General features: G+C 40.7%; 1 protein-coding gene across 9 annotated transcripts; it reads left to right on the top strand.

The window, feature by feature from the left end:
* Positions 1-1,159: 1,159 nt before the first annotated feature.
* Positions 1,160-56,147, top strand: PLEKHA1 (pleckstrin homology domain containing A1). 9 transcript variants are annotated; one of them, XM_082722722.1, is made up of 13 exons: positions 1,160-1,378; positions 15,601-15,761; positions 20,485-20,541; positions 22,754-22,799; positions 29,149-29,246; positions 35,306-35,431; positions 39,673-39,816; positions 41,559-41,627; positions 48,108-48,172; positions 48,811-48,874; positions 50,880-50,969; positions 52,407-52,555; positions 53,767-56,147. In XM_082722722.1, the coding sequence occupies exons 2-12, from the start codon at positions 15,621-15,623 to the stop codon at positions 52,512-52,514; spliced, it is 1,008 nt and encodes a 335-aa protein (XP_082578848.1). In that variant the 5' UTR covers positions 1,160-1,378; positions 15,601-15,620; the 3' UTR covers positions 52,515-52,555; positions 53,767-56,147. The 9 variants fall into 9 exon arrangements, with proteins under 9 accessions (XP_082578848.1, XP_082578847.1, XP_082578844.1 ...); XM_082722721.1 differs by having other exon boundaries at positions 1,162-1,494; XM_082722718.1 differs by having other exon boundaries at positions 1,162-1,378; positions 52,407-52,477.
* Positions 56,148-72,089: the final 15,942 nt, after the last annotated feature.

The following is a 72,089-nucleotide window of genomic DNA, read 5'->3' on the forward strand; positions in this document are numbered from 1 at the left end:
CAAATTCCAAATCCAATTTTCTGCCTCATAACCAGAATGGAGTCAAGAGGCCAGGCTGAGTGCCCAGACTTTTAACCCAGTTCACAAAGATAAGGAATCCGTATTCTGCCATGTAACCGGGTCATCAGAATTTACCTGGTGTTTTCTGTCTCAGCAGCCCCATAGCCTGTCCTACCACTCCACGTCGACCTGTCTCCTCTACATCTTCACATAGCAAGCATGTTCTGAAAAACGTTGATAAAGATTTTGAGGGGTGAAGGCTGTGATCTAAAGCTGTGCATGCCGAAGGAAGGAAAAGGACAGAGACAGAACAAGTATTTCTTGAGAGCCTAGTGTGTGCCATGCATGTGAAGGGCGTGGCATATAATTCTTTCCCAGCTCTTTGCATGTCTAAGTAATTCTCATTTTGCAGGTTTCAGCTCAAATATTACTTCCCCAGAGAGACTTCCCCGACTGCCTTCTCTTCCATCTCTTTAACTTGTGCCATTTCTTCATTGACTTGAAATCTAAAATCATCTTGTTTGAGGACTAGTTCCCCCCTCACGGATCGCAGGCTCCAAGAGGGCAGGATGGTGTCTGTCTTGTTCTCATATGTACACCTAGTGCCTGTCACGGGATTTGGCAAATAGTAAGTGCTCAACAAATATGTTAAATTTTTATGAATAGTCATGAGACTACATATTTATGGTTCATCTTTCCGGAAAGAATCTGAATCCATCCTTCCTTAAGTTTCTCCAAGCTCCCTGTCCTATAAAGTAGGAGGTGGCGCTAATAGTTCTAGGCAGAAACGGTTATGAGCGAAGAGTTGGCGCGCCGAGCTGTAAAGCGTTTTCCTTCAGGTCACACAGGAGCCTGCGAATTTATACTTCCCGGACTGATTATGGACCAGCTCGTAAACGAATTATCCGCAAACGAACGAAGCCTATTTTTAAAGATTCCTGGGCTGCGAAGCTCTAGGAGATGACATCAGAGAACCCCCAGTTCCTCCCCCGCGCCTCCCGCCCCGCTCCGAACCAAGCCCCTCCATCCTCAAAGACTACCAATCCCAGGAGGCGCCGCAGCGCAGGGGCCCAGAGCTCCGCGCGCAGCCCGCCCCGACGCGCCCAGGCCACCTCCTCTGGAACCAGGAAGACGCCCGATGCCCGGCCCGCCACGCCGCAGGGATCCGCGCGGGGCGTGCCGGGACTTGTAGTCTCCGCGGGCTGGGAGTGCCGGCTCCGGAATCTCGGCGGCCGTCTGGGGGCTGAGGCGGCGCGGGCACGCGTGCGCAGTGTGTGGACGGGCCGTCGTGGGCGCCACTCCGGCAGTTCGGTGCCTGTGGGAGCCGCGGCCGCGGCTGCGCGAGTGCTGCGGGCCGAGGGCCGACGTGAAGTTGGGCGTGAGGAGCGCGGCCGCACCGGGGCGGGGTGGGCGGGGCCGGGCTCCGGGAGCGCCGCGCCGACTGAGGCGAGCAGGGAGGCGGCCGCGCGTCCGCCGAGGGGCCGGCGGGCGCTGGTGAGTGCGGGGCGGCGGGCGACGCAGGGTCCCGGGCTGCCCCGCGGCCCCTCTCCCCGTGTGTCCGCCGCGCGCGGCTGCACCTGGGCGAGGCCGCGGCGCCGGCTCACCTGCTCGCGGGCTCCGGGGCGGCGGGAGGGGCGGCGTCCTCTTCCCGCGACTCCTTTTTATTGTTTTCCTGACCTCAGCCCTCGGCGGCGTCCGGCGGGGGAGGGCGGGGAGGCGGGCGGCGATCGGGGTCGCCGACGAGCTGGTCGGGGGCTCTGCTGGAAAGGACCGTCGCGCGCTGCTCCCGGGCGCCCTGCGAGGGACAGCTGTCCGGGGATTCCCGGCGGGCGACGCCTGTCGGCGTGGCTCGACTCCAGGGCTGTGCCCCGGGGGGCTCCACTGCCTTGGGCATCGTTCTCTACTGTCTTCCTGCGCTTTCACTTTAGGGCTCGCGGAGTCAGCAGTCGACTCCGCCCTGTGCCTCAGAATCATGCTTTACCTTCGCACCTTAATGGTGCAGATGACCAGTGCGAGCGTTGAAAGTGACTTGCCCAAGGTCACGCAGGTAGGACCAGGGAGGCCAGCAGAAAGAGCCCTGGTCTTTCAGCCTCGTGGCCAGCTGCCCGCCGCAGCGCCTTGGGGAGGTCCTGAGTGGTTTGTGGTTTATTTCAGATGCTTTCTGTTGACCCTCCTGGATAGATCATCAGAAGGGAAAGTGTTGTCAGGGTGAAAACGGTCCTGTTATTTACAGCCTTTATTGCCTTTGTCGAATTCTAGCTACGCTGAGTCCCAAAACAGAGCATCTGCCCTTCGCGGGGCACTGGATTGTTCTGTTGGGGCGGCAGATGTGAGAGGAGGTTCGGGGAAGAAATATGCACGCAATTTGTGCCATTTTTCTCTCCCTTTCCCCCTACCAGCCCTATAATACTTGCTTTCTTATTTTACGATTGATTGCTGTCTGTTTCAGCAGGACTTTCTTTGCTTTAATGAAGTCATCGCCTTTGTGAATTAGTTTTCTAACTAGAAAATCTTATTTCCTGTGTGTTTAATGACTGGAACAAGTAGTGCTCTCTGAGGTTTATAACCATTGTCTTTTATCTTAGAGCTACTGATCAGTCTGCTTTATTACCCCGCCAAGGACTCAGCTTGCATACTTTCTATGTGAGTTTAATGCCATTGAAACACTTTTTACAGCGAAATTTGGCTAAGCTTTATATGAATCGGAGAAAAACTTGAAGAAAATCATTCTGTAAAGCTACGTTTTTCTTCGCAATGTGAAGGACTTGAAGAACTATTATTTCAAAAATAGATTAATTCTGACTAAAATGCCTGCAACGTTTCATATTCCTCATTTTCATATTAATACACTTGTGGCAAAAAATATTTCCCCAAATAGAGTTTCTTCAAATAATCCTCATCTTAACCAAATCTTCCCAAGGAAGATTACATCTTAGAATGTTTATGTATTTAAACAAGAATGTCTGAGCTTAGCAGAATTTGAGTTAATGGTTAATTTATTTTATAGTGCTATAAACCCCACAGAATATCCATTGATGGGCTTCTCTTGAAGAGAGAGCCATATCAAGGAGTATCAAGGGATATAGCTTCGGATTTGCTTTTTGTGGTTAAGTAGTGGGTAACTTCTGTGACTTAAGAAGATGTGATTTATATGTGCCTAAACGGCTTCACATGGCACTTTATCTTGCTAGTTACTAGTTTTATGGTTGCTTTGGGGAGGAGGGAAGTAACAGGTTTGTATCTTTTTATTCTCCTCTTTTAGCAATGTAGCAAAATAGGAAAGAGAGGTGGTGTGTCAATTTGAGTTTGTCCTAGACCCATAGAGACAGTAAAACAGGATAAGTATACAATTGTTAGGAAACTGCTATGAGTTCATAAGCCGGAAGGACCTTTTTAGAAATGTTTAAGGACTTTGAGAATAGCACTGGGATATTTTCTTTAAAAAGCCACTATGGGCAGTCCTCCCCTGTTTGTTGTTAACATATAGGATGTGGCAATATTGAATTCTCCTCGGAAAATATTTGGGAAAGATGGAAGCATTTTATATTTTTGTAGAGGCTTTTCCTCTAGAAATATCTAATGCAGCTTCAAAACAAAACAAAACAAAAGACTCACTTAAGCCTCAAAGTTTTTATAGTCCTACCATAAAACTTCCTGTTAATTTGACTGTATGATAACTTGTAACCCAGAGTGAAATCTATGAAATAATTTATTAGTGTAATTTAAGTTTGACTTCGATACTGAAATATTGCTAGATGTTAAGTTGTTGTTCTTGTTTAAATAATTCTGTCATTTAAGAATGAAGAGAGATCATTTTCTGAATACAGTATAGTAATTATTCAGATGAGATAACAGTTAACACTCTGCTTTCATGAGATTGAAAACTTCAAATGTCATAGTAGTGGTAACTGCCTCAGCTTTGAGCTGAAGTAATAGAGAAGTACTACTTCTTCACATGCTTGAGCATTTTACTTTTGTTAATAGTAAATTTTGATTTTAAATTTCCAGATTCTCATATTTCTGATCTGCAATAATATAGTAAAATGGTTTCAGTAGGAAATAAATATTAAAACTGAGTTAATTATTTTCACCATTGTAGGTACACAGCATTTAGAAAGGTATTAACATGGTATCAAAGAATTCTTAGGGCAGAAACTTCTGGTGGTTTTAGATGCTTGTCTGTAATGCTTAATTATTTTTAGAAACATAAAAATATGGGATGTTTTTATTTAAAAATAAAAATTCATGTTGATACTTGTTATAGCAGTAGGACTCAGTTATGCTTAGTAACATTAAACCATTGAACTCTGAGTAATATTTTCTCCTAGTAGCTGCTCTGTAATAAAGAATATTTCAGCTTATAATTAATTCCTAGAAGATATTTAAGCAAACATATTTGCTATTTAATTTTATAAGCCTTTTGATTAGTTGAATTGCTTTGAATGCAGGGAAAGAGTGTTTTTGAGGATTTTGTATCAGAATTTAAATTGAAATGTCTTTTGACTGTAAAAGAAAATCAGTATCAGTTGGGATTTTTTTAGCATTAAATAAACCTTTGAGTCTTAAGTATTTTTTCCTATGGAAATCTTATTATTGTCAGTCTGACAGTTTTATTTTTAAAAAAGTTGTGGTTTTACCCTTTTATATAGTCTAGCCTCTTACAGTTTAACCATTGAACTCTGGATTCTGTGAAGAAAGGACAATCCCTTGAAGAAAGGACAATCTCAGGCACTTAGAACTAGAAGCAATCTCAGGACTTCTAATGTAGCATCTTACCCAGTACAGTAAATCCCCCATGGGAATTTTCATGTCTGGTGTTTCCTCTCATTACTAAGGACAGTGATGATGTTCCCTGTATCATCAGGTTATTGAGTAGTCTGAGCTTGGTGAAAACAAACAGAAGACAATTTTATTTTTCACCATTCACTGCTTTGAACGGTGATATGTAGGGTCTTCCTCTTTCCCCTTTCTCCCTGCTCATCATATCACGGACAAATGAGAGCTTTTCCATCATTTACAGCTATTAAAACTCTAGTCTTTCTCTTTCAGTTTAAACTTTCAGTCTCCTAGTCAATTTCAAGTTCCTCCCCTACCCCAGTGTTGGGCACTTATTACTTAAAATACTTGGACTGGGGAGGAATTGTGGTATGCTCCCAGAATTCCTCTTTCTCTTTCCTCTTCTGGGATCTACTTGGTCAGGGACTTGTAAGAAGAAAAATGGAAAAGGACAAGTCTATCTTACTGGGTGCTGTTAAAGCCCTCTTTTGATTAGCGATGGCAAGCCATTGATGTCCACTGATAGGCGTCTGCACTGGAATTTTTGGTGAGCTCTCACAGAGAGACTCCCCAGTGCCCCTAATTCCTGGATTTGAAATTTGCTTTGGGCCTATACGGCAACCTCCTTGTCCGTGACCTGTCAGTCCCACCCCCTGGTTCCTAGGAGTTTGTGTGGGGGTGAGGTACTTTGGGGATCTTTTCTTTCCATAGCCAGATTTTTTGATAACGGCAAGACAGCTCAAGTCTAGCTACCTCCTGCAGCTTCCACTTAACCCACTGGAAACTCACTTCCTTGTGATACGAAGCGGGTGGTATGCTAACTGCATAAATCTGTGCCCCTTTTTGTGCCCTTACATTTCTTGTTAATTTTTTTTGTCCCCCTGCTCAAATAGGTACAGATCAGACTCAGTCTGCTTCTTAAGTAGACATTGAACTGAAGAATGGGATGCCAGTCTCTCCTACGTGTAAACTCTTCTTGGTGATTCTCTTAGAGGGCTCCTGCCATTGTTTTGGGGTGAATACCTCCTTCCTTTCCGTGTCTTCTCCCTGAAGACTTGGAAGACTTCAAATTTTTTCCCTCTCTTCTGTCAAATGTTTCTATCAAGTGACGGTAAAGTGTTGATTATGGTGCCAGAGTCCTTAGTGGTATGTTTGTGAGGGAAGGAGTGTCAGTGCTGGGTTTCCCAGATGTTTGATCCTTGATGTCTGTATATCCTCAGCTTTGAGCTTGATAGCAAATTTGGGACAACAAGGCTAGTCCCACTCAGCAATGGTTAAAAATAATAGTGAAGCCCTGTGAGCCTAGTGCCATCTCACTGTGCAGAATTTAATTTTTCCTTTTTTTTTGTCTGTGTCTCCGTGATTTTTGTTTTGTTTTGATTTTTTGACTTACTTCCTGGGTCCTGACGGATGATGTATTAACTGTGAAAATGTTAATTGATGGCTGATTGTATGATCTAACTATACCTTAGAGTGAGGATACATTTGGGGAAAGGTTTTAATAATATACTTTTATCTATTCTTGCCTCATATCAGGTTTACTAAATATATAAATACAAATAGAAATATAGTGTTTGAAACTTTTACTTTCCATCGGCTAAGCAAACCAGTTAGTTAAATCTGCCAAAGGATTTCTTGTCTAACGGCTAGCTTTCTGTCTAGAAACTGTAATATTAATATTCATTGCAAAAACACGGATGGATCTAGAGGGTATAATGCTAAGTGAAATAAGTCAGTCTGGTAAAGACAAATACCGTATGATTTCACTCATGTGGAATTTAAGATGCAAAGTAAATGAACGAAGAAAAAAACCCCAGGTTTTTAAATACAGGGAACAAACTGGTGGTTGCTAGAGGGGAGGTGGGCGTGGGTGGGGTAAAGTAGGTGAAGGGCATCAAGAGTACACTGACTGCGATGAGCACTGAGTAATGTATAGAATTGTTGAATCACCATATTGTATACTTGAAACTAACATAACACTCTGTGCTGATTATACTTGAATAAAACCATTGTGGAGGAAGAAAGTATTTGTTGGAATCATTATGGACTCCTTAATACTTCATTCAACAAATAGTTATTGAGTGCCTTCCATGTAGCAGGCACCGTTTTAAGCATTGAAGAAACAATAGTAAATCCCCCCCCCCAAAAAAATCACTGCTCTTGTGGAGCCTACAATTCGAGTGTGGGGAAACAGACAAGAAACAGGTAAATAAGCAAATGATATTGTTTGTTAGCCCCAAATGCCAAGGAGAATAAAGTTGGAAAGGGAGACAGGACAGTACAGCAGTACAGTTCACATTTGCAGTTTTAGATAGTGTCAAGATAGGGTGTCACTCTTTCTCTGAGAAAGTCTATTTGAGTTCAAAGGCCCTGATTGGGAAGCTTGTCTGACATAGTAGGGAGTCCAGTAGCCAGATGAGTGACCAAGGGGGAACTGGGATAAGGTATGGGGCATGTAGGTGAAGCCTGTATGTCTTTGTAAGGGCTTTGGTTTTTTACTTGAATGAGATGAGATCACATTGAAACAATGGTTCTTAAACTTGGCTGAACACTAGAATTAATCTGGGGAGATTGAAAAAGGTACTAATGTCTAGATTTCATCTCTAGAGTGTCTTTTTTTTTTTTTTTAATGTTTATTTATTTAAATAATTTAAACACTCAACCTAGGGCTCAAACTTAGAACCCTTGAGCTCAGCAGTCACTTCTGTTTCTGACTGAGCCAGCCAGGTCCACCCCCCCCCCCCACCGTCTCCAGAGTTTCTGATTTAATTGGGATGGGGGGTGTCCAGCCTTGGCATCAGGATTTTTAACAATCCCTCGGTAATTCTAATAAGTAAAGTTAAAGAGTTTTGGACAGGGTGACGTTACTTAGTATTGAAGAATCTGGGCTCCAGACCTAGACTCCTCTGGTTTGAATCTGAGCTGTGCCATTTCCTAAACCTGTGACCTTGGGCAAGTAATTTTTAAAATTTCCTGTGCTTTGTTTTTCATTTGTAAAGTTATTCTAAGTATTAAGCTAATATTTAAATATTTGGAACAGTGCATGGCCGGTAGTAATACGGGTTTACTGAATAAACATTTAAATATATGTCTTAATGGAATCACTCAGCTGTGTTGAGACTAGAGTGAAGGAGGCAAGGACAGAAGCAAGGAACAGTCAGCTAGCTGAGAGATGATGGTGGCTTGGACCACAGTGGCAGCAGTGTAAGTGATCAGAAGTAGTGGGATTCTGGATATTTACAAGATGGAACCAATAGGATTTGCTGATCCGTTGGATGTGTAATGAGAGAGAAAGAAGATTCATTCCAGTCTGACTCTAAGATATTTTGCCTGAACAGCTGGAAGAAGGGAGTGGTTGTTTATTGAGATGGGGAAGACCGAGACAACAGGTTTCTAAGGGGAATGGTTGATGCTGTTTGTTTAAGTTTGAGATGTCTGTTAGATAAGTAAGTAGATATGTAGACAGTTGTATACATGAGTCTGCAGTTCAGCTGGATGTCCAGAGCTAGAGATAGCTGTTGGAAGCCATCTGTATGTAGACTTAGGTAAACAAGTGAGCTCACCTAGGGCATGGGCAAAATGCATGAACAGATACGAACATTACTTCATTTAGTTTATGAACACTAAAACTGAAAATGGTTTCAGAATTAATAATACCAAGTGGGATTACTGGGTTATGGGGTAAATGCATGTGTGATTTTGTTAAATAGTGCTGTATTCATCTCAATAGGGTTGCACCATTTTGCCTTTTCATGAGCAATGTAAGAGTCCCTGAGTTCTAATAACTTCACCAATATAGTGTATTGGCAGGCTTTTGACTTTTGGCCAGTTTGATAGGTGAGAAATGGTATCTCTCTAACACAGATTTTTTTCCATTGTGAAGGGTTGTGAACATCCACAGAAGCCTAGGATTGTATAACTATAGTACCCATCAAGTAGTTCCAACAACTATCAGGCCAGGCCATGCCTCCTTCATTCCCTACCCCTAGATTATGCAGGTACTATTTTATGTATCAGTAGATACCTCTGATAAGGATTCATTTTCTTGGTGACATAACCATAATAACATTATCACACTGAAAATAAAGACCCATTTTCTTAATATAGTTAGGCAGTATGCTAATACCAGTTGTCTTTTCTTTTTAAAAATTTCATTCATTTATCTGACACATACACAGAGAGAGAGAGAGAGACAGCTGGAGAGGGAACACAAGCAGGGGCAGAGGGAGAGGGAGAAGCGGACTCCCTGCCAAGCAGCGAGCCAGATGCAGGGCTTGATCCCAGGACCCCGGGATCATGACCTGAGCTGAAGGCGGATGCCTAACGACTGAACCATCCAGGCGCCCCCTAATATCAGTTTTCTTAAATATGTCAGTGTTTTCAAAGTTTATTTAAAAATTTTTTTAAAGATTTTATTTACTTGAGAAAGAGTGAGAGATTGGATTTTGCTATTTGAATACCCGTGGTATGGTTTAACATGTTCTCTCCCTGTTTTTTGTGTTCCCTGTCAGTTGGTATTAGATCTAGAGGTTTGGGTCAGATTCAGGCATTTTATTTTCAGAGGTGTTTTGTAAGTGCTATCATGTTCTTAGGCACATGAAGTCTGCTTGCCTTTTTTTTTTTTTTTAATGGTGTCAGTGGCAATGCCTACTGTATCTCTGTTATTTTGAGATTTTTCTTATTATGAATGAAGTCAAGCATCTTTTTATTTTTAAGGGCCATTTTAATATCTTTTTTGCAGAATATCTGTTCATGGATTTTGCCCATTTTTCTCTTGAACTTCTGATATATTTCCCTTGACTTTTTTTGCAAGCTCTTTAAATGCTAAGGAGATGAGCCCTTTATGATGATGTAAGTTGTAAATATTTTCTACCGGTTTTGACTTTGCTTATCAGGTTTTTGCCATGCAAAAGCTTTTTTTATAAAAGTGATGCATGGCCAGTTTTATCAATAAATTTTTTATTGCTACTGGATTTTTTAACTTAACTTTTTGGAACTTTAAGTTACATACAATAAACTATTCGTTTAAAGCTTACAGTTTGATGAGTTTTGATTATATTGTGGCATGTGGCTGTAGTTCCTTTACACAGTAGAATGCACTTCATTGTATAGACAGATTACGTTTTATTTATCTCCATGTGTTGATGAACATTTGGGTTGTTTCTAGTTTGAGGCTATTAGAAATAAAACTGCTCTAAATATTAGTGAATTAGTCATTGCATAAATATATGTTTTCATTTCTCTTGCATTAATACCTGGGAATGGAATGGCTGGGTCAGAGGTTAGGTGTATTATTTTGGTTTTATTGCCAGAACTTTCCCCAGAGTGGTTGTATCATTTTACATTCCCATCAACAGTGCAGAAATTCTGGATGTGCCACATCTTTGACAACATTTCATGTTGTCATTTAGCTTAATTTTAGCCATTTGGTGAGTGTATATGATATCTTTTTAAAATTTAGGATTATTGATGTATAATTTACATACAGTAAATTTTACTCATTTTAGGGCACAGTTCTGTAAGTTTTAACATGCGCATATAGTTGTGTAAGCTCCATCACAGTCAGGATACACAACAGTTACATCATCAAAAATATTTGATTTATGTTCCTTTGTGGTCCTTTTCCTTATCCCAAGCCCTAGCAATTCTTTTTTTTCCCAATATTTATTATTTATTATTTTAGAGAGAGAGAGGAGGGGGAGGGGCAAAGGGAGAGAATCTCCAGCACACACTCCACTGAGTGCAGAGGGAGCTCTGTGCAGAGCTCGATCTCATGACCTGAACCGAAACCAAGAGCTAGACACTTAACCAACTGAGCCACCCAGGTGCCCCTCAAGCCCTAGCAATTCTGTTCTGTCTTTTAGCACTGTAGTTTGTTTTGTTTTTTAACTCGTATGCAGTAGAGTTTACTCTGTGGTAAACTCTGGGCCTGAGTTTTGATGAATGCATTGCGTAGTGATACATCCCAGCACAATTAAGATGCAGAACAGTTCCATCACTACAAAAATTACCAGCCCCTCCCTTCATTTACTGGTTTGTTCCCTGTCCCAATAGCCTTTTTGGTCTGGCTTCTTTCACTTAGCAACGGTAGATTCAAGATTTACTCAGGTTGTATGTATCTGTGGTTTGTTCCTTTGTATTGCTAAGCAGTGTTCCATCATATTGGTTGTACCACAGTTTATTCGTTTATGGGTCAAGGGACATTTGGGTTGTTTCTGCTTTTTACCAGTTAAAAGTAATGTTGCTGTAGACATTTGTACAGATTTTTGTGCAAACACAGCTTTCAGTTCACAGTAGGATTGCCGGGTCATATTGTAGTGGTATGTTTAACTTTATGAGAAACTGTGAAAATTGTTCATCCAAGTTGCTGTACCATTTTGCATTCCCACCAGCAACGTATGAGAGGGAGTTCACTTGTTCCACATTCTTTTTTTTTTTTTTTAAAGATTTTATTTATTTATTTGACAGACAAAGATCACAAGTAGGCAGAGAGGCAGGCAGAGAGAGAGAGAGGAGGAAGCAGGCTCCCCGCTGAGCAGAGAGCCCGATGCGGGACTCGATCCCAGGATCCTGGGATCATGACCTGAGCCGAAGGCAGCGGCTTAACCCACTGAGCCACTAGGCGCCCACTTGTTCCACATTCTTGTCCGCATTTGATATTGTCAGGTTTGGTGTTTTTTGGCTTGTTTTTGGTTTAGCCATTCTATTAGGTTTGTTGGGATATCTCATGGTTTGTATTTGCAGTACTTTCCTGACTAATAATCGTGAACATCTTTTCATGTGCTTGCTTACTCTTTGTGTCTTCGTTGACTATTTGTTACTATTTGTCTTTTCAGGGTTTGGTTTTTTTGCCATTTTCCTGTTTGGTCACTTCTCTTACTATTGAATTATAATAATTTCTTGCCTGTTCTTTGATATCAGTTATTTGATAGACATATATGTACTGAATATTTTTCTCATCCTGTGACTTGTCTTTTGGTTTAACAGTGTCTTTCAAAGAGCAGTTTTTAATTTTTTTAAGTCCAATATAATAACTAGTATATTGCTCATCCTCTTTGTGTCTTAATTAAGAAATCTTTGTGTACTCCCAAGGTCATGAACACTTTCCTATATATTTTTTAGAAGCTTTATTGTTGTAGCTTTTGTGTTAGGTCTGTGATTAATTTTGTTACATTTTTTCCCACATAAATACCTAATTGTTCTAGCACCATTTGTTGAAAAGACTATTCTTTCCCTGTGGAATTGCCTTGGCATCTTTGTTGAAAATCAACTGACAATATATATGTAAGAGTCTGTTTCTGTATTCTAAGCTGTTCCACTGATTTATCTTCTTCTTCTTTTTTTTTTTCCCCGAATCTGTCCTACATTGTCTTTATTGCTATAGCATTTTTGTAAGTCTTAAAATCAAATATTGTAAGTAATCCTACTCCATTCTTTGGGAAAAAGACTTGGCTACTTATTTATTTATTTGAAACATAGAGGGAACATAAATAGGGGGAGCAGCAGGCAGAGGGAGAGGGAGAAGCAGGCTCCCTGCTTAGCCGGGAGCCGGGAGCTTAGATCCCAGGACGTCTCAGGACCTGAGCCAAAGGCAGCCACTTAATGACTGAGCCACCCAGGTGCCCCATAGATTGGGGTTTTCTAGGTCATTTGCATTTCAGTATATATCATAATACATATCATGTTCTCTATTTTTATAAAATATTCTGGACTTTTTATTGGATTATTATATCACTACTTCATTCTTTTCTGTATCTGTGTTGGATGGATCACATGTTTAACTATTCACCTGTTGACAAGCATGTGGGTTGTTTCCACTTTTTGGCTATTGTGAACAGTGCTGCTATTAATATTTATGAGTAGCTGTTATCACTTCTTTTGGGTGTATATCTAGGAGTGGAAATGCTGAGTTGTATGGTATTTCTGTGTTCAACTTTAGAAGAACTACTAAACTGTTTTACACAGCTCTTGTACCATTTTAGTGTGAGGGGTTCCAGTTTTTCCACATCTTTGCTAACACTTGTTACTTTCTTTTAATTATCACCATCCTGGTGGGTATAAAGTGGTATCTCACCGTGGTTTTGATTTACATTTCCCTAATTACCAGTGATACTGAGCATCTTTTGTGTTCTGTTTGGCCATTTGTGTATCTTCTTTGGGCAAATTGTCTTTTCAAGTCCTTGCCTATTTTTTATTTGGATTGTTTATTATTGAATTATAAGAGCTATTTATATATTCTAGATACTAGACCTTTGTCAGGTACATAATTTGTGAATATTTACTCCCATTCTGTAGATTCTTTTTTCATTTTTTGATGTTCTTTGATGCAAAACAGCTTTTAGTTTTGGGGCTCCTGGGTGGCACAGTGGGCTAAGCGTCTGACTCTTGGTTTCAGCTCATGTTGTGGTTGTGGGGTCCTGAGATTGAGCGCAGTGTTGGGCTCTAGCTCAGTGCAGCGTCTGCTTAAGTTTCTCTCTTCCCTTCCCTACCCTGGTTGCACACTCTCTCTCTCAAAGAAAAAAAAAAAGCTTTTAGTTTTTATGAAGTCCAGTTTAGCTTATTTTTTCTTTTGTTGTTCATATTTTTGGTGTCATATCTAATAATTCATTGCCAAATCCAAGGTCATGAATATCAGCCTCCATGTTTTCTTAAAGTATGGTTTTAGCTATCTTACATTCAGACTGTTAATCTATTTTGAGTTAATTTTCATGTAGTGTGACGAGGGGTCAAATCTTCCCCGTTGCATGACGTTGGCACCTTTGTTGAAAATCAGTTGGCCATGTAGGTATGGGTTTGTCCAGGGTCCCAGGACTATTCCTTTGGTGTGTGTCTGTCCTCATGGCACCACTCAGGTGGATAGTTTTTTACTGTTGGATACAGGTACACCTGGACGGTATGTGGGTTAGGCTCCAGACTACTACAATAAAGCAAATACCAAAATAAAGCAAGTCAAATGAATTTTTTGGTTTTCCTGTGCATATAAAAGTTACTTTCACACTATATTGTAGTCTGTTAAGTGTACAACAAGATTACATCTAAAGAAAACAATGTACGTATCTTAATTTAAAAACCCTTTCTTGCTAAGAAAATGCTAACCATCATTTGTGCTTTCAGCGAGTCATAATCGCTGATCACAGGTCACCAGGACAAATATTATAATAATGAAAAGATTTGAAATATTGTGAGATTTACCCAGGTGTGCCACACAGAGACACCAAGTGAACAGATGCTGTTAGAAAAACGGTGCCAGTAGACTTGGCTCCATGTAAGGTTTGCCACAAACTTCCAGTTTGTAAAAAACACAGTGTCTGGAAGTGCAGTAAAGTGAAGCACAAAAAAATGAGGTGTGCCTGTACGTTAGTATAGTGTATTAATTTTCCAAGTTTTGATCACATTTTAGAAATTTTTAAAATGTTGGGTAAGTTCATTAAAGGAATTATCTTCTCGAAGTGCCAGATTTATAACAACACACATACATGACCTTAGTGGATAATTTTGTTTAAGAATTTTTGGTGTATCTTATTACTGCTCTGGATGCATACAGAGTAGTATTTAGATACGCAGTGTATCAGGATGTGTTCTAATTGAATTTTCATTGTGGGTGAAACAACCTTGAGCCGTTATGTAGAGACTTAGTTATGTATATACATTCAGCCTGCCAAAAGCTGTTGGTGCCGGCTCTAGAAGAGCCGGAATAGGGACAGTCTGCAGCTTGCATCCACGAGGAAGGAGTCACATATGTGCCATTTCTAGAGAAGAAAATTGGCTGGGAACTCTGCTTTTTACTCAAGTCATGGTTTTTAACTCTAATCAGTACAACAGAAATTTTAGTATTGTAAGAATCAGAATATGATGTGTTTCTGAAGTCTCTTAGTCTGTAACTTCTCTCTTCTCTTTTCCTCCCCATAATTATTTACTGAAGAAATTGGGCTGTTTGTCCTGCTGTTTCCCCACAGTCTGGCTTTGGCTTAGTGAAACCCTGTGGTGCAGTTTACTATGTTCCTCTGTGTTCTTTATTTCCTGTAAGTTGGGAGTTTGACATAGGGAGATCTAGAGACTGGATCCGATTCAAATAAAAACTTTTTTTTCCTTAGTACATATTCACTTCATAGGTGATGTTTGTGTCTTCCCTCAGGAGGCACATAATACTGCTTATCTCTCTTTTTCATGGTGTTAATTAATTTTCCTATGATTCATTTTAGTTGTAGCAATTCAAAGAGCTTTAGAGAAAGTGTGGTGTAAATGTTAAGATATGAGCTCTAGAGCCCGGGAATCTGGGTTCTCTAATCTTTGAGAGTCACTTTCCCTTGTGGGCGTTGAGTCTTATCTGTGAAATGGGGACATGATTCCTATTGATGGGGTTGTTCTGAGGATTCTGTGAGAAAACACGTGGAAAAGAACCTTGCACAGAGCCTGGCATCTAGTTAGTGGCCAATAAGTGTTAGCTATTGTTTTTCTGTGAACTTAAAAATACTCTGTAATAATCTGAAAGGTAGATTATCTGGACTTATAAGTGAGGAAATTGAAGTTTGGATAGCTAATATTTGGGCTCATCTGGGTGTGTTTGGGGAGAAAAGTCGGTCAGTTAATGCAGTGGAGGTGAACCGCTCTTCTCTGTTCCAGGCAGTGTGTAGAGCTGTACTTAGTAACCACTCACAAGAAGCTTAATTTCAAAAATGGTTTTGCCCATGCTTTGTACATACCCACATGTACGTCCCCACCTCAGGTTGGGAAGGAGGCTCTTTGTTAAACAAGTTGTAAATAGCACATTTTCTGTTTGAAGTCCACTGAGAAGTACTTACTGTCAAATGTTTTGTTTTACAGTGTAATGTTCAGGCTCAGAAATGCCTTATGTGGATCGACAGAATCGCATTTGTGGTTTTCTAGACATCGAGGAAAATGAAAACAGTGGGAAGTTCCTTCGAAGGTACTTCATACTGGATACCAGAGAAGATAGTTTTGTGTGGTACATGGATAACCCACAGGTTTGTGAAATCCAGATGGTCGCCTTTTTTCAAATCACGCTAGAATTTTAATTATTAATATAGCTAACATACTGTATGGCTGTTAGGATTTGTTTTCCCAAACAATCTACGTTTAGATTTATTTCTCCTGGCTCTATTCTTCCTGTCCTGCATGTTAAACCCTGCTGTCCTACTTGAATTTCAGATGGAACTAAGTTTATTTGTGCATGCGTATATGTGTCCCACCCCCCTCGAGAAATGCTGTCCCTGGTAGAAAATTCTGAAATCATTTAAATTTAAGATACTGTCTCTGGGATAGAGACCGCTGTCTTTGGTAAAGAAACTGCCTGAGCTAGTTGCCACTCTTGTACACATGTGTAGCCCTTTCATGTTGTGGTGACAGATTTGAGAGTCAGCCGTGTAATGCCATTCATGGATTGAAATCCACTTGGATTTCATTGTTGCTTTTCAAATCATTGGGGAAATGTCATAAATTAAAAATTAGAATCTCCATTTTAAGATCTGTGAAAGACCTTGGATTAGAGATCATCTAATGAGTAGTTTTTTTTGGAGTATGTAAACAAGAGTTTATTAAGGCACAAAATAAATTATTATTATAACTTTAAAAATATAAACTATTTCTTAAATGAGTAGTTTTAAGTTTTCTCTCTCTGTGAATCTCTTCATTCAAATTGGGATGGATGTTGCAAGGTTGAGTCCCTAGCAAACGTCTAAGCTGATTCTGTCTAGTGGCTGAGGGACTTGGAGTTCAGGGAGGAGTGGGGACTGGTGGGAGGTTCCATTCTGTTTCACAGAGAAGGAACTAGACCCCCTGAGAAACAATCTGATGTTCTTTACCACCCTGTACTTACTTCAGGTTAGACAAAATACTTATGTACTAATGCATTTATATTTGTTTACACAGAATTCAAGTTGTAAGGGCTATAGTACAAATTCCACCTCCTCTTCAGTGCAGGAAGCCTGTCTACCCCTGATCTTCACTTTAGCTGTTGGTTCAATTACACATTATGAAAAAGTACTTGTGCTATTTGACAAGACACTTTCGTTATTATTTCTTCTGTGAGCCAAAATCTCTTTGCTTGTATCTGCTGCCCATACTGTGTCCCTGTTTCTCCATAAAGTAAGTTTAGTCCTTTATTCAGACACGACCTTTCAAATTTTAGAGGATAATTTGTATTTTAATTCAGTGTAGATTATTTGAGTTCTGACTTTGATACTTTTTCCTAGGAACTGTCTACTCTCTGTCCTTATTCTTACAGAGCTTACTGACACTGTTTTACTCCCTTATCTCTGGGTGTAACCACCTTTCTTGGGTGGTAGTAACCTGGCTGTGCAACTACGATGATTAATATCTTTACTTACTGGGCCAGAGTCCGTGGAAGAAGGAGCAGGTCAGCAGAAATCAAAAGTCCATGTTTATTTATTTTTGTATTTTTTATAGAAATCAGATTTCTCCCCTTTATTACTCCACCGTTTTATCTGTGGCACAGTCCCCTCCCAAACTGTCTTTCGCAGAGTGGAAAGTAACTCAATTCCACTTGACTCCCTCTCACTGCTGGGTACTAGATCCTGGTTTCTGGTTCTCCTCACCTGCACAGGCCATTGCAGAGTCCTGGCCGGTGCTCTTCCTGGTTTGTCTCTCTTCACAAGATCTGGGCGACTGACACATACGGATTCTTCCTAATTGCATTTAAAGCTCCTTGGTTGTTTCTCTTTCTTCATAATAATAGGTTCTCCCCTCAGAAGTCATCCTTTTATCAGCATTTCCCACTTAGAGCTAGAAGGTGGTGAGCACAAAATGGACTATTTTTATTACACCGAAGGAAACATGAATTTGGAATCAGAGTTAACGGACTTCATGGAGGTCATAGCATTCAAAATTGACCCAGAGGGTGGATATGATTTTGGCTGGTAGTTTGAGAAGTGGTTGTTCCAGTGCTCACAGAATAGCCCAGGCAAGAAGTCCAAGCAAGGAGGCCTGTGCCTATGTGGAGAATAGGTCCCTGTGGCTGTAGCAGGGAGGGTGTGTGTTAAAAGTTTGCACTCAGCTAGATCTTTCTCACATGAACTGATATTTTGTTTTTAAGAGTTTCAGGGTTTTTTGGTTTTTTTTTTTTTTTGAAGTTTGTTTATTGGGACACCTGGGTAGCTCAGTCTATTAAGCGTCTCTTTGGCTGTGTCTCTTTGGCTCAGGTCATGATCCCAGGGTCCTGGGATCGAGTGCTGCATTGGGCTCCCTGCTCAGTGGGGAGTCTGCTTCTCCCACTAACTGCTGCTCACTTGCTTGCTCTCTCTGTCTCTCTCAAATAAATTAAAATCTTTAAAAAAAAGTTTATTTATTTAAGTGAACTCTACACCCAGCATGGAGCTTGAGCTCATGACCCCGAGATCAAGAGTCACGTGCTCTTCTGACTCGACCAGCCAGGTGCCCCAACATGAACTCTTTAAAAAGCCGGATTTGGGGTGCCTGGGTGGCTCAGTACCTTAAAGCCTCTACCTTTGGCTTGGGTCATGATCCTGGGGTCCTGGGATCGAGCCCCTGCATCCGGCTGTCTGCTCAGCAGGGAGCCTACTTCCTCCTCTCTCTCTGCCTGCCTCTCTGCCTGCTTGTGATCTCTGTCTGTCAAATAAATAAATAAAATCTTAAAAAAAAAAAAGCCAGATTTCCATGATGTAATTAGCACATTGGTTTTTATGAATGTAGTACAGAATTTTAAATCTGTCTTTCTGTTTGGTTCTTAAAAATTTTAACTCTTCATTCTGTTAAGAATCTTTTACAGTCGACTCTGCAGCTGGTGGATTAGCCGTCAGTATACTAGCTTTGTGTCATTTTTAAATGTATTAGGACTTACAGCTCTTAATGAAAACTTTAGTAAAATGTCTTGCTAGGATGATTACCTTAGGTCGAACCACATGAAATTGCCAGTATACCACTATTTTGATCTACTGAAAAATGACAAGTTCTATCTGCTTCAATCTAGTTGTTTGTGTTATGGTACTGTAACACACTTATGCTAGTCATAATAACCCTGATATGAAAAAAAAAATCAGTTTAGCTCACCTGTCCTAGAGAGCCATTCTCCTTCTGTTTTCCTTTCTTTACCACTAACCATTGGTTTGAAAATCCATTCTAGTGTATTACTAGAGATCCATTTGGAGCTTTCTGTATTTTGTTGAGGGTGTGGGTAATGGTGGAAAATTAAATAATTGAGTATCTGTTCAGGAAGTGACTTTGAAGAAACTTGAAAGAAGTATTTTGGCAAAAGGAGTGCAGGAACTCATAAGAAAAATGGCTCATTTTCCTTTTTATTTTAAAAGTCACCAGTTGATTATTTCTTGTTCACTCTCAGGGAACAGATTTTGAAACTTACTTTTTTGTAGTCGAACTTGGCAATAATCTCACTGATCCATAGAAACTTGGTATTTTGAATATTCTTTATCTCTTAGCTACTTACATTTCCCTATACTGTGCCACTGTTTAATCTATGACCCTTCATGTCATGTGGCCATGACATACTTCTCATTTTTCTTCCTCATACAGGGCTTAGAACTGTATTAAGCTAGTTAAAAGATTAAATTTTTGGAGGATTTAAAAGAAAAATAACACTTCTGAATGGAAGGTTAGTAGTATTTTAAAAAAATCACTTAGTAGTTAGGAGGTCTTGAAGGCATTTTAACATTTCATTGACTAATCCAAAATTTAAAAACAACAACAAAGCAACCTCTTAATGTAAAACATTTTATATAAGAACACAATTCAACAGTATACCTTAAAAATTACAATGTTATTTTATATACATATTTATGGTTTATATTTAGAAGCTTGAATGTAGTATATAGATTAAAGCAAAACATAATGCAGTTTACAAGTTTACATAGGAGTGTAAATTTTGAAAAGATCTGTCCCTGTCAACAATAACCAGTAATTATGTTTGGGAATCTTAATTAAGTCTTTGAAATGTCTCGGCTTTCATATAATTAATTGTTTCCAGTAAGCTTATAGAGAGGTCTGAGAAAGGTACCTCCTAATCATTCATAAAGCAAAGTCAAAGGTTTTTCTTTTTAATGTACATGATCATAAAGTTAGTTAAAAAGTTGATCTTGGTTAATCTGTAGTGGAGGAAGCTTTCAATGTTAACATTGTTTTAATTTTACCTTTAAAATATTCTGTCGGAGTTTTCCTTTATATTCTTTTATTATTTTTTTCCAGACTCTCTTATCTGGTAAGAATACCCTCTGTAATCCATCCAGTTTATTATATTACAGGATATATTAAAGTACAATTTTGATTTGATTACAGAATGCTCACAAACCTTTGTTAATGGTTCAAATTCTTAACAGTATAAATTATTTGCTACTTTTTAAATTTAGGTCCTATATAGTTACGTTCTCGGTTCAAGTTCCCAAACCATTGTTTTCTACTACAACCCTATATGATACCATGTTACAACCCTGCGTTTATGGCTTTTAACGAAAAGTTTGGCCACAATGATAAAAATAGCCTTTTAGTTATAGAATGCATTATGGTGGGACAAAATAGAGTTTGGTTTTGTTATCCAACTGTCAACTTGATTTGTAAATACTTGAACTAAAAAAGTTGATTAGTAAAATGTGATATTAAAAAATCTAATTTCTTAACTTTTTCTAGTACGTTTAGGACATTATAATATAAAATAAATTAATAATGTTGGATTTTAATTATATATTAATAATTTGTTTCCAGAACTTACCTTCTGGATCATCACGTGTGGGAGCCATTAAACTTACCTACATTTCAAAGGTAGTTTTTCTCTATTGTTTCATATTCATGCCTGAATTAAAATTCCTTTGAATGAGAGTATGAATAATCAAAGAACAGCTTCCTTTCTGTGTCATTTAGTGATGAGGTTTGGGGTCCTACCATGTTGAAAATAGTACCTGCTCACTACAGGTAGGAAGTTCTTTTATAAAATTCGGAAGAGTATGTGGCTAATTGCAAAAGTTAACATTAACTTCTGTGATTGGGCCATCAGGACATTGGAAGGGCATCACAAGGACAAAGATGAGTTAACAGGTTCTATCTTTGGGAAACCTGAAGATGTTTTCTGAGTCTGTATTTATTTAAACTGTTTCCAACTTTTAATGCCATTACTTTTGACTTTTTATTTTTGTTTTATTTTGAAGAAAATAAGAACCATCTTAATGAGGAAACAATGGTTTTTCCTTCATTTCACTTTGTTTCTTCTTATTTCTCTTTTCTTGTTGTTGATATTTCTGGAATTTTTGTAATACTATTTTTCTTTTAAAAAATTTAGGTTTGGTATTTTCAGGTATTTTTCCCCCCTTGATTTTATCAGTGTTTTGGGAACCGAGATAGAAGTTGAGGACCTAAACTTCTGGAGTTTTTATACAAAATAATGTTTGTAGATGACTTAAGTTAGGAGATGGGAAGAGTAGCATGGAGTCATATGTATGTGCATACTATTAAGCATGTTTTGGAATTTCTTAGCAAAGGTCTTTAACAGAAGACAGGTTTACAAGTGTGCTTCTGTTTAAAGGACAGTTTTATAGACAAAGTACTTTGTTCTCGATATTGTTCTAGTTGACAACAACAACAAAAAGAATCAGCCCGTGCACAAAAAGGTTACATATTTAAAGAGCAACATTTTATTATTATTTATTTAATTAAAACCGTATTATTTAATTTGCAAAAGATGAATATTGTTTAAATATACCTCAGTTGTCCCTGTAAATTAAGACATTTTATAAATGCCTTAAGGTACCTTGAGTTTAAATTCTATAGTGATTATTATAAGGAAGCATAAAATTCTACTGCGAAATAAACTGTAGGCCCCCTGTCTTCTTGCTGGCCTGCAGCATAAGTGTGCTGTGAGGTAAGGATGCCGCCAGGGGTTGTTGACTCTCCGTGCAGTGATGAGGAATAGGCAGTTGAGGGAGAGATTGCCGATATGCTTGTATCTTTTCAGTCATTTGTTGCCTGGTCTTTTTAAAAATGGGAGCTCTTTTTAAAAATAAAGTATTAACTAAGCAAGTAAGCCTGACTGGCCATCTGCCTCCCAACTCCTCTGTTCCCCTTTTAAAATATAACTTTCTCTGTGCACTTCTGTTGACTTTAATCTCTGTCCCACAGCTTTCCCGAAGGTTGAATTGTACAGTTTGTACTCTGCGTTAGATATGCCTCCCTTTTCCAGAATTTATTCCTGGAACAACAAATTCCAGTGTGACTCAGAGCTGTGAATTTGTAGTTGGGATCAGTCAGGAACCCCAGACTTAGAAGTGCTTTTGAAGGTACAAAACAGATGTTGCAAGGAGATATCACTGGGCAGCAGGTGGTGATAGCCATGAATGGGCTTCTCAGAGGCTACTTCATTACGGGGGTAGGGGGTGGGGAGAAGGTAACAGCGACCAGGTGCAACTAGTTTTTTCACCTTCTGAAAGCCGTGTGTTGCATTTAGCAGCGTGGCCCCATTATCCCAAGATGTTCTCATGTACAAGAGGATCCAGTGCCATTTTGGTTTTGTTTCCTCATTGCAGATTAATACCTTCTGGATTTTGGGGCTTGGTTAATTACAGTCTCCCCCTTACCAATAGTCATTATCTCTAAAGGTTCACAGCTAATTTAGAAATATGCAATTTGGAAAGAATTTATAGTTTCTATAGAGTATTCTGAGGGGGTTTTGAAAATTATGTTAAACTATGAATTTTTCCGTGTGTTCTTTTAATGGTTTACTTTCAACTTCTTCACGTTTCGTTTGAGTAAATATTCAGAAAGAACATGGAAGTATCGTTTGTTTTAAACATCTCACAGTTGGGAGCCGTATTCTGTGTTTAATTTGCAGTTCTTTCTCAGTAGCCATAAAAGTTTAATTTTAGATCTGTTTGCTAAATACATGTTATTATTGGGAAATCATACATTTGCACGTTCATGCAGCATTTAAAGTTGGTTATCTAGCATATGAAGAAGAGAGTGACACATTTCTCTTTTTTGTTAGGTTAGCGATGCAACTAAGCTAAGGCCAAAGGCTGAGTTCTGTTTTGGTAAGTAGCCATTTTCTGTATGTTTGTTAACTAAAGTTTGGCTAATATAATTACAATATGCTGTAAAAGAAAACAGTACCCGAAAACCACACAACACAAACCTATGGGTTAATGGATTATTCTAAGGGAAATTCCCTTGAAACCACCATCTGGGTGAAGAAATAAAACTCCCTGCCCCTGAAGCCTCTTTCCTGTGTCCAGCGCAGTCCCAGCGCCTCCCTTCTTTGGATGTGGTCATTAGCTACCGTGTATAGTGATCACCGCCAGCAAGACTTCCAGTAATTCTTAACTTTCTACCTTGTATTATTCTATCATAAATGTGTAAATAATGGAAAGGATTTGATTTTCAGCTTGTGGGTGCTGAGGAGTTTATAGTTTGGGGGTGGAGGTAGTCGAGGGTGTCTGATCCAGATAGTGAATGTGTGAAGCAAGCAGTGAATGTCTAGTGTGTGCACACTCTGCTTGGCCCTGGGGCTGGGAGAGCAATAAGAAGCAGTCGTCGCCCTTAAGAGCCTCACAGGCTCCTTGTCTCAGAGACACTGTAGCTGGCAGTATCATCGCATTTATTGCTGTCAGCAGAGAAAGGAGTGTACAAGCTGTTAAAGAACCACAGACGAGCTTCACATCCTCACTGGGGAGTCAAGGGAAGCCACCACACTGGACAGGAGAAGAGCATGGTGTCTTTGGGCACCGGAACACTCCGGGAAGCTGCCGGGTACGGATGGCGACAGACGGAAAAGTAAAAGGGCAGGTGGGAGTCCGGGTATAACGTGTTGACAAATGATGTGCGTGTGCATGTGCGTGTGTGTGTAAACAAGAGGTGAGAAATTAGCATCTAGAAAGCTGACATAAGGTGAAGGAATTTTTTTTGCATGGATACAGTTTTGATGCAGGTAGATTAGTTCAGTGGCTCCCGAACTACAGTCCTTAAGGGACTGAATCTGGGTGGTGGCCGTGGAAGGAAGGACAGACATCGCTAGCAGGAGACGTGAAGGGACTTGGTGCCTGGATGTGCGGGAAGAGAGAGGTTCCGGTAGGTTCACTTCTGGTAAAGAAATGAGGGGTCAGGGAGAGCTGGATGGGGTAAAATGTTCGGTGGAGTTTGATGTGGTGGGGAAACAACACGTGGAAATGTGGTGGCGGTGATAATCGAGGACTGGATAGAGCCTGAAGATCAGGAATGGAGGAATTTGGAACCTGCCATGATAGCGGGTCGTAGTTGAAGCTGGGGGAGCTGGTGTGCCCTCAGCGTGTTCGTGGAACCTAGTGATGGGAAGACATTTCAGAGTGGCCAACTGGCGTGCTTTACGTGAGAGTAGATGCTTCTTGTGGTAGAGTTGATGTTAATGTTCCTTTTTCTCTTTTGCTTGTAAAGGGCAGGTTTCTTCTTTAGGCATTGTGGTAGGGATAACAGCTCGTGGCAGTCATGTACATCCAGCAAGAGAACAGCATATGAGCAGGATGTAAGGTAGCTGTTCAGAGAATCCTCTGTAAGACTTTTTAATTTTTTTTTTTAAGATTTTATTTATTTACTTGACAGAGTTCACAAGTAGGCAGAGAGGCAGGCAGAGAGGGAGAAGGGAAGCAGACTCCCTGACGAGCAGAGAGCCCGATGCGGGGCTCAATTCTAGGACTCTGGGATCATGACCTGAGCCGAAGGCAGAGACCCCAGCCTACTGAGCCACCCAGACGCCCCTCTCTCTAAGGCTTTTATCACCATTAAGAAACTAAAAAAAATTTATGTTTTTATTACAAATTTATAATTTTGGCTACTAAATAGGAAAATACCTCAGACTTTGTGAGTGAAAAGCTAGTGGGGGCAAGTCGAGTAACAGAGTACTTTGTGTTTTGGAATGTGTAAAGCCTATACTCCTGAAAGTCTTTAATGTAAATCTCAAACCCGTGGTTTGAAGGAATAGGATTATATAGTAATAGATGTGAGGTTCAGTTACTGGAGTATTTAGAATGGGTGATTTTACTTGGGAGTCAAAGATTAAGAGTTTTGTTTTGCCAGTAGTTTATTAGTCTTTACTACTAGAGGGGATAGAAAAGAGTTTCTTAAAATCCTAGCCTTCAGAGAAGTAGGCAGAGGCCATAACTTCCATTCAGAATGGCAACATAAAGACTCTCCTGCCTTTATTCCATCTCAGATTGCTCAAAAACAAGTGAGAACAAGAAACACTCCAATCATCTTTGATGAACCTGGCAGACATCTGTAATCTGCAGCGTAGACAGATGGGAAGTGCGCGGAGGAATGTAAAATAACTTAGCAGGTCGCAGCAAAAGCCAGTGAAGGGCTGGCCGGTCAGGGTCCTGCCCCCCATGCCAACTCCAGCTGGAGCTAGGTTCTGGGTGCTTTCTGGGGAGTCAGCAAGAAGAGGGACTGAAAGCAGGGACTACGTTTGAATGTCTGTGTCAGGGACAGCCTCTGGTCCCTGCTTCTCTATCTAGCGTAGGCAGCTGCCCTTCCACCATCCCAGCAAGAAATGGCATGTGTACTATCTTTAGAAATAGAATCAGTGAAGGGTGCCTGGTTGGCTCTGGTGGAGGAGCACATGACTCTTGATCTTGGGGTCATGAGTTCAAGTCCCATGATGGTATAGACATTACTAAATAAGTAAAAACTTAAAAGGAAAAAAAAAAAGAAATACGCTCTGTGCTTGGGGAGTAGGAGAGGGTTGAGGCATGAAACTGAAGATAGGAGGACTGAGTGAAGATCTGCCCATTTCCTGTGTCCAGTCCTGGAGCACTGGGCAGCCAGGCCTAGTGGGATGGGAGTCTGCCTACCCCAAACAGGAGAGCTGTAGGTTCCGACCTCTGGGCATTTCTACTAGAGGAGTTCGTTGTGTAGTGAAGTCCAGCAGTTAGCAACCCTACAAATCTTCAGGAGAGCTTCCCATCAGTTTTTTAGTACCTTGTTTTTGAAAGTATGAATAGACAGCCCTAGATTACATGACATTTGAGGAGAGAGAACTGTCAAATAGGAGAAGGGACACAAGACAATGGCAAAACTCAAAAGGAAAAGTCAAAATCTAAAAGTAGAGCAGAGACAAAGATGTGAGGAGAGAAATGAGAAAATTAGAGGTTCCTTTAAGGAAGTCTGCCATCCGATTACGGGAAGAGGACAGAGAAAGAACAGAGGGAAGAGAGACACTGACAAGGAAGGCATGTGGAAAGGGTCGCATCACCATGTGGTCCGTAACCGCATTCAAACCGCATTGGAACCATACCTCAGGTTGCTCCTGGGTTGTGAGATGACATTTGTTTGCAGTCAGGCTCATGTTTGCGTGAGCATCCAGTATGCTCACTTTGATGGTGAAGATTTGAAATGAAGGGGCTCCTGGTTGGCTCAGTTGGTTAAGCGGCTGCCTTTGGATCAGGTCATGATCCCAGAGTCCTGGAATCAAGTCCCATAAGAGGCTCCCCTGTTCAGTGGGGAGCCTGCTTTTCCTTCTCCCTCTGCCTGCTGCTCTGCCTACTTGTGCTCTTTCTATCTGTCAAATAAATAAATAAATAATCTTAAAAAAAAAAAAAAGATTTGAAATAAAATAAAGAAGTATTGAAGTGAAGAGGTAGTGGGAACACCAGCGTCTGGTTTGGAGCCATCTTACACTGTGAAGTCCCTGATTTAAAAGTGTGGCAACTTACGGCTTTTGTGTAGTTCTGTTTTATTCTGGTGTTTGTTCTTTCTCTGTCCCCACCTCCCTCCCAGCGTTGTTAATATGTCCCTTCCCAATAATTTGCTTTACATTTTCCACAGTGCGTTCTTACTTGGAAATCTCCAGATGATCATGATGAAGAGGATGATCTCTGTTTTGTCCCAAGTACTGTCCTAGTTTCTTTACATCTCTCGCCTCCACCCTTCAATGAATGGGTGGGTTGCATCCATTTCATCAATGAAGAAAACGGGGCTCAGAGAAAGTGCATGGGTTTTTGCAAGATGACATTGTTAGTCGAGTGCATGAGCTGGTCAGGTCTGAGTGACTCCAGGCTTTGATTTTTTCCCTCCGATCATACCATTATGCCCCTTCCTGCTGTGCACTATATACAATAATATAGCACCTGAATTTTTGTTTAGAGTGCAGGGTTTGCTAAGAATCTTTTTGAGAGGGGTATTTGCCTCTTTTCCCTTAAAAGAAGTCCTTATATAAATGTTATTCATTCAAAAATAGATGTATTAAGCACTTGCTTTGTAGCAGGTAGAGTGTAGTACCAAGTGCTCAGATTTTCAGACTCTTCGGATGATCTGGGCAGATTCCTGGAACAGTGTTGAAGGAAGAAGCCATTGGGAGAGGTAGGGGGAACTCAGCCTCAGCCTGAGTTGTAACAAGATTGTAAAAGGGTGCTTTGCCAGTTGTTAAAAATGAAAAATAAAAGCGGCGTGTTAACATATCCTACTGTGCTACTCATTTATCTTAGTTTATGCTTATAGCATTTAGAATTTCTCCAGTCTCTAGTAAGATATAAAAGAACTGACTCACAGTGCTCTAAATTTCTTTAATTTCCAGACCAGTTGTCATACAGCACTTCCCAAGGGACTTCTGACGTCCTTGCTCAGATTCTCATCTCAGTTCAAGGAAGCTCTGGTTTAGTGTCTTGGTCTCAGTTCTAATTTCAAAGTCCTGTGCATTTGAGAAATAACTTCGGAAGTTGTTTTTATAGTTCATAATTGCAGCAGTGTAGCTGTTGAAGTGCATTAGCTCCTAGAATGATATTTATGTTTTTAAAAATGAATGCACATGAAATATAATTAATAAGCTTTAATTCAAGGGTTGACAGGGATAGTTGGTAGATAACTGTGTATGCTGGTATGCTTTGCTTCATACAAATAGATAGTCACTAAACAGGTGTATGTAAGTTAAATTGTACAAAGAGTTCCAAATGTATTAAGATTTTAGATATAAAGACATAGATATAAAAGAGTGCTGAAAATATCAAGGTGTTTATTTTTATAACCTTGAGTTGGGGAGATTTTCAGATATGTGAAAGCTCAAGTCATTACAGGAAAAAGAAAAGATTGGTAGAATATTCCTGTTCGATAAAAGATACCATGGGCAAAGTGAAAAGACAAATGACAGACTGGGAAAAAGAACTTGAAATAAAATAGAAATGATTAATACAAAAGCTCTCCAAGTCAACACAAAGTAAGTGAACACTCAGGAGAAATATGGGTAAAGAAAAGAAAGCTCAGAAAACAAATTCTAGTGGCCAAGAAACATAAAAAACTAATTTGTCTCAATAATCAAAGAAATTCACATTTAAACAAGATGTGATTATTCACCAATTAGGTAGCCGAAGACTGTTGTGTTTGTGAGGGTCCAGTAAGGAAAACCGTCTGCATTAGGTATTTCAAACCCTGGGGTATGTGTTTTGAGGAATTGGTTACTCATTTGTTGGAAGGCTGAAAGAGCACAAAGGGGACTGCTGAAGAAACCTAGGCGTTAGGAAGTATATAAGGCCACTCTCACCCACCTGGCTGGAGAAATGAAAGGGGAAGAGGTAGTAGTATCACCTGAACCTAGGACTTAGGAAGGGGGCCGGGATGGAGCTAGTGAGGAGTGTCAGGGGAATCTGCAGGGCTGGCAGAGAGAGTGGTGGAAGCGTCTGAGCAGTAGCTAGCGTGTGTTGCTGCTGGTGGATGGACAGTGGTAGCAGGAACTTAGGAGCAAGTGCCCTCTCCCCACCTCCCTCACACCTTCTAGTCTCCCTTCAGTACCTCCCATTAGCAGAGCATGGCCCGAGCTGGCAAGGGGTCGTAGGAAATATTGTCTACAGACTGCAGCTCCAATATCCTAGAGTCCTGGGGCTGAATACGAGGTCCCTCACTAGCATAGGTGCTAATAGTCAGGACTGGTGTGGGGCACTGGACAAAACAGGCCTTTGCATACACCGTTGTTAGGAATGTAAATGGGTTCAACCTTTTGGGAAGACAAGTTGCCCAATACCTATAAAAATTTTAAAGGTGAATTCCCTTTGACCCAACACATCTGTGTTAAGAAATTTATCCTATAGAACGGGTAACCCAAGTATGGAAAGATAAATATACATGATGTTTCATTGGGATAATTTATATGACTTTAAAAAATTAGAAATAGCCTAAATGTCCATCTTTAGGGGATTGGCTAAATATATTGTGGTATTTCAATTTCATGGAAAACATGGCCATTAAAGATAAGAGGTTTACCTATGTTACTGAGTGATAAAAACATTATTACATATGATCTTGTCAAATCCAAGAGAGTCACAGTATTGTACCTAGCATGGTTTTTCAGAAAGTAGCTGCAAATATAAATTTAGATGTAACAAGTGCGAAATTTCATGTGTTGTAGTTTATTTTTTCTCTCAACAGTTATGAATGCAGGGATGAGGAAATACTTCCTACAAGCTAATGATCAGCAAGACCTAGTAGAATGGGTAAATGTGTTGAACAAAGCTATAAAAATTACAGTAAGTATTTTTTTTTTATTTTTAATGTCTGGAAATAATCTTTACATTTTGAAAATATATTTGCTTAGTGTCTCTAGTTTACCAGCAGATTGTGTATTCCAAGTCTGTTTAAAACACAGGTCTTTATAATGTGAATACATTGCCTTGTACAAGGTGACTATCAGCTCTTAAAAATAGCCCATACATGAATGCCTTTTGAAACCTTTATGTACCTAATAAGATATGTATTAGTGTAGATTTTACTAATGTAGATTTTACTGCATGCAGTAATGTTTCTAGGGTAAAATGCATATTTTTTCTTCCTGAGTAGGATAAGGGACTTCCTGCCACTGACCCAGCGACTGGGTGTCGGCCTTCCTGTCTTCCAGGCCATGGCAGGATTGCTGTCACATAGGGTAGAGTTCGAAGAGAGGAGCAGGAAGCGGAGGTGAGGGAGTGGGAGTGAGGCACAGAGACAGGGAGTGCATTTGGAGAGCTGTGGCGGCCAGAGGGTGCTGCCCACATGGCCCCGGAAGTCTGTCTCAGGCTCTAAAACCTGCCCGGCCCCCTCTTCCTCCTTGATTTCGGAACGTGCCGGCCTTGCACACCTTTTCTGGGCTCCAGCTTCCCGCTTGCCACCTGCATTTCTCCTTTTGGTTTTCTGATGAACAGGAATATGTATTGATTATCTACAGTGTGTCAGGCCCTACCCTGCAGGTTTTACCCAAATTATCTGGAAAAGTGAGCTTTGAAGGATTGAGAAACTTACCAGTTTCAGAGCTGGTAAGTGGTGGAGCCGTGAGCCAAACCCAGCCCATTGGACTCTGGAGCCAGACCCTGAAGAGCAGTGCCTTACTGCTTCCTGGAAAAAGAGCCCTTTCCTACTCTTTTGTTCCTAATGCAAAAACCCAACTTTTCTGAGAGCATTTACCACTCACGATAGGCAAGTAGAGAGGTTCTGTGCCCTGATCCTACCTCTCCTTGCTTTTTTCCTCCTTAAACACTTGTAGAGAAACACATAGAGGCCTGCATGGAAAGGATCTGGAAGGAGTTCCTGGGTGAGGTTTGTTGAATTGAAGTGTGTTTCTGTTCAAATGTAGTTATTTACTGACCTGAAATGACTTCAACCCTCGAAAGACATGTGCTCTGAAAGTTGCCATATGTTATTACTTGATAGTTTCCATCTGAAATGAATGATTCCATATTTATATCACAACACAATGAAGAGTTAATACAACTAAAGCTGTTCTCAGAGTGAAGTCGGAGTTTTTGTCTTGCACCAGCACAGCCTGTTACCACATGACAGAAGCACCCACGCCGTGCGTCTGATCTGTGCGTGGAGAAGTTATTTTAGGCTTGTGCAGTTTCAGGAAAGCACTTTTTTGAGCTGATGCACAAGTACATATTCTTCAAAGGTCTTAACTAATTGTTTTTAATTCAATAAATATATATTTTTTAACATGAAATTTTCTTTAGAAAGTACCTAGTAGCTTTACCGAGTTTATTCATTTATTGCAATTTAAAATAATAAGCAGCACTGGTTTCTTAGTGCTTTAAGAAAAAAGTAGTGGATAGTCTCAGGATTTTGCCATTTTGGGGGTTCTTGATTTGCTGTGTCTGATTTATTAATGGTGGGAAACCATCTGGTACAGATGGCACTGTTAAGCTTGTTCATGTGCAAGAGAAACTGAGGTTGGGTAATGTTCCAAAGTATAAAGACTGCTGATACCAGCTGTTGTGGTTTTACAGCTTTATTTTAGATGTTGAAATTTTTAAGCTAAATCAGTTGATATTCTTTTATAATTCATGTTTTTGTAATTCACATTTAGAAGATAGGAGTACATGAAAGATACAGAAATCCTTAGCTAGTCAACAAAATGAATATTGCGTTACTACAGTGAATTAAAGTGATATAGAAGTGATAGTATTTACTAAAGATCAATCTTAAATAAACATTTAACTTACATGATAGCAAGGAGAGAATTTCCCATGCTTCCATGAGGTACCTTTAATTTTTTTCTCTAAAGAGTCTTGCCATGGTGCACCTGGGTGGCTCAGTGGGTTGAGCCTCTGCCTTCAGCTCAGGTCATGATCCCAGGCATCGGGCTCTCTGCTCAGCAGGGAGCCTGCTTCCCCTCCTGCCTCTCCTCCTGCCTCTCCTCCTACTTGTGATCTCCAATGTCTGTCAAATAAATAAATAAAATCCTAAAAAAAAAAAAAAAAGAGTCTTGCCAGGGGGTGCCTGGGTGGCTCAGTCTGCCAAGCATCCAACTCTTGGTTTTGGCTCAGGTCTTGATCTCAGGGTCCTGAAATCGAACCTTGTGTCAGGCTCAGTGGGGAGTCTGCCTAAAATTCTCACCATTTGCCCCTCTCTCTGCTCACACACTTTCTCTCTCTCAAATAAATAAATAATCTTTATTTAAATAGAGTCTTGCCAATTTTAATGTCATGTGCATAAATACACATGTAAATGTATTAGGGTGTGGAATCTCTAATTTGTCATCCTTTCCTATGGAAATTGCCAATGATTTACCTACATATTTCTTTGGAAAATTAAATACATTTTAGTTATGTGTGGTTTACATTTCTGTGGAATCTCTCCAAATTACATTTTGGTCAACTGTATATGTGACATATAAACTTAAAACTTTAAAAAATTCATAATTAGGAAAAAGTTCATAATTAGGTTTTGGAAGTATGTGGCTTCAGAATACGGATGGTTTAGGGGTCGTGGTAAGGGAATGGTGATTATTAAACTACTTCCTAATTATAGTACCTGTCATCTTAATGGACTGTCCTCTGACACCCTGGTCTGTGGCTTACTTTGCTAACATCTGTGTGAAAATTTATTGGTGGCTGCCATTAAAAAAATTTTTCCCCTTATTTGAAAAGAAAAGAGAGTCAGTATTAGAGGAACCAACCCTGAGGGGAGTATCAGTGACTGAAGTTGGGAAAATCAGACTTTAAAATATACTTTCAAATCACTATTCATTTATAGTAGTAGGAGTGTGAACGTGGTGGTCTCTCGCCCCTTATTGAGTACCCTCAGGGGTACTCAGTAATTTGTGTTTGAACATTCGAGGTTTTAGTGTGTAAGCCCTGTTGTTTTGCTCCGATTTGTTCATCCCTCGTTCTCTGACTCCCTTTTCTTTTTCTGCTGTTAGGATCCCAAGCAAACACCTAAAAATACATGCAGACTTCTCGCAGGAAGCAGCCGCAGGACAGACAGAAAGCAAGAGACAGGGGAGTCCGGGGCAACGAGAGCAAGCAGTCCCGTGTCTTTGACACTTGCTGTCTGCCTGGGGGTCATTTTTCTGATTCTTGCTTAGTAGTTGGCTGCTTTGTTTGTTAGTCCTGAACATGTTTATTTTAATGGCTGAATTTAGTCTAATGTTCGGAAATTTTAGGAGTTGGTACTCTGCTTATATTTTTCTTGGTTTAGGAGAATGTTTACAGTTTATTTTTTATTACTATCTTTTTAAGGATTTTATTTATTTGTCAGAGAGACAGCGAGAGCAAGAGAGAGAGAGAGGAGGGGCAGAGGGAGAAGCAGGCTCCCTGCTGAGCAAGGAGCCCAATGTAGGACTTGATTCCCGGACCCTGGGATTCTGACCTGAGCCAAAGGCAGACGCTTAACGGCTGAGCCACCCAGGTGTCCCTACAATTTGTTTTTTTAAATTGTAATGAAATGTTACATTAGTTTCAGGTGTACAACATACTGAATTGAAAGTTCTGCGTGGTACTCAGTGCTCACCGCACAGTTTAGATAATTTTTATTGTAAAGTACAGATCTAAGTTAATTACTGAGCTCTAGCATTGGAATTATGCCATACTTAGCATTTATTTTATTATCAGGACAAATTAGAAGCAGTGGGGCTTAGCAACATAGAGAAGGGTTTTTAATATACCATCATTTCTGCAAGAAAAATAAAAAAGTCCCAAGTTTAAGTGTGTAAGTGTCGATCTATTTTTAGGCCGGTATTAAAGGTTTATCTTAGGAAATGCGCACATATGACTAAAACTCTGAAGTTTTTAAAAGAAGGACTGACTTCACCTGGGTCACCTCTTAGCACATTTCAACTAACACAGCTGAGGAGAGTGTTCGGTTCTTGGTTTTAAAATCTTCTGATACTGTTTTCTGTTCTTAATGGGATAACTCGGCCCCACCTTATCTGTCATAATTGAAATACATGATACTATTCATTCAAAACATTATAGGTTTCCTTAGATTGTTTCCGGGTGTGTGGTGTCCTTTGTCGCCCCTTCACTGTCATGTCATTATATGAATCTTGTCAAATAGAGTTCTAGCTATTATCTGTTGCCCTTAAAAAGTCCAATGTGTAGTAGCCTCTTAGAAGAATGCTAGAGGCATTCCGTGGCAGGGTTCATTTCTCTTCCTGTTTCCCTCACTTTTGTTTCTGCCAGTGACCTGCCTCATAGTGTAAGTATGGCTGGAGGCCTGGGGAGAAAGCCTTGTGGGGAAGCATTTCTAAGGGAGAGGCAGGGAAAGAGTGGAGTTGCGGAAGTCAACCGAGAGGCAAGTTGGTATATCCATAAATTAGATCCATAAAGTATATCCATAAATCATATTTATGTGGATTGGCATACGCTTAGACACATGTAGAGCATGTTTACCAATATTTCATGTAGCTCTGTCCGCAGACACCGCTGTCCGCCTGCTCTTCCGCAGACGTGGTGGGCGAGCACAGCTCTGGCAGCAGTGTTTCTCAGGCTGGTTTCTGAAGCCCCTATCTCAGAAACCTCTGGAATTCCTGCTGAAAGTGCCCCCTTGTCACACCACCGAGGCTTCACAAGTCAGAATTTCTGGGTATGCAGCCTGGGAATCTGAAGGTTTCAATAATGTTCCTGGCTCATACTTCATGAATGTTAAAGCTTAAGAAACCACACTGCTTTGGAATCATTTTAATAAATGGCTTGGGTCTATGACTGTAATGTGATTATTGTCCCCTGGAGCTGTGCCAGTGTCCTGTTAACAGGGATTAACTGTATGGCAGGCAGGTTATTTAATTTTAAATGTTTTTACATTACATTTATGGTGCTTATTGGAAGTATTTGTCATGATGTTTTTGAAACTGCAGAATCCTCAAATGCCCTTTAAAACAGTGGCAAGGTTAACTATCATGCTTAACATCACATCAGTGCCAAGCATATTTTATTACGTTTTGTTCATAGCCAAGAAAAATCTATAATTCAAAGATAGACAACATGCAGCAGTCTATTGATAGAACTAGTGCTTCGCCAAGTACTTTGTTTCTGGATTAGGCCACATAAGAAAAGCTGAAGCATAGGTTAAACATTTGTGATGCCTTTGATTGTTTGAGTCCACTTTAGTGAGATACTTGTGAGTGATTTATCACTGATACAAGTATTGGAATTTCTTTTAAAAATTTCCAACATGCTTTAAGTTATATTGAACATTTTGACTTCTAGTTTAAGTATCTTACTCTTTTTTTTCCTGCTGATTTTGGATTCATCCCCTGAGTCAGTCTTTCACCGTTTACTGAATATCTACTATGCTCTCAGTAGTAGACTGTTCTAACAGTAATGATGCCTTGCGCTCAGGGGTGCCGCAGAATCCTGGGTAGGAATGGCGGACAGGGAGAGATAACATAGAGCTATAACCCAATGTCAAGTTCTTTAATAAATAGGAGGTATAGTATAGCAGCTGACTGTATAAGAGAGTTACACAAACTTAAATAGAACATTGTACAGCCAGGATCTAAACCTATGTTTCTTCGGGCCTCTGAGCCTCTGTTTTCTCACTGAGAGAGTGAAGATATACGCCCTACGCATAGGGTTGATCAAAGGATTAAGTGGGAGAAGGTATGAAATAGTAGCTGCCGAAGTAAACACTCAGTAAATGGTGGCTGTGTCTGTCAAATGTTACTGAAACAGAAACATTAGCGTGAGAACTTAAAAGGGTACACACACACACATTATACGTAGTTTTCATATATGTCAGTTATATGTAAGTGGATGATTAGATGGATATTCTGTGATAGAAGAGGGTCTCCTAAATAATGCTAGTTGCAGAATGATTCATTTACATATTATTTTAGGTACCAAAGCAGTCAGACTCACAGCCTCATTCTGATAACCTAAGTCGCCAGAATGAAAGTGGGAAGAAGCAAGTGTCTTACAGAACGGACATTGTTGGCGGAGTGCCCATCATCACCCCAACTCAGGTAACGCATTGGTTCGTCTACTGTGTGATGCTTTACCCACTGTGTGGTGATTTTCATGTTATAAAATAGAACATCTTTACTGAATTAACACAGCAATTAATTAATTTTAAAAATCTAGTGTTGGTTTCTTATTTCAAAAGTATGTGTTTATTATGAAACATTCAGAATCGCAGATACACAGCACTTAACACTTTTCATGTTTTCTCTGAGCCTTTCTCCTTTTATGCATTTGTCACCAGAAGTGGAGATACTTTGTAAACAGCTTTTTCCCCTTATATCTCAAAACATTTTCCAAGTCATTAAGTATTATTCTACATCACTTTTAATGACTGTAGTCCTTTTGCCGTGACTTTACCATAGTTTACAAATCCTTGTTGTTGAATAGAGTTCCTTTTCCTTTTGTAAACAATATGAGTAGGAAAAGCCCGTTCTTTCTCCCCCACACTACCACACTCAGCATGCTGCTGGCATCGGAAGTGTGGGGTTCTGCGACGCTGGCTGGGTGTCCTGCGGTGTAAGTCAGTTTTGACATTCAGCCTGGAATCCTTAGGTTAAGGGCTCAGTCCTCCAGGACTCCCCCTGCATCCCTTCAGATGCCAGTTGAAAGTCCAGGTTATTACCTGTGCTTCTGATCGATGGGCTTTAAATTGGATGTTCCCATGACTTTGTGTCCAGATTTGAGTCATTTGCTAGAGTGGCTCCCAGAACAGAAGAAAGCAGTGTATTTGCTGTTTGCTGGTTTGTTATAAAAGGATATGATAAAGGATGCACATGAACGTCCAGATGGAAGAGAGGAGAGGGCCGTGAAGCCTCAGTGCCCGCTTTGGGACTCTCCTAGCACCTCCCAAGTGTTCACCAATCCAGAAGCTCTCTCATGTACTTTTGGGATTTTTATAGAGGCCTCATCATGTAGGCATGATCAGCTCTGTTCTAGCCCCTCTCCTCTCTCTGGAGAATGGCAGGCGGGTCTGAAAGTGCCAAGGTTCTAGTCATGACTTGGTCTTTCTGGTGAGCAGCCTCCATCCGGGAGCCCACCCAGAGCCACCGCGTTAGAACAAGAGATGCCCCTAGTGCTTATCATTTAGAAATTTACAAGGATCTTAGGAGCTGTGTGCCTGGAACCAGGGACAGAGACCGATAGGTATTTTCCATTATCCATAAATGCTATGATGAACATTCCTAACCGACTGAGCCACGCAGGCGACCCCTGTGATGCACATTCTTGTAGCATAAGCTTTAGAGACATGGAGGATTGTTTTTTAAAGGATGAAGTCCTGGAATGAAATGCCATATCAAAGAGTTTGCGAATATTTTTTAAACCTGTTTTTCTGCAGCCTGACCTAGATGAGCCACACAGAAAAACTAGAATTTTGACTCTGTTCTGTCACACAAGTGGCAATCTGCTAAGTCATATCTTATTTGGGTATTATGAAAAATAGAAATTTATAAAAAAATTTTTGAATGAAATTAAAACTTTTGAATGACCTTTAATTTCTCGTGTTGCTGTTGAATGACTGAGTTTGTAATACAGACTGAATTACCAGCTATTGAGAAACTCCAGGTCCAGAGGTAATGGATTGCTGTTGCCAGCTTTGGGCACTTTCCTTGTCTCTGTGCCTGTTTGGACTGAGAGGACTTTAGCACTTCATAAACCTTGTAAATCGTTTTATGCGCCATATTTTTCAAGTCTTCTGTCAGGGAAGGGTCATAGTAGAGAGTCTTAACTCATTAATTAACTTTCTTTATTCTAAAGAAAGTGTGCTTTCTTTATTCTAAATTAAGGGTATATTAATGAACAAAAAAATTCATGCTCTTGTGGGAGCTTACATTTTTCACCAGAGTTGGGTAAAAGTATAAGCTAATATTGTGTTTGTGTGTGTACTTCTAAAAAAAGTAATGATTTTAACCTCTAAGACTTCTGGTTAAGATAAAACTATACTAAGTTGCTTTCACCTGTCTTAGTCTTATGCTGATATAAGTGGTAAGACAATTTGTCTGTAGCAATATTAAGATAGTAGTTTGTATCTCTGGCTGTTTTGATATTATACAGAATTAAGATTTTGTTGTGTTTTAATTTAGGTGTATTCAGTGTGTTCTAAGATTCCATTGCAGCTGCCATATTAAATTTTTTTTTCTTTGCTTTTTGTAATACAGATTTTTAAATTTATAAAGTATTTACTCATTACAAAAGCACTTAATTGTTAAATTATCAAGAAAGTGATAAATCTTATTTGCGTGATTAATTTATTCAGTGATTATTGGGTTAGTAGCAGTTACATGCTGGGATTACAGAATTTACGTACATAATTCTTGCTGTCGACCTGTCTAAAATGGATAAAGGTTGAAAATTCCTCAAGTTGAGACTTGAGCATTGGTTTTTCTCCTGAAATTTAAGAGTTCTTCAAAATACATGTTTGGTTGATTTGTGGGATTCTAGATTATAATATGTTGCACACTATAAATAAACAGAAGCCAGTGCTTTGGGGACCATGAAAACACAAGTGTAGTTAGATCTTTTTTTAAAAAGCACTGGACTTGGCATGTAAAACAAAACAAAACAAAACCCCTGCAGAACTTTTAGATTCTTTTTTTTCTATTTTCTTTTCTTTTATTTCTTTTCAGTGTTCCAGAATTCATTGTTTCTGCACCACACCCAGTGCTCCATGCAATACGTGCCCTCCATAATCCCTACCACCAGGCTCACCCAATCCCCCACCCCTCTCCCCTCCAAAACCTTCAGTTTGTTTCTCAGAGTCCACAGTCTTTTGTGGTTTGTTTCCAGCTAGGAGAAAATCTTCTGGCAAGGAGTTTTTAGATTTGACAGCAAAACTGCAGTCCATCAAAGGAAAAATTGATAAATTGGACCTCATCAAAATTGAAAATGTTTGCTTTGTGAAAGAGGATGCAAGGAAAGCTACACACTAAGTTAAGGAGATATTTGCAAGCCACATATTCAACCAGGCACTTGTATCGAGAACATACAAGGAACTATCAAAACTTAGCAGTGAAAAAATAATCCAACTAGGAAGTGAGCAGAATTCACGAACAGAGATTTCACCAAAAGATAAAAGATAGACATATGGCAAAGGAGCTCTAGAAAGGCTTCTCACTGTCATTAGTCAGTAGGGAAATGCAAATTAAGACCGCAGTGTGGTATTACTGCACACCTCTCAGAATGACTCAGATACGAATAATACAAGTGCTGACTGCTGACAAGGATGAGGAGAAGCTGCATCCCTCCTACATTGCTGGTGGGAATGTATGACCACTCTGAAAAGCAACATGGCAGTTTTTTAGTAAAGTAAGCTTGTGATTACTATACAACCCAGCATATGTACTCCTAGGCATTGCTCCCAGAGAAATGGAGACTTACGTTTACATAAATCTGTACACGAATCTTCATAGCACTTTTATTCTTATAGTCCAAAACTGGGAACAACTCAAATGCCCTTTAACAGGCAAAGACTTAAACAGCCCATGGTATGTCTAGACCATGAGAGCTACTCAGCAGGAGGAAGGAACAGACTAGTGACACAGGGAGCAGCCTAGACGAGCTTCCTGGGAAGGGTTCTGATCTCATAAGGTCACATACTGTAGGATCCATTAAATCCTATTGCCTGACTGTCAGAATAATTGAGATGGAGAACAAATTAGGGGTTACCAAGGGGTTGGGCATAGGGACTCTATAAGGGTAGCCCAAGGGAGCCTTGTAATGGTGAACACCTCTGTATATTGTTGTGGTGGTTTTACACAAAGCTGCATGTGACAGAATTGCATAGAATGATCCAGACACAGAGACAGATGAGTGCATTAAAACTGGTGAAATCTGAACGAAGTTTGTAGGATGTTCCAGTGTCAGTTTTGATAATGTAGTATAGTTTTACAGTTTCCCTGTTGGGGGAACGGAAGGGTATATATAACCTCCTGTATACTCTTTTTTTTATTTCAACTTCCTATATTAGTGAATGTGTATAATTATTTCAAAATCAAAGGTTCACCCTCCTTCACCCTCTACCTCCTCCCACCCCCCAAAAAAGCACTGGGAGCAGACAAGAGAAATAGAGATCTATGGTTTTTATTATTGATGTGAATGTTATGATTAAGTACCTCGAATTATTTAGAGAACTCTTCAAAATTTGTGTTCCTAACTGAACTAAGATTAGATTTTAAGATTTTTTATTAGAATAACAACATGAAATTCAAGCAAGAAAAGAATTTCTTTATTTGCCTTTTTTTTTTAGAAAGAAGAAGTAAATGAATGTGGTGAAAGTATTGACAGAAATAATTTGAAACGGTCCCAAAGCCATCTTCCGTACTTTGCTCCCAAGCCACCTCCAGACAGTGCGGTCATCAAAGCTGGATATTGTGTAAAGCAAGGAGCAGTGGTGAGTACCTTAATGGGGTATTTATGGGAATAATGAAAAATGAGTCCTCTGGTAGCAAACTCACAACATACCAGCCATGTGCTTTTTTTTTTTTTTAAAGATTTTTAAAAATTTATTTGTCAGAGAGAGTGAGCACAGGCAGACAGAGTGGCAGGCAGAGGCAGAGGGAGAAGCAGGCTCCCTGCTGAGCAAGGAGCCCGATGCGGGACTCAATCCCAGGATACTGGGATCATGACCTGAGTCAAAGGCAGCCGCTTAATGACTGAGCCACCCAGGCGTCCTGCTTTGTTTTTTGGAAGACCCAAAGTCAAAGACCAGTGAGCTGAGGAGTCAGGATATAGAATAGGGGTGGCTGTATGTTCATAACTCAGTGTTATTTACTTGGTCTGTGATTGGCTGGATAAAATAATGCTTATTACCGCTGACCTTTAATCTTAAATCTGCTTTCCTAACAGCTTATCCCAGAAGGCTTTCCTATTGATTTTTCCTCCCTCGAGAGTGGGTCAGAGAAAGAGAGCTCTAGCGGGGAGGTGCAGGAAGAGAGGAGGCAGGACTGTGGGAAGGCTCACTCACTTGGTGTTGGGCTAACCTCAGTCGAATTTTCTGTGACCTTGATCTTCTTATTTAACCTTTCAGTCTCTTAGTTTCTTTTTAAGGAAAATTAGGTTATAAAACCTACCATCTGAAGATTTTTTTTTTTTGCAAGATGTAAAGTAAGGTAGTATTAACACTGCACCTGGCCTTAGTAAGAGCTGGTAAAGGTTAGCCAGATCCTCTCATCGAATCAGACCCATGGGACATTGTAGGAAGAGCAAGTAAATTTACCAGTATTTCTAAGGTTCCATAGTACTTTTCCAAAGTTTGTCACTCTGTATGTGAACCAGATTGTTAGAATTTCATGAGAAAATAAACTTTAAAGTTTGAAAATTTAAAAAAAAAAATTCTGTGACTAAAGAAATACTTCAGATTCTACTGGCAGTTTATTTGACTTCACTTCACTTTCTGGCAACTCTAATTAGCTTAGGTCAGCCATGGAAAAGTTCTTGTCTCCCTAATCTACTGACCTTTAAGCCGAGGGAAATGAAGGGGAAGGGTGAGAATCTGTCACCATAGGTCTACAGGTAGTCAGAAACCTCCTCAGGCAGTGACTCGCTTGTGTTAATTAGGGCTTTTAGGGAGACATTTCTTTCTTTTTGTTTTACTCCCAAGTCCAAAATAACAAACAACCCTTAGTGATGTTGAAGTGCTTTCATGAAAACTGTATTTCGGTGACAAAAAAATATTTGTACAAATGGGTTCAGTTTGTTAAGTATTTGATGTTTTACTACTAAGTATAAAGTACCTAGAGAAAGATTCTTGTGTTTTACAGATCTTACAGAACTTAATGTGGTTTAATAACATTTCCTGTGCTGGCTCTTGAGCTCTTGATGGCATTTACTTTGTGGGGTTGGGGGGTGGGGAAGTGCCTTTTTTTCTTTTTAACTTTTAGAGAATTGAAAATATGAAACCATAGTATAAATTACATCGTACAAGCTGAAAGCTAGCCACCAACGTTGACTTAGGAACTCAAGGCCAGAGTAGCGAAAGAGATGAAGTTTCATGTATGTCCGCCTCAAGGGAGGGTAGTGAGGTTTTTCAGGGCTTGACATCTCTGATTTTGGGCTCATCAGAATATTTAAGTGGCTGTTAATATTTGACATTCTTAGAAACAGAAGTCTTATGTCTGTGTTCATCCCTGGTAGATGAAAAACTGGAAGAGAAGATATTTTCAATTGGATGAAAACACAATAGGCTACTTCAAATCTGAACTGGTATGTTGCTCCGTCATACATGTTGCCTTGAAATGTTTGAGCAGAGTGTTAAGGCGGTGGTGATTTTAAGTGTGTGTGTGTGTGCGTGTGTATGTGTAGTTTCTTGTCCTGTTTTCTATTTTTAAAAATAATTCTGGTTTTGAGAGCTACATATATTTCAGTTTATTTGATTGTGATGTTTTAATGGTAATGTTGTAAATAAATCTTAAATAAAAAGATTGTATCTTCAAAGGCATTTCACCTTGAAAGAATTAAAAATATCAGAACTCCTTAGTCTGTAGATTTCCTCTAAAGGGGAGCTGGAGGAGATTGTAGGAAGAATTCAGTCTCTAAAATAGAGTCAGCATTTTAACGCTGTATTTCTACAGAGTTATAAATACAAAGTTTCTGTATTTTCTTCTTGCCCTCTCTTGATATTTTTTTCCTGTTTCAGATTGACTTTTAAGTTTCCTCATATAAGCCCTTTTTATTCCTATCTGAAGGTGGAATCAAATATTGAAATTCTCTCTTTTACTTGTTTGAGTAACATCCTTATTTAAAATATTCTTCTCACATAGCCCAAGTTCTGCAACAGATTGTTGGGATAATTTGAATGCTTTTTTATACCTTACATGTCTGTCCTGGCTCTTCCTGTTTTATGGGACCTTTGAGTAGGGATCATGTACTTTATTTGCATGAAGGCACCAGAACAGCCCTATCCAGTAGAACTTTCTACAGTGATGGAAATGGTCCATATCTGCGTTGGCCAGGTTTACTGGCTACATGTGGCTGAAGAATGCTGAAAACATGGCTGGTATGACTGAGGAGCTTGGCTTTATTCAATTCTAAAATTAAAACCATTTTAATTTAAATAATTACACATGGCTTGTGGTACTGTATTGGACAGGAGAGTACTTAGAGAATAGGAAAGGAATATTTTGAGGTTCATCTCAGGTGTCTGTTCTTCTGCGAAGTCTTTCAGACTCTAGATTAAGTGCCTTCTCCCTACACATCATGGTGCCCATTGCCCACTTGTATCCCAGTACCTCCCGCTGTGTTTTGTAATTACATGCATACTTGTCTTTACCACTTATGTGAGCTTCTCGAGAGCAAAGATCTCTTTTATACCCTTTTTATGAACACAGCACCTGGTACTTGGCAGATAATGAATAAGTGTTTTTGAATATTCAAATGGAAATTGGCATCGCGTAGCAAGAATAGCCATTTTAACATGGGTATTTAGCCTTGCTCAGACGTCAAATTGTAAGAGCCTCAACTGGAAATAGTAGTTACTTGGCTCAAAAAGTATCAGACTTGGTATCTCAGAAGGCTACACGTTGCCTGATTAGTAGGTTGACGCATTGCTTTTAATAAATGACACTACTCTTATGCAACAGACATTCATTGAGCCCTCCATAGCTCTTGTCCTGGGAACTGGGAAGGAAGAGAATAGTTAGTGATGTTCTGACCTTCTTCAGGAGTTCAACTGTGCCAGAGAAACTGACATGTACCCCTATCATCCCTAGTGATTACAACGAGACAAGAACTGTTATGCAAACATTTATTAAATTTTGAAAACCTGCATATAGACATAATGCTATAAAACTTGAGATAAAAGAATGCCGAACTAACAGAGGAGGGAGGGAAGTGACAGCCGTGTGTATGTAGGACTGTGTTAAGCATTTAAAATACATAGGTAAGGCTAGAATCTGTAAATATATCAATAGATAAGGGGTACATTTCCCCCACATTTGACATTTCTGAAATCTTGGGGTGTCTTAGAATTGCTGCAGGCGAGGGGCGGTCGGGCAGCAGTTCTGCGGTAGTTGGCATCACTTGTGTGCGCACAGCCCCTTGCATAAGATCGGAAAACCCCAGCACCAGATCCTGCAGTGAAGAAAATCTCAGGGATACAGTGGGGCATTCTTAAGAGATGCTGCATCCCCAACACTCTTTTTGACACAGAGAATGGTATGGAGTGAGAAACGTTGACACTGATGGCTCTGAGTCAGAAAGTGATTCAGAAGAGCTGGAATCTGAATGTGAAGTTTTAAAAAACCTTAGCCAATTTGCTTATGTACCTCCATAGGCTCAAGAATGCCAGATGATAGGGACACCTGGGTGGCTCAGTGGGTTAAAGGCTCTGCCTTCGGCTCAGGTTATGATCCCAGGGTCCTGGGATCGAGGCCCACATCAGGCTCTCCGCTCAGCAGGGAACCTGCTCCCCACCCTCTCTCTGCCTGCCTCTCCGCCTGCTTGTGATTTCTGTCTGTCAAATAAATAAAATCTTAAAAAAAAAAAAAAGAATGACAGATGATAAAAATTGATGTTTAGCGTGGAAAAGGGCTCTTTTATAAAACCTTTTGATCATCTAAAAGTTTAGACAGAAAGTAGATAGAATAGTATTTGGAACCTCTGTATATTCGTTACCTGGATTTTGTAATTATCAACACATGGCTAGTTTTGTTTCTTAGGTACCACTTCCTACTACCCCTTCATATTTTGAAATAAATCCTAGACATAGTATTTTCTCTGTAATTATTTTATGTATGTATTTATTTACAGATGTAAATAAATATGTAATTTATGTATGTATTTCTAAAATAAGAGGAGTTAAATGCTTTTTAGTAGGTATGAAGGATTTAAGCACACAACTGAAAAACTAGAGAAAATATTTGTAATATACATCAGGGAGAAAACATTAATATCCCTAAAGAATCTTAAAAATTGAGGGGGTCCTTTCTTACCCTCTACTCTCTTTTCCTCCCATGAGTCCCAAACAATTCAGGCCTACAGTTTTTAGCTGAGGCAGATCAGTGTAGGTGTTCGTCTGGTGGGCCAGGAGCAGAAGAACCGGAGTAGCCTGGTGTCAGCAGTTACAGCCCAAGAAGGATGAGGCCATCCTCTTGGGGGTTTTAGCCCAACATAGTGTAGGGAGAAGAGCACATCCACACTGGGAGAGAGGGTGGTGGCAGAGAGAAGAGAATGTGGCCGTGTGTACTTATTGATAAAATAAGAAAATATATTAAAAGCCAAGTTTCTGTCAAAAAAGGGAATAATAAATATGGAAAAGGAGAAAACTTTTATATTAGATTGGAGTTGATGTGAACATTTAACATATGCAGGTAGATGTAGAATTAAATATAGATGTAAATGTATTCATGTGCTTATGTATATATGCATCGAATATACTCTGTAGCTCTGTGCAGCTGGAAAAAACCCACCCTTTTCCACTGAAAGGAACCTAGACTCCTGGAGAAATGGCGAGATACCAAAGCTTGAGACCGGAGAAATGAACAGAAACTAAGACTGCGATGTCTTGTATCAGAAAAGAAGTACTCATAGAATGCTAGGGACATGTCAAAAGGACCCAGAATCCAACTTGAAAACATTGCACTTTATCATGTTGGGGGCATTTTGAGCATCAAAATAAGTGATGTTGGTAACAGATTATTGCCTTTTGAATAAAGTAGGAGTCCATGAACCCACATAGATATAAATGAGTGTATGCATGAGTCTGTATATGTAAGATGAGGAACCAGAGATCACAAAGCTTCAAAGTCCCTGTCTACAGAATACACATTAAGTACAAAAAGGGAAATAGTAACTTTACAGTGATAGAATTACCACTGTAATCTAAAGTCAGATACCTCTCTAATCCAGTTATCTGAGTAGAGCGGAGCTCATCAGTGGTGAGAGGAATTCAAGTTATTTACCACCTGACAGGATAGCTTGAGAAGGTTGTGGCCTCATTTCTGTAATGTTCCTGCCAAAGACGCCTAACCTGAATTTAGACTTCAGGAAGGATCAGACACCCCGAAATCAGGAACCTTCTCCAGAATAACTGCCCTGCCCTGGAGCCTTCAGTAGAGTCAAGACTGTGGGAGTCAAGAACAGCTGAGGAAAAGAAAGATGAAGTGAGTAAATGTAGCCAGCGATCCTGAACTGAATTCTTCTGTTTTAATAAAGGACATTCGGTGGACACTTTCCTGATTTCCGTAGTTGTATTGTGATAAGAGGGATGTCTTCGTGGGAAATATACTGTAAAGTGAAGGGTCATTGGGCCAGGTCAGCAGCTCCTCTGAAATGGTTCAGGAAGCTCAGGTCTCTGTGTTGTATTATCAGCCTTTGTCTAAGTTTGTGGTTGGTTCAAAGTTTACGGAGAGAAAACCAAGGGGGAAAATATCTGGTTGAAAAAGAAGTAAAAAAAAAGAAAAAAGAAAAAGAAAAAGAAGTAAAAGATATGAATAGACATTTCATCTACGAAGAAACTTAAATGGGCTTTAAACGTATATGAGATATTCCGCATCACTCATACTTAAAGAAGCGTAAGTTAAAACCTCAGAGAAATATTACTTCTCATCTCTCATGAGAAAGCCATGGTTGAGTGAAGAGATGGGCAGTCCTCTCCCCCCAAAACCAGTGTAAGGGCTATTCTCTAACAAAAGGAATGTGAACTCTTGGAGAGATGGCAGATTTCAGAGGTAGGCCAGGAGGAATAGAACAAGCTGAGTTCAGAAAGTAAATTGTGACAGAAGATAAGGAAGTGGCTTAGAGGATGATGGGGATATGCCAAAAGGACGCAAACCCAGCTTGCAGGGACTTCCAGTGCCCCAAACTCACACAATTTGATCGCCTAAACAAATAATGATCGGAATGGATTACAACCCAGAGAATAAAAATGAATGAATTTTTATTCATTCATTAATTAAATGAATTAAATGGGAGGAAAACCATTTCCTGAGAGCAAAATTCTAGCTACCATATGTAGATGGATTGATGGGGTTAGGGGAAAAAATCACTGTTGGCAGCTACTGTAGTAATGGTTTCAGGCAAGAATTCTTCGAGTTCGATAAAACTAGTGGACAAAACAATGAAGGAAAACTAGGTCTTCCATAGGCTCCGAGTATCTTCCCACAAGATGATAACGACAGAGGAGACGAGGAGAGCTTTCTAGTTCCTGGCGAATGTGACCGTAAGAGATGAGGACTAACATCCTCATTATGGGACACACCACTCTCATGCACTCCCTGAGAATGATGGGATGAGAAGAACATATTTTACCGGTCGTTTCCCTCCAAAACTGGACAGCTTGAATCCAAGCATGGTTCACACCAGGCAAGTCCAAATCAAGGGACATTGTACAAAATAACTGGCCTGGACTCTTGAAAACTATAAAGGTCATGAAAGAGAAAAAAGGACAGCAGAACTCTTCGACAGTCAAGGACATGAAGAGACATGACTGTTAAATACAAGGTCTGGTTCCATATTGAACCCTGAAGCAGAAAAGCCATGGTTTTCCTGTTTTTGTCAAGGATACTGCTGGGCAGTTAATGAGCTCTGAAGATGGTCTGTAGATTAGATGACAGTATTGCAGCAGTGTGGAGTTTGTGGTTCTCCTAATTGTACCGGGGCTATGTAAGAGAACATCCTTGTTTTAGGAAATCTGCACTAAAGTATTCAGTAGTAAAGTACATCCTAGCTATGACTTGCCTTCAGACATTTCAGGAAAGGTATATGTATATACAGCATAGTCACATATATGAACACAAACAGAATGATTTAGCAAGTATAAAATTTTAACATCTTGGAGAACAGGGTACTACATATACAGAAATTCTTTGTATTAGTTTTGTAAGCCTTTTGTGGTCTGAAATTATTCTAAAATGAACTATTTTGTAAAACTTAAAGATTCGTGATTTCTTTTTAAAAGTGTTCTGGCATGGTTTAGTTTTTTCTTAGTGCTGCATCAAATAATGGTATGTCTTAATCTTATAGTGTGATATTCAGTGAAATACAGCATATAATATTTCATGAAATGTATAGTATAAATGTGCTATTAGGAACTAGTTGTGTCTTGTATCTAGTTTTGTAACCTTAGTTGAGGTACTTAATGTCTGGGGCTCTGTTTCCTCTGGTGAATAGTAGTACATGCATTGTGGGGTTGTGGGAAGTTTAAGTGAGGTAATGTGTTTAAAAACTAGCAGATGTCCTGGCACTTAGTAAATGTTCAATAAGTTGTGCTTGTTGAAATAATGTATTCATATAAAAGTGATAGTCTTTAAATGAGAAATGTAATTCAAAAAAGCTGGGTATTTGCTACTCTGGTGCCTTCTGGATTTAAAAAACATTCCAGAAGAGGAAGCATTACACCTACGAGGCACATAGGAGTCCATCGGGGGAAAGTCTGATGGTTTAATGGCTTAATGGCTTTTAGTAAGCTCCACCATCATTAAGACCAGAAATAATGTGAATAAGGGTTATATGCCAGTTTCCTGGTTTCAAACTACGGTGTGTATGTAGTTTTTTTTTTTTTTTTTCCCCTAGCTTTTGGACTTTTCTGATGCTAGATGGTTCAGGAGGGTCTTAGGTCTTAGGTCTTCGCTCTTAGATAAGCTTCAAGAAAGAAGCACAGTTTTCACTTGGATCTCCAAGTAAGACAGCTATTTCTTAAAAGGATTTTAAGAACATACCTCATGTATCTGTTTGCTTTTTTGCCAGGAAAAAGAACCCCTCCGTGTAATACCACTTAAAGAGGTTCATAAAGTCCAGGAATGTAAGCAGAGGTAAGCACCAGCTCTCACTTAGTTCCTGGCACAACTTATCAATACTCAATATTGCCTTAGTTTGATTGATGTGTACAGATGATATTTTTCTGTGTTATTTCTAGGGTTATTTTTAACTCTTCTTTGTAGTTGGGATATGCTTGAACTTACAAAATCTTCAGATTAAAGTATTGAGATATTTTTTGTTTTAATTGAAAACTGAAAGTTAAGAAACAATCCCTAGGCATATTAATGGGAAGGAAAAAATTTAATATGAACAACTTCTATCGCATTTGACAGATTGATTTATTACTTATTTTAGTATTTGGAAGTTGCTACATAATAGGGCTTTGTAAGAAAAATGTGTTAACTGTGCCAGTGTGTCTTTGAGCAGACTGACTAATTCGCCATTGAAAACTTTGAATTTTATACTTCTCTTAGGAATCTTAAAAAATATATGTATAGCTATATAAAATATGTAAAATATAATGCAAGAATAAATTGAAAAAGTTGCTAATTTGGTTTTGCTAAATTATACCAGTATTTTATCTCTATTTATTCTCTTACTGACATATATTTGGTACTAGATAAACAAGTGAAAGAAACACTATCCAACAACTGCTATTTACGTGCAATTGGACGTTTGTTTTTGTTGACAGTGACATAATGATGAGGGACAATCTCTTTGAAATTGTAACATCGTCTCGAACTTTCTATGTGCAGGTAAGTTTGGAGATTATGGATCCTCTTACCACGAGATTAATAATTTTGGAGGTGAAGTAAATATAAATAAACTTGTAGCTTATGTGAATAAGAAAAGAAAAACATGACAGCTGTAATTCACAACTTAAAAAAAAGTTACGGGGCACCTGCGTGGCTCACTGGGTTGAGCTTCTGCCTTTGGCTCAGGTCATGATCTTGGTCCTGGGATCAAGCCCCGCATCAGACTCCCTGCTCAGTGGGGAGCCTGCTTCCCTATCTGTCTCTGCCTGCCTCACTGCCTGCTTGTGATCTCTCTCCCTCTGTCAAATAAATAAATAAAATCCTTAAAAAAAAAAAAAGTTACATGTAAAATTATTGGTAGGTCATTTTAGCAAATAGGGCTCTCTTTGTTCTGAGTGGCAGAATAGAATTAAATTGTATTTGTGGGAAGGGAAGTGCTGTTTTAATTTAGATGCTAACTTTCAGTTTGGATTATTTTTGCACATATTTTGGAATTTTGATTGTGTCATTTTTGGTAATGTTAGAAACCGGGTCTAAAATACCCATAATAAAAACAGACAGTGGAGCACACAGGTGGGAGACAGGCATCCTGTATTTAAGTTTAAAATACACCTTTTATTTACACAGCAAACTAGTTAGATTGAAAGCTTTTTTTTTAGGGGCGCCTGGGTGGCTCAGTGGGTTGAGCCGCTGCCTTCGGATCGGGTCATGATCTCAGGGTCCTGGGATCGAGTCCCGCATCGGGCTCTCTGCTCAGCATTGAGCCTGCTTCCTTCTCTCTCTCTCTCTCTCTCTCTCTCTCTGCCTGCCTCTCAGTGTACTTGTAATTTCTCTCTGTCAAATAAATAAATAAAATCTTAAAAAAAAAAAAAGTTTTTTTTTTTAAAAGAACATTCGTTTTTGTTTCATAAAAGTTACATATGATGATTGCATGAAATTGGGAAAATATAAAAAATATGAAGAAAAAGATATAAAGCATACAAAATCCCACGTTCAGGAAATCATTCTTATTTTAATGCCTTCTTAAAGGTGTATATTTTTATAACAAATGGGGTCTTATGAAGTACACAGTGTTCTATTCTGTTGAATGTATTAATAATCTTTTTTTCCACATCACTACAAATTCTGTAAAAACTTTTTACAGTTGCACCATATTCTATTATGTGAATGTTCCGCAGTTCAACTGTTTCTCTGCTCCTCTAACTGGTTATTTACATAGTTTTGTACATTTACTATGATAAATAATGTGGTGGTGAACATTTTTGTGCTTAAGTCTGCCTTGATTTCTCTTTAAGTTTCTAGATCAGGAATGGCCATCAGAGTATCAACGTTTTTAACCCCCCTTTTCTTGCCACATTGATTTCTAGATTTGTGCTTCACCTTTCCTGATTTTAGTTTTTCCTTTTAAAAGTCCTTGTTACAGTCATTGGTTCAAAAGAGCATGTTGTGACTTAAAATCTTTGGACACAAGTAAAAGGCAGGATCTCTGTTTAATTGGATTTAAAGTCATAGTAAAGTTTTAAATTCACATTGGGAAGCAAGGTCCTATCAAGGAATATGCTACTTTGGAATATGACTACCAGAGTTTCAGTATATAGTGTAGTACTAGAAAGACTTCTAGGAGAGTAATATACAAAATGATGTCAACATGTTTTTTAACCACACAATTACATGGATACTCTTGTAACAGACAGGCTAGCAGTAGATAGAGCGAGTTGAGGTTTGTCTTTGACTTCTTCCTCTCATCTTCGCTCCAGAAGTACTCATGTTGACGCTTTTTGATGTGTCTGATCTTAAAATATCAGGTGTCCAACTCTGGTCTCTATAGTAACTTCCCCTCAAAACCTGGCTTTAAAAAGTGATTTCTAAAATTTTTTGGAAAGCATTGCCTTGGAATGATTTTGTTGTTGACTCTGTAATTTACCAGAAGGGGCACACTGGATCTGTAGACATAGGAGCTGATTTTGAGGATGAACTGACTGAATGAGTCCTTTCTCTCCCTTAGGCTGATAGTCCCGAGGAGATGCACAGTTGGATTAAAGCAGTCTCTGGTGCCATTGTAGCCCAGCGGGGGCCTGGCCGATCAGCATCTTCTGTATGTTCCCTGTTCTCTGGGGTGATACTCCCTAAGGCCCCACCCCCCGCCATCCTGTCGAGTTATTTTCCTTCCTCTCCCCCTAATCCTTCTGGTTTCGTTCTGTATTGAGATTTATTTGCATGTTGACTTTCATACCAATTGGACTTGCAAAAAATAATCCATTTCTAATTTAATGCTTCCTTGTAGTGTTATGTATACATAACTTTCTGTGCATTGTATTGTCTTAAATGCACAAGCAGGGCAACTAAAGAATGAACATTTCCTTGCTTTGTTTTAGGAGTTCTTACTTGTCACAAGGTCTAGATTTGTTACAACTTGACAAATTCTTAGTATGGGATGTGGCCTAATCCTGTAAAGCACCTGAGGTTGTAGCATTACACAGTTTGCTGAAAGCCTCAATTTCCTCTTCACTCCCTCTAATTTTAGTTAAGGATTTTTTTAACTTACTAGTGCCCTAAGACCTTTGAGCTGCTGAACCCAGAATTAATACGATTTCCTGTTCTCAGCCACTATTTTCCATTGCATAGTCTCATTTTCATTTTCTGGTAGGGTAATTTAAAAACCTGCCGCTTTTCACTATCAGAATTGTCTTTGTGGTAATATGATAATAAAATTGAAATGTTAAACATTTTCAGAAATAGGAAAAATGTTTTTAATTTATCATGTTTAAGAACATCGTAGGAATAAGATTGGGCTCTAGAATACCTTGGTCAGTGGTCTCTCATCTCTACTGAGGAATAGAAAAAAAATTTTTTTAAGATTTTTTTAAATTTATTGGGAACACAAGCAGGAGGCACAGCAGGCAGAGGGAGAAGCAGTCTCCCCGCTGAGCGAGGAGCCCAAGGTGGGACTGGATCCCAGGACCCTGGGATCATGACTTGAGCCGAAGGCAGACACTTAACCTTCTGAGCCACCCAGGTGTCCCGAGAAAAAAAGAACATTAAGTGTCTTGAAATGTAGCACTTCTGTCTGCAGAATGTAGTCTAACATGTAGCATGAAAGCCTTTATTACCTTCTACAGATTTGTTGTTAATGCCAGATGTTCTGCACTTTTGGTATTTTTCTAGTAATAATTCTGTCTTTTAATAGTTTCCGGGTAGTAATAACTACAGATCAGTAAATACAAGTCCAAGTTTCTCACTTCTTAAATTTCTCTCCTTATATCCTTTTTTGGAATATCTTAGAAGTCACTTTCATAGTATTAATTTTGTAACTGCCTGTGTTTTATGTGACCTTTCCGGCCGCCAGGTATGGGACTTTCTGCAAAACAGTGTCTTTGGGAAGAGGAAACATTGGAGAAGGGCACCTGTGTTTTGTGCTTTTGTGGTGGGGGCAAAGTGGACTCTCTGTCTGTAACTGTCAGCAGAACTTTCTCTTTTCCTCCCTCTCCCCAGTATAGGTTAACTCTAATCTTAGCTTTGCACTGTGTTCCAGATGCGGCAGGCCAGAAGGCTGTCGAATCCTTGTATACAGAGGTATACATCAAGAACTGGTGAATGCAGCACGTATGTGGGCTCTCACGCAAACGTGCCTTCTTACTAGAGGGCCCGGACTCACTCACTACTTACAACTGATCATAGAAAGTTGAGTTAACCAAACTGCCCTTTGCAGTTACCGTAACTGACTTTGTCGACACTAACGCAAACTACTTCACTGCAGTCATCCGGTTGGATATGCATATTTAAACAATAATGAAAAAGATAAATCATGAAAAAAATGGAACCTTACTAATTGAAAAAGTCACATTAAGCTGTCTTCTAAAAATTAGTTTCCTGAATTGCCACAAGTTTCAACTTCTGTATTTTATGTATTTTGAAATTTTTTATACTATACCATTTAACCGCACCCTTGTTCTAATAATATATGCAGACTCGTGCATGCATATACATTGGATAAACTCTACATTACTATACTTTGCATGACATTTTAAATCTCAGGTGAAGTTTAGCCAGCTCCTGGGAATCTCTAGTGTTTTGTCAATTTGTAGCACTTTGTTTTCAAAGCCGCTAGTATCCCATGGGACCGCAGTATGCTAGGAGCTGTGTGGCAGGGCATTTGGGATGGTCATGTGAAGGCTGTCCTTGATTAGCAGCAAATCAGAATTAAGATTCACAACTGATAGCTATTTCTCCAGTTTTAATAAATGATCAAATATGTACCCTTTGCTGCCTTTAAGACCTTTCACCGTATGAACGTATGACATACTCAAAACTAAGTAAGTGCCCTGAAAGGAACAGTGAAAAGTCTGTGCCGCTACCGGTTGCAGCAAAATTCAGGGATGAAAAACTAAATTTGTCAGACTGTCCGAGAAAGCCGTAGGTTTGGCAAACAGTGAGTTCCACTTACTAAAGAAATACGGCCTTTCCTTTTTTACATTCTGCATTTTAATTTTTTTATCTTCCTAAAATATGTGGGAGGATTCCTAGTCTTGATTGAGAAGATGCTGTTAAATAGGATGGCAGAGCCGCTAGGCCCCCTTCTTAAACACAGTTCGGTTGCAGCTGGAGCCCTGCATCCCAGGGTAGGCTGCCTGAGTCTTTTAAGTGGCAAAGCTTTGGTGACAGGACTGGTTTCTTAGTGGAAATGGTTGTCGACTGTCATGGCTTTAACCTCACTTCTAAAAATGCATTGCTTTGGGAAAGAACTTGCACATGTATGCTGCATGGCTCATGCTTCTGCTCTGTGTGTGTGTGTGTGTGTGTTTTGTTTGGTTTTCAGAGAAGAAAGTCTCACACTGAGTTACTAACTCTGTCGTTACTGTTTGCCTGCATCTGACCACCACCCGTCTTTGCAGGAGCATCCCAGCTGTGCTTCCGAATCCAAACCCGCTTGCCGCTCTGCCAGCGCAGCCGCCAGCCCACATTCCGCAGCCTCTCGCAGCAGCTCTTTGGTCTCAAGCTTTACCATGGAGAAGCGAGGATTTTACGAATCTCTTGCCAAGGTCAAGCCAGGGAACTTCAAGGTCCAGACTGTCTCTCCAAGAGAACCAGCTTCCAAAGTGACTGAACAAGCGCTGCTAAAACCTCAAAGTAGAAATGGCCCTCAGGAGAAGGACTGTGACCCCGTGGACTTGGATGACGCGAGCCTTCCGGTCAGTGACGTGTGAGACGGAAGCGCGTGGAGCCTCACCTGCCTCCTCGGCCCTTCTAGCCAAAGATGATAGAGGACGAAACGGTTTTTAATACACATATTATACTGCCTCTTTGATGTACTCTTTATAAGCTGGTAAACCAAGAATCTAGGGAGTGGCCAAATTAAATGTAATTTCTTTAAAAAAAAAAACACAACACAAGAAAAAAACCTGTTTCAGTATCAACTGTCTGAAGCTTCGTGTGCTCTCTTTTGGGTGATGAAAATGTGTGTGTGGTATTTTTTCCTAGTGAATTTGACAGTTTAAATGTTTAACAACTTAAAACATTAAAAATGCATATTAATTATTTTGGTTGTTTTTAAAATGCTACTTAGATTTCCTATTAGATGCTTGATATTTACATATTCTTACTGGTGAATATTATTGAATGAAATATTGTCAGACTAAGATATCTAAAATCATGATGTCTTTGGTGCTGTAAAATTTATACTACAGTATGGACAGCTTGGAAACGATAACCATCTCTGTTGCTCTGGGCGTTAAGGTGCGTGGCCAGAGTTGTGTAGAGGAGATCATTGGACCTGTTAGTGAGGGTTGTAGGTTGCATGAGGTGAAAACTAGAACTCACACAGCTGTGTCTTCAACACAAGTTGGAAAAAAACCTGGGGCTTGCAGCAGTCTTTGCTTTTATGAGACAGTGAAAATGATTTGGTGTGAAATTTCTGGGTGATCTGATTTTCATATCAAGGTTTTATAAATAGTTCTTATTTCTATATTTGGATCAGTGAAAGACCTCAAGTTTATATGTCAAGACATTCTGCCCTTAGCTGTGTGATTGCAGCCTCCCCTTTTTGTTCCTGATTAACCTCATCTTGTTGGAGGATGTTGTTGGAATAATGTGCTCAGAAGTCCTACATGATCAGTTTTTAACATTGGGATAAAATTAATTTTCAGTAGCATAGTTGAATGTGCTCAATAAGATATCTTCTCATGGTCAAGATGCCAGGATGCTTTTATTCTTCTACGTGTGCAATAGAGATGTAAAACACAAATTTGAGTATACGTTTAATCACAGGGGTATCGTAAATGTCAGCACCATTCTAAAAACCCTTCGTTTCAAGCGTTGAGTAATAGACCAGTTTGAAGTACCATTTTTACAGTTGAGTCTTAAACATTTGCTTTAAGAAACTAGTCTTGAATTTCACATGCTGCTATTTTTATGATATTTTGCCATCTTACTGTGCTGTTTTGTTTTGAATTCATATGTGTCCCTTTTTCTCCTTTGCATTTTCTAAGATGATGTCTGGTTCGAGAAAAGGAGAGAGATTTCCTACTACAGTGGTGGGGTCCAGAGGTTACCATCTGTTATAGGGGAATTATGGAATCAGTTTAAAAATCTAAATGCATTAAGTGCACCACTCAACTTTTTTATTCATAAGCTAATATTTTAAAGTTGTATTTCTATTTTTTCCTTTTTTGCAGCTACATTGGAAAATGGTAGATGCAAAGTTTTAAGTAGCTATCACTTTTCTGCCCACACATCCATTAGAATGGCTCTTTTGAAAGTTACTTTTTCATGAACACACCTAAGAAATCTTGTGTAGACAGTTTGCAATATTCAGGAGCCTCATGCTTTTTTCTTTGGTACAGCTTCTGCATTGCATGTCCATTTTAGCATATTTTGGTATTGGTAATTTGATATATTTCATAGTGGCAAAATACTGGCTCTATTTTGGGACTTTTTATAGAACTGCCCTTGTATTAAGTAGCATAGGAAAATGTTCTTGTGATTGTCAGGGTCTCCTCTAATATTTATCTCCATACTTTTATAATTCTATGAAAATTATTTAATTATTTTAAAACTTATACTTTTCTTGTAAATATGTCACATCTGAATTGTCAAAAAATCACTTTGAATACCTTAATATTTGCTGCATTTTTTTTTCTGTATATATAACATGTCTTCTTTCAGAATGGGAATGTACGTGTGCTTCCCAGTGTTTACTTTTATGTCTGTTATCTTTATAATGTCAAACTGGTTGAACACTGTAATGACTTGAGAATAAACTCAAAATTCTAACTTACATCTCGTTTTGTTTGGGTCCGCTCTGGTGTGAACAGGTAATAGAATTAGTACAAAATATAGGTGATTGACTGGAAGTTACATATTTAAGGACAGACTAATTATTTGGTAACCTTTGAAAGGCATAGTTTGATGTATCTGTATAAGGAAAGATGATTGGTTTTGGGGAAAAGGGCTTGCTTATTTTGCTTCCTAAAGCAAAAGAAAAACATGTCCTCAAAAGTACTATGGCACATGTCAGCTTCAAAGCATACTCTGAATTGTCCAGGCTGCTTTTGCTCTGCTTGGTTATTGGTTAGACTGGACATGGCATGACCAAAGCGGGGGGCGGGGCAGAGGGCGTTTTAATTCTCAGAGGGGCCGTTGTCATGTTAGAAGTTATTTTTTTCAGACCCACTGTTGGTAACGGAGAGTCCGTGTCTGCTATATAGGCGGCATCAAATAATGATGGAATTGGATGAAGGCCATCTCTTAGTAATCTTTATTAACTGGTACAAGTTAATTTCCTTTCACTGAAAAGTATTTTAAATTCTTCTAGTTTTTAAAAAGACCCAAAACAAGAAAGTTCTAAACTTTGTTGCTTTCACAAAAAAAGAAATCCCTTTCTCAGCCTTTTTTTTTTTCCCTTCTAGCTGCATTTCGGGAATTTTCTTTTAAGTGGTTCTCGTACCTTTATCAAAACAACAGTAGGTGAGGCAGGAAATACTTGTATTAAAAAGTGCAGAGACATAACAAATTAATACCAGATTTGGTAAGAATTTTCCTTGTCTTTCTACGGGTATGACAGTCTACATCAGACGTGATGAAAATACACTTGATGGGTTTGTATTTTCCATTTGCAATCTTATCCATGTTATACAGACCCCAAATTAATTATTTGTATATTTTTATTTTTTAATGATTTATGAAATTATATTTTTGCAAACCTCAGCTAAGACTTACTGAAAATATTACTGAATTGGGGTTAGCATTTACAATTTTGAGTGATAAAATTAGTATTCTATTTTCCGGATATTTAAAGTGAGTAGTGACTTACTATGGTACAGTCATGTGGTAACAGTGCCACCTTCTGGTTATGTCATTGCTAAATTTAAAGTAATTTGTAGTCTAGTTCACTTTATTTCACTCATCATAGAAATTAGGGAAGATATGTACTTGCATAGGATAACTTCAAAATTAATATAAAATCTAAGTCAACATTCACAAATAACTTCTTTAAACTATTCAGAGAGAATTACAGATTCACGTGTAGTTGTAAGAGTTCTTGTGTATCTTTTATTCAGCCTTTCCCAGTGATGATATGCTGAAAATATTATAATGAGGATATTGACACAAATACAGTCAAGATACAAAATAATTGCATCATCACAAGGACCTCTTAATGATGCCTTTATAGCCACACCTGCATCCCATTTTACAGGTTTGGTAATGAACTTGTTAATATTAGATTTAAGATCCAGTTCTTTTGGGGGTAGCTGGGTAGCTCAGTCAGTTGAGCATCTGCCTTTGGCTCAGGTCATGATCCCGGAGTCCTGGGATCGAGCCCCGAGTTGGGTTTCCTGATCTGTGAGGGAAGCCTGCCTCTCCTTTCTCTCTGCCTGCTCCTCCCCCTGCTTGTGCTCTCTCTCTCTCTCTCTTTCTGTTAAATAAATAAGTAAAATCTTAGGAAAAAAAAGTCCACAATTCTTTGATACCACAGTTTGGGTTCTCAACTGTAATGGTGTTAACAGCCTTGGTAGAAGTCTCAAAAACTATTCTTTGTTTATTTTGTCCTATCTCCAGGCTATTAAACGAGTTTAATTTTCATTCCATCTCTTTTTAATAGTTCCCAGAACCATACTATTTCAAATGATAGAAATTTGAAAATAATAATTTCTTTATATATACATTTACATTTAGCACTTGAGAATAGTATGTTAAGTATCCTGGTCATAACCTCCCTGAGATATTTGAAGCCCTGACATTTGACATTGTATAAATTTAATAAGATTACCAGAATAAGGACTATAAAATCAAATCGTTTTAGGATGCCAAATTCTTGCATTGGAAATAGTTGTAGGGACTGGTTCTAATCACCTGTGGATGGGAAGACTTTGACCTTCTAGTACAAGATCTTGGGTAAATTGGGGTCTCTGGTGTATGATAGGCGATGCCCAGGACACCTATGATCATGTCCACAAGGAATCCGTGGAGAGAGAGAAAGTGCCGTAAAAAGTGTGGAAGCCTGCGGCAGCATGGAGTCCCCACGTGCAGAGGCCGGCGCGGCCAGTGAGGGACGCGACGCACCGGGTGACCAGCGTTGTGCTGGAAGGGCTTCCGCAAGGTCCCGGGAGAGAAGAAGGAACTCACTCAGTGAAAACCACGTGACATGACAAGTACATTTGCAGATGCTGATTTGGGATTTGAAGGGCCCAAACTGGTGCCAAAATGTCAATATTCTCTCAAACGTTGTGGTCTCCTTTCCCTCCTCCCAAACTCTGCCCCTGGGACCAGCCGCACTAGCTTCAGCAGGTGTGTGGGGGGTGGGCGTGGGGAGAGGAGTGGATGGGAAGCGTGGGGAACTTCCATGATTCAGAAAGTTGCTGCATCAAAGCCCATTTGGGCCTGCCTCTGGTCCTTCGTAAGGTGAAAATCTGTTCCCTCTGGAATCTTACTTACTGTTTCCAAACAGGAGCCACCGGTCCAGCGTATGTGTTCCTTTGTGGCTTTGGCATACTCGGTGTTCATTGTCTTGGTTGATGTCACTCGCGTTATCCATCCTTTCTTCTCCGTTTGGCCTGTCTGATCCCCACTCTGCAGAGCTGGTGCTGTCCTGAGGACGCCCTCTGAACCTCCTTCGGGACGGCGCATCCGACGGTCTCCCATCTCCTCTATCTTCCTCTGTGGATATGCTTGGGTTTTCTGTCTTACCTAGACTCAGTTCTCAGAAGTTACATTCCTAGACAATGATACCTTCGACGTTTTCAGATGTGTTCGCATGGAGCTGAGCAAAGTACAGAGCGCAAGAACTCACGCTGTCTTCAGCTCAGACATACGAACAAACGTGACGTGAAGACTTGGTCTGCATGGCACATGGCGCTTTCATCGGTGTCTTGCCTTGCGCAACAGTGCTGGCAAACACACACGGACACAGAGGCAGAGTGGTAGTATTCAGGCATAAGGAGACCATCTAGATCCATCTCAGGAGTCTTTTTTTTTTTTTTTTTTTTGTAATTATTAGAGAGGGAGGGAGTACATGAGTGTGGAGGCAGAGGCAGAGGGAGACAGAGAATCATTAGCAAAGTCCCCATGCCCAGCATGGAGCTGGATGTGGGGCTCGATCTCCTGCCCCTAAGAGCCTGATCTGAGCCAAAACTGAGTCCCCACACTTAACCGACTGAGCCACCCAAGCGGCCCCTTATGAGTTTTTTAAAAATTAAATTAAAATTCAAGTGCGAGATGTAAAACTTCTCATAAAGCACCTGTGATCTCTGGAAAGCAAGTCCGAGTTATCCGTTTGCAAAACACTCAGATGAACGGTATTTAAACCGTTAATTTCTTAACAGCTTAATCTCACAGCCCTCGACCTTCTCACACAGTGCTTCTTGCATACCCCACGTCCCTGTGCAACTGAATCGTTCTCTGTTTGCTGGTTTCCCCACCTCTCTGCCATAATTCTCGCCGCTCTTTACAGAAGGCCCCTGTCCTGGTCGTCTTGGCTTTGTACTTCCGCTTGTCCTTGAGTTAGCGCAAACATGCAACTTTCTCCTCGAGGCGTTGGAATTGCTTTCTCAGCTTTCCCACAACATAAGCCATGACGACCCCAGAGTACCCGGTTCCCTCTCCCTCCGCATGCCAACATCCGCTCAGTTACTTGCAGCTGGAATTCAGCTGAAGCTTCTGCCCTTAAACTCTGGGCTGACTAATGAGCTTTTCTCTCTCTCTTGGAGTCCCTTTTAAAGACCAATGACTTCACAATTAGAAGAGGTTAGGAAGTGGAAACAGCCCAAATCTAGCTCTCTGTTGATTAGATAGGCCCCAAAGGGCCATCCATGAGATAGGAAGCGGGTTTCAGACCCGCTGCTAGGAACGACCGCTCCGGGCAAGGCCTTCACGCACGCGGAGGTTTGGGCAGCTGCTCACAGCTGTTGGAGGGCCGCAGGCCCCTTGCACACACATGCACGTTTCATTTTACATTTAATTTGATGCCCCAGACAAAATAATGTAAAACGCACCTGACATTCCCACACTTTACTTTGTTCTGGACGTGCCTTTGTTTTTATTTACATGCGGGCACAAGCATGGTTATGTATTTGGGACAATGTGATACAAACTTTTTTGTAGCCTTCCTTCCACGCCACAAAATATCACAGACACCCTCACGTATCAGTGACTACGGAGCAACCCCACCATGTCTTGAGGTTGAAATCTTTAGTTGTGTATCTCTATGGGAAATTCTCAACCCATTCCTTCACTGGACCTTTTGGTTGTTTCCAACTTTTTGCCATTCTAACGACGCTGCAAGGTGGGTCTTTGCCTCCAGGACTGGTGCATCCCGGCCGGGTGTGCATGTTTTACACCTGGTCCTGCCAGTCTCCTAGGACGGATGTGTGTCATTTCTGCTCCCGCCGATAATGCGGGAGACCAGCCCATTTCCTCATGTCCTGGGCAGTGCTGGAGTCCGTCATTTCTGGCAGTCAGATTTGAAAGAATATCTTCTTGTGATTTCAGTTTTATGCTTCTTTGAAAATTATAGGAAGTCCAGGTTTTTTTAAATGTTAATTGGCCACTTCTCTTTGTCCTTTTTGTGGCCTGCCTGTGGTTGTCTTTATCTATGTTTCTTATTGTTGCTTGAATTTTTCTTGTTTCCAAGAACTGTATGTGTATGAACTAGTAATCTTTGTTCTCTGTTCATCTTCTGTATTTAAATATTATCCTTGTTTATCACTTGTCTCTCTCATTTAGATGCTTCTGTTTATTGGGTGTCTTTTTTTTTTTTTTTTTCTGTATGGATTTTACCTTTCCTGTCATGCTTAGAAAGTAATTTGCCACAAAACTACTAACATGCCTCCTTGTATCTCTTGATACATTTATTATAACTTTTTACTCCTATAGGTTAGTTACAACTGGAATTAATTTTGACAAATAGTAACAAGTAAAAATCCAATATACTCCACCACCTGACGCCTACGAGCAAGTTCAGCAGTTCCTCTGTACTATTAGTTTTAAGCTATTTTTAACATTTATTTGACATAGACACAGTGAAAGAGGGAACACAAGCAGGGGGAGTGCCAGAGTGAGAAGCAGGCTTCCTACTGAGCCCCATGTGGGGCTCGATCCCAGGACCCCTGGGATCATGACCTGAGCTGAAGGTAGATGCTTAATGACTGAGCCACCTAGGCTCCCCTGTGCTATTAGTTTTAAAAATCTATTTCTTCCCAAGGATTTGAAATACCACTTATATCAGTGTCTTAGCCAGTGTGGGCTGCTTTCACACACTCTCATAGATTCGGTGCCTTAAAAACAGCAGAAATTTATTTCTCGCAGTTCTGGAGTCTGAAAGTCTCAGATTGAGGCACCAAGAGCTCTGGTGTCTGATGAGGGCCCATGTTGCTGGTTCACAGATGATTGTCTGCCCACTGGGTCCTCACGTGGTGGAGGGGACAAGGAAGCTCTCGGCAGTCTAAGCGGGGGAAGTGCCCTCATGATCTATCACCTCCCGAAGGGCCTCCTCCTGGTACATCCCCTGGGAGGCTCGGCTCAGCACATCAATTGGAGGGGGACACAGAGCTTCAGGCTTTAGCATGCAGGCCATCATGGTGTACACTGGAGTCCGTTTCTGAGCTTTCTAGACTCTTAATAATTCTCTGCCAGTATCATACCATATTAGTAATTGTTTGTAATACATTTTAATATCAAAAGCATGTTTTGCCATGGTATTTTTGAATCTTCAAATCCTTATTTTTGAGTTCCAAAAAAAATCCTACTTTTTAAAAACAGTAATTACACCACATTTATAATGTTGTCAGTGTGCTTGTTCCTGTGCCACCGGTGATGAGGCTCCCTGAGTCTGGCAGCATTTGGTGGCTCTGTGGACAGGTGATTGTCCCAACTAGGGATCCTCCTGGTAGGGTTTGCCTTTGGGGGAGTAAGATTTGCAGAGCGGAGGCTGTGTGCATGAAGGCAGGGGACACGTGGGTCCCTGAATACGGCAAAGGCTGTGAACAAAACCTGCACTTTGGAGCTAGGAGGGGCACGAAGGCCCAGGAGGAAGGGTGGGCACAGACAAGGGCATCCTTCCCATTCCTGTGCCGTGGGCACAGGCCAGAGGGCTGACATCTCTGTCATACCATTGGTCACTCCATATAGGTGGTGGTGCTGGGACTGGCTGGTAAGACAATGGCTGAATTTGGGGGAATTTTGCAAGCTTGCACAGCCACTTTTTATTTTTACTTACAGAGGTAGAATTCAGTGACTCATCAGTTGCATACAATGCCCAGCGCTCATTCCATCACGTGCCTCCTTCATGCCCCTCCCCCAATCACTCCATCTCCCCTCCAGCCACCCTCCGTTTGTTGCCTACAGCTCGGGGTCTCTCACGGTTTGCCTCCCTCTCTGTTTTTTATCTTATTTTTCCTTCCCTTCCCCTAGGATCCTCTCTTTTGCTTCTTAAATTCTACATATGAGTGAGATCATATGATAGCTGTCTTTCTCTGACTTATTTCACTGAGCGTAATACCCTCTAGTTCCATCCACGTCATTGCAAATGGCAAGATTTCATTCTCTTGATGTCCGAGTGTTATTCTGTTGTATATGGACCTCATCTTCTTTATCCGTGCATCTGTCAGGGGACATCTGGGCTCTTTCCATTGTTTGGCTCTTGTGGACTTTGTTGCTATAAACTTTGGGGTGCAGGTGCCCCTTTGGGTCACTTCGTTTATACCCTTCGGATAAATGCTAGTAGTGCCATTCTTGGGTCGTAGGGTAGCTCTACTTTCAACTTTTTGAGGAACTCGCATGCTGTTTTCCAGAGTGGCTGCACCAGCTTGCGTTCCCACCCACAGTGTAGGAGGGTTCCCCTTTCCCCGCATCCTTGCCAACACCCGTCGCTTGCACACGCAGCCATTAGTAAGATTAGACTGTAAATTTACAGTGAAGTAAGCTACATTAGGAAGAAAGTTATAAATACAAGTCATCACGTCCTGGTTATTCTACGGTGCCTGCTCGTTATCTATGGTCTTGGGGTTATTTCTAGGTGCTGTACCTGGAAGGCCGAGGCACGACCCAATGCTGTGTTCTGGAGCTTTCCACCCAGCTCTGAATTCAGCGATGCCACAGTGGTAGCTGGCCACAGTCGGAGCACTTACCCTGGAAATTGGCAAATGCTACAAATTCGGGCTTGATTTATTCTTCTGTTGATCGTCTAGACGAGGGCTTGGCACCTCTTCCCGTAAAGGGCAAGATGGTAGATGTTTTCGGCCTTGCAGGCAATATGCCCCTGTCGCAACTACTAACTCTGCTGTTGCAGGGGGAAAGCAGCTGTGGACGGCACACAAAGGAGAAGGGCTGATTCCGGTATAACTTTGTTTGTGGAAACTGCAAGTTGAATTTCATATAATTTTCTTGTGCCACGAAATAGAATTCTTTTGATTTTTTTCAGCCACTCAAAAATGTAAAAAACATGCTTAGTTTGCAGGATGTACAAAAACAGGACATGGACAGATTTGGCCTGCAAGGCAAGTTTGCTAACCTCCAGTCCATGATTAAGAAAGTGAAAGTCAGTTGTCTATATGAAATTCACAATAAAGAGTATTGTATATTTTATTAGGATTGGTAAATCATATGCTACATATCTCTCATATCAATAAAATTTATAATAAACTATCCCCCCCACCCTCTCCAAGAAACTGGTTGTTAATATTGAATCGGCCTGAGGGCTCCTGGGTTAAGTGGGAAGGCAGTGGGTTAAGCCTCTGCCTTCAGCTCAGGTCATGATCTCAGGGTCCTGGGATTGAGCCCCGGATTGGGCTCTCTGCTCAGCGGGGAGCCTGCTTCCTCCTCTCTCTGTCTGCCTCTCTGCCTAGTCGTGATCTCTGTCTGTCAAATAAATAAATAAATATATATATTGAATTGTCCTGAACTTCTAGTGCTTGGTGCACTTACTTTAGTCTAGATAGTAATAGGATTGTTTCTGGTGTTTTATTTTTATATATGATGCTGACTGTTGACTTCAGATATTCTATTCTATTTTGTTTTACTCTATTCTTTTTTTTTTAGAGAGAGACAGAGAGAGAGTAGGGAGGGGTGGAGGGTGAAGGAGAGAGAATTGCAAGCAGGCTCCCTGATGCTCCTATGATCCTGAGATGATGACTGGAGCTGAAATCCAGAGTTGGATGCTTCATGACTGAGCCACCCAGGCGCCCCAAGATATTCTTTATCATGTGACAGAAGTTCCTTATTTTTTTAGTTCACCAAAAACAACCCCACCAAACCAAACCAAACCAAACAAACAAAAAACCCCAAAACAACAAAAAACCAAACCCCAAAAAACAAAAACAAAAACAAAAACCCACAGTCAGGAATGGATATGGAATTTCACTGGATACTTTTTGACATTTGGAATGATATGAAAAATTACATTAATACCTTCGGAATGACAACAGTCTTTCATTCTTATTCCATTCTTTCATACAGTGCAGATCGATTGGCTTATGTTGTGGCTTCATACCTCTGCCCATATATAATATTGACTTTTATATTTTTTGGCAGTGGCAGAGAGAAGGAATGTTCTCTGTTATGCTTAATACTGGCATGTGCCTGCTTTATAAAGTGAATTGGCAAGTTTTTCATCTTTTTTCTCATGTTCTCTCTCAGTTCAAAGAACATAAAACTGTTCACTTAAAGTTTCAAGGAATTCAACCATGAAAACTGTTCGCCTCAAGAATTTTTTCAGAGGTAGTTTTTATTTGTTTGTTTTGACACAAATTTCTTTTTCTCCATAGATACTGGTTTAGGTATTTAAAATTTTGTTATTATTAATTTATAACATTATTTTTCTTTTTTTAGTGTTTATTGCATTTTTAAAAAATATTTTATTTATTTATTTGACAGAGAAAGAGAGAGACAGCGAGAGAGGAAAAACAAGCAGGGGGAGTGGGAGAGGGAGAAGCAGGCTTCCTACAGAACAGGGAGCCAGATGTGGGGCTCAATCCCAGGACCCTGGGATCATGACCTGAGCCGAAGGCAGATGCTTCACAACTGAGCCACCCCGGTGCCCCTGTTGATTGCATTTTAAAGAAAGATTTTAAGTAATCTCTATACCCAGTGTGGGGGCTTGAGCTCACCACCCAGAGATCAAGAGCCACATGCTCCTGGGACTGAGCCAGCCAGGTGCCCCTAATTTATGATTTCTGAGAAAATTTCTATTCCATCCCTGTTTCCACTGTTTCTCTACAGTCTAGTGTCACAACGTGTCAGACATCAGATTGTTTACTCATCAGGTCAAAACCTTTGATACTCTTCCGTTGTTCGTAAAACAACAGCTATGTCCCGGGGTCCAGTCCTGGCTCCCACCTTCCCGCTGCCGTGGGTTCGGTGTCAGCGTCGTAGGAGGCTTCCCAGCCTCCTGCCTAGAGTCACGGGGTGGCGGGGGCGGGGGTGTCCCCAGGAAGAAGAGCTAGCAGAGGCATGCCAACAACTGGATCTCGTTCCGATTCTGGAAACAGTTTCATTTTAGCCTTAAAGGAGCCTTAATTGTCCTGGGATTTTTGCTGACATCATAGAGCTGGGCTCATGACTGATTCTTGTCCTTAGGCTTCAAGGTAGAACAGGCATTAGTAAGTGTTACAAAACGTCTCTGGTTGCACTCAGCCAGCTTTTTTCCCAGCAGAAGAAATGCTGTGCTTGATTAAATTCAGTCATTTTCCAAGGGCTTCCTAGGGACAAGAAATTTTGCTGAACTCTGGAGGGGAAGACATAGGTGAGGGGGACACACAGAAGTTGTCTCTGTCAAACGGCAGACTCCGGACTGTCGAACAGAATACGCCGGGGTTTGCGGCAGTCACGAAAACCTCAGAGGTTTATAACCGTCCGGGCTGACCGGTCAGTTATGCTGTCTGTCCGCCTACAGCTCCCCTCTTCAGCGAAGTGCGAGTGAATCGGGCAACCTCGATGTGGAAAGTGGTGGTCTCGGGAGAGGGAAAGGCTCTGCTTGCCGGTCATGTAACCTCCCCTAAAACTGAAGTTGACACATGCCTTTAGAGCTCATGTTTCACTGGCCAGAAAAAAATGACATGGTCAAGCCTGACATCAAAAGGGCAGGAGAGTATGAGGTGGAACCATATACGATCGCCATTTTATTAGGTCAAAAATGAGGAAACGGTAGCAATTTTATATGGTTCAACCTCCTGTAATCCTCCTATGGGGGGCAATGAATATCTGAATCTGCCCCATAGAGGTACCAGCAAAATTGCAAAATACCTATAGAAGAAAGAATTGTCTTTTAAATTCAGAGGAGGATATACAAAACATTAAAAACAAAAAATCCCGTATTTCACTTGAGTTTGACACATTCAACCCATCCTTCCATGTCTCAATGAATTAATTTAAAATATGCTGAGCTCTTGCAATGTGCCAGACTGTGCAAGAGAGGCTGGGGTAGAGCCGTGAGAGAGGCACCTGTCCCCAGGGAGCTGACATTCTAATTCCTGCCCCACTGTCTGGCGCCTGGTGCAGACCATTTGTAGGTAGGAGGTGGGGGCGGGGATGGGAGGTGGCAGCTTGCGGTCCTCCCCTAAATGCAGGTGTTGACCAAATTCATTTCCATGCAGCTATAGAACTCACGGTTGCTTAAATTACTGATTAGAGACCTTATTTACAACTGCAATAGTCCTCTGTCTTCGGCATTTAATACAACCTAATCACAGCATCCCACCCGCGGTCGTACCCACATTCAAGGCGCGGGGATTTTACAGGGCATATATATCAGGCAGGGGAAAGCTTGGAGGTGGTCCTAAAATTCCACTTGCCTGGGGTTGTTAGACTTTCATTTTAGCCATCTTTGTGGGCATGTGTTGTTGTTTTAATCAGTGTTTTCCTGACATCGTTGGCTGTTTGGAGATCTTCTTTTGTGAATTCTTTGGCTCAGATTTTTTTTTTCCTATTTGTCTTTCTGTTGTTGAGTTGTATATTCTGAATATGAGTCCTTGTTTAGAAACAGGTGTTGTAAGTATCTTCTCCCAGTGGATGATTTTCCAGTTTGATAGGCAGAAGTTCTTTATTTTAATTAACTCATAGTTATCAATTTTTTAAATAGTGATTTATGTGTCCTGTTTGTGAAATCTCCCTGCCTACCCCAGGATCATAAAGATATTTTCCCATCTGAAACCTTTCGCTGAACTCTGCATTGTTTTTACTTTCAAAGTTAGGTCTATGATCCACTTTGAATTAATTTTTATGTTTGATATGGGACCTATGCTCGTTTTCACCCCATCTGAATAGCTAATTGATTTAATGCCTTTGATCGAAAAGACCCTACTTAATTGCAATCATGTGTTTGTGAAATCAGGTTACTGCGTTGATGTCTGAGTCCGACACAGGCTTCCAACAATGGCAGGGGCCCGTATGTTTATCTTCATGCCAGTACCCAACAGTCCTGATTAAAAATTATGTTGTGACATCTGAACACCACCTTTAAAGGTATCCAGGGAGTCCTCACCTCCGTGGTGCTCATAAAGGTATTTCCTTGTGCCGGGGAGCAGGGCGCAGGCCACTAAGGTTGGGGACACAGAAGCTGGGAAATAGGAAGGGAATGAAGAAGCCATGTCCAGAGACAGACAGAGCTTTGTGGAAGACGTCAAAAAGGCGTATGACTGTCTTGGTGGATTAAAAAGCATGGAAAATGTCAGAAGATACAGATTTGGAACAATCTCTAAATTCTTTGAATTTGTTCAGTGCTAAGCACTTGGTGCACGTTTAGCTGTGCCCCGGGTTTGTGGGAGGCAGTAACGAGTAGAGTCTAGAGAAGATCAGAGCAAATGCTGAGCTCAGCAGTGGGACAGGGTGGGCCTGAGGGACAAGGTGTGACCACAGGTAGGAGCACTGTCCAGTGTTGGTGGGGGGGGGGGCGGTCTGCAGACGGGAGACCCTGCTGCAGGAAGAGCCTGCCCAGGAGCTTGGCTCCCACTGATGGAAAAGGCTTTGGCTTTCTCTTCCTTCTTTTAATTGTCTGCCTCTCCCAGGGTTACTGGTTAGTACAGAAAATGCCATCCATCACCCTTCACCCCTCCACCCTGAATCAACCTCAGGCTTTGTTCTGCCCATGTTTGAGTGTGGCCATCATTTTCTGGACAATCAGGAGCGAACAGCAGGCACAGTTTTATATCCTGCATTTCTTGCTTAGTGTATCGGCATCCCCCTGGGTCGTCACTGGGCTTCCTCTGGAATCTCAGACTAGGAAAGTGGAGCCTTAATGAGGATTTCCTGATTCCCTTTGACTGATCCCAGTGGCTGGGCTTGGTCTTCCTGCCACTGGGGGCTGGGTTATTTCTCCCTCCCTTCTCTCAAACGGCATGTCTTTGTGACGGGACGGCCGGTGTGATTTTCAGGCCCTATTTCTAAAGTGGGGACGCTTCTTTTTTAAGGAGTCACCTTAAGGCGTAGTGAAGTCACTGAATGACTGGGTGCCAGGCACTGGGCTAAGCTTGAGTGCCCAGACACTGCCTACAAGAAGCGGAGTCCATTGGGAAAGAGGGATGCAAGTCTCCACCACGCGAAGTGACACAGCTTTAAGAAAGGATGGAGAGGGGCCAGTGGAAAAGTACCTTGGCCGTGAATCATCAGGGATAATGCTCTGCGGGTGCCACACCGTCCAGGAGGGCCGACAGCTGACGGCTGGAGGACGCATCAAAAATAGAACCAAGTTTGGGCGAGATGGGTAAAGGGAATTCAGAGGTACCAACGGGGCGGGGGGAACAGAATCAATTTCAGGGAAGAAAGTACATGAACATCAAGATAAAGTGTCTGCCTTCAGTGCTGTACAGGCATCTGCTGTCCGTACAACAGCCTGAGCCCCACAGGGCTGGTACCGGCGGGTAGCATGGGCAGGTCAGACGCCCCGTTCCAGACGGCTCCCAGCCCTCGGGGGGAGGGCGATGGTGTCCCATCTGAAGACATCCTGGCTGATTCCAATACAGGCTGCGGAGTTAGACAAATAGAATTCCCAGAGCCATGGAATTTTGGATGCACCCTGGCTGTGGGAGAACGGGAGGGTTTAAACGGGCGTTCCCATGGTGTCAACACAGAGAAATGGCTGGTCTGTGGTTCTCAGCCTGACTGCTCACTAGCGTCCCTGGGGAGAGGGGGGCTCAGAAGAGTCGTCATCAGGGACGTTTCATCACACCGCATAGAGCATTTTTTTTTTTAAAGATTTATTTATTTATTTGACAGAGATCACAAGTAGGCAGAGAGGCAGGCAGAGAGAGAGAGGAGGAAGCAGGCTCCCTGCTAAGCAGAGAGGCCCGATGCGGGGCTCGATCCCAGGACCCTGGGGTCATGACCTGAGCCAAAGACAGAGGCTTCAACCCACTGAGCCACCCAGGCGCCCCTGACTTTTAAATTTTTTAATTTGATTTAAAATCAATGAATGAACATACAGGGTATTAGCGGTAGAGTTTAGCGACTCATCAGTTACATAAAACACCCAGTGCTCATTCCCTCACATGCCTCCTTGATGCCCATCCCCCAGTCACCCCAACCCCCGCCAGACTCTTTATACAAGTGACCTAGGGGGTGTGAATCAAAAGCTCACTGTGGTCTTGATTTGATGGTGACCGATGATGTTAAGCATCTTTTCATAGGCTTACTGGTGCCTCTAGAGTTTTTTACTCAACTGATCAGGGGCATTTAGTTTTAAAAACGTTTTTTTTTTTTTTAATTTTGAAATAATTTTAAGTTTAGACCAAAGTCATAAAAATAGTATAAATCTCTCACTTACCCTGACCCCAGCTTCCCCACAGGTCAACCACACTTGCTGTTTCTCCACCTCTGAACCATCTAAAAGTGAAGGCCCTTGACCTCTAAATGCTTTCATGTATATTTTCTTTTAAAAGACAAAAATAAAAACCAACTCTCTCTTATGTAACTACAGTAAAGTCATCAAAATCAGAAAGTCAACACTGACCCACTACTATTATTTACTGAATTTAATCAAAGTTGGCCAAATTCCAGGATGTCATCATTTGGGAAGAGCTGCATGAGGGATTCTAATGGACACCAGGTCTCCATCACCCCTCCTATAGGGAAGGACAGTAGAAAGGAGAATGCCCTCGCCGAAGTCACCAGCCCTTTAGGGCAGAGTTTTCAGGGTTCCGACCCTTGACGTATCTTTATATGCTTAGGAAAAGATGCCTCTCCGGAGCTGAACCAGATAGGCAGTTGGCTTGGCCAGGGGACAATACCTTTGTCATTGTATCATGCCCCTGCACCCAAGAGTAGGACACATTCTCTATCCAGGACTGACTACAGCTGAGGAGGGTGGGGCGTGGGGAGGGCATGGCTCCTGAGGGCCTGGGGCCATCAGTCCATTCTGCTCAGTGCGACATGCGCCCTTCATGTCTGACCTTGGAGAGTCTCTGCTGCGTGCTGGGTGGGAAGGAGAGTAGCTGGTCCTACGCAAAGGGCCGAACTGTTCCTGAGTGCTCCTCCATGATGCCAGCTGCAAACTTTCGGACCCTTCTCTCCCGCTAGAACCTGCCTCCAGACTCCCTCTCCTTCCACACCCTCATCCCTCAGAGCCGTTTTTGCCCTGGTCCCGGTGGTCTTCCCAACCCATAAATCTGACCACATCCCTTTCCTGATTAAAACCACTAGATGAAGCCAGAGCTCCTCCATATTCAATAACTGGAAACAGAGGCTGTCTCTGTTCTGCCCTTCGCGCTCACTGGCCTCTAACTCCCGCTCACTCCTAAGGCTTGCTCGGAGGTCTCTAGGCAGAAGCCCCTCTGAGGCTGGTTATCTGTTCCCCTAAATGAAGCCATGCTTCTCCCCTGGTGATAGCACCCGGCATGTACGTGGAGACGGGCCAGCAGAGCAGGAATGGGAGGTAGACAAGGGACAGGAGGCAGACACAGATTATTTGTTACTTAATGTGGTGTCTCCAGGCCAACAACAACATCACCTCAAAGTTACTAGAAATGCAAATCCTCAGGCTACCCCACCCCCGACCTAATGACTCAGAAACTCAAGGTGCCTCCAGCCCTCTAGGTGCTTCTGAAGCACGCTCAGGTTTGAGAACCCCTGGCCTCACAGCTAGAACCAGGGTTGATTCAGCCCTTCTCTGGGTCAAGCAATTCAAGGTTATATATTCCCTATAGCTGGTAAGTCAAGAATATCGACAAATATTTCCAGAGCAGCAGACAGAGGAGACAGGAAAAGGCACTGAGTGGGAGAATGTGATTGGGTAGAGGAAACCCACAGCCCGTAGAAGGCCACCTGGGCGGCCCCCTCCAGCTGCTGGGTTGGGTTTATGGAAGCAGAGACCTCCACCCTCAATGACTTGGGGCCAAGGCTTTTAGAACACCCACTAGGAAAGGGGCTCTCACAGTTTCACATTTCTCCCAGTCCCATTAGTTTGGGGAATAAACAAAAAGAAACATTTGCCTGTATAGGTAACAATGTATATGTAAAATAACAATGAAAGTTTGTGGAGAAAGAATCTGGGCCTTATCTAGGTCAAGTTGGTTTAAAATGTTGGCATCCAAGCATCTCCCAGATCCTCCTGATGAACTCAGTAAACGCTTTCTCATACTTACAGAACTTTGGATGCTTGTGTGTATTTTAGTGCCTATGTAACTAGATGATGAAATAACTCAAAGCTTGAACACCCTTCCCCATTTTAAAAAATTTCTTTTTACAAGCACTTTTAAAATTCTGGCTCATAATTTCTTTGATTTGACCTCACATGTTC

Source organism: Mustela nivalis, assembly GCF_964662115.1.
Source record: "Mustela nivalis genome assembly, chromosome: 2".
NCBI classification, from domain to species: domain Eukaryota; kingdom Metazoa; phylum Chordata; class Mammalia; order Carnivora; family Mustelidae; genus Mustela; species Mustela nivalis.

Bases quoted from the DNA above. Each gene is read 5' to 3' on its own strand.
- PLEKHA1 (XM_082722716.1), top strand. From the start codon at position 15,621: ATGCCTTATGTGGATCGACAGAATCGCATTTGTGGTTTTCTAGACATC. The intron at 15,762-20,484 runs GTTTGTGAAATC...ATTTGTTTCCAG, and splicing joins GGTACATGGATAACCCACAG to AACTTACCTTCTGGATCATC. The intron at 20,542-22,753 runs GTAGTTTTTCTC...CTTTTTTGTTAG, and splicing joins AACTTACCTACATTTCAAAG to GTTAGCGATGCAACTAAGCT.